The 72089-nt window shown below is 38.1% G+C and overlaps 2 protein-coding genes across 3 annotated transcripts; both read left to right on the top strand.

The window, feature by feature from the left end:
- The first annotated feature begins 18924 nt into the window (after positions 1-18924).
- Positions 18925-22704, top strand: RGS1 (regulator of G protein signaling 1). The gene is made up of 5 exons (XM_062638836.1): positions 18925-19226; positions 19595-19678; positions 20311-20372; positions 20965-21128; positions 21845-22704. Exons 1-5 carry the CDS (start codon positions 19123-19125, stop codon positions 22028-22030), a joined length of 600 nt encoding a protein of 199 aa, XP_062494820.1. The 5' UTR covers positions 18925-19122; the 3' UTR covers positions 22031-22704.
- A 9356-nt stretch (positions 22705-32060) lies between these two features.
- On the top strand, positions 32061-41945 carry RGS13 (regulator of G protein signaling 13). 2 transcript variants are annotated; one of them, XM_062639025.1, is made up of 5 exons: positions 32061-32741; positions 35299-35367; positions 37760-37821; positions 39735-39901; positions 41483-41945. In XM_062639025.1, the coding sequence occupies exons 2-5, from the start codon at positions 35303-35305 to the stop codon at positions 41678-41680; spliced, it is 492 nt and encodes a 163-aa protein (XP_062495009.1). In that variant the 5' UTR covers positions 32061-32741; positions 35299-35302; the 3' UTR covers positions 41681-41945. The 2 variants fall into 2 exon arrangements, with proteins under 2 accessions (XP_062495009.1, XP_062495008.1); XM_062639024.1 differs by lacking the exon at positions 32061-32741 and having other exon boundaries at positions 35173-35367.
- The last annotated feature ends 30144 nt before the right edge of the window (positions 41946-72089 follow it).

The following is a 72089-nucleotide window of genomic DNA, read 5'->3' as shown; positions in this document are numbered from 1 at the left end:
TTTTTAGAAAATGACATTTGGTGTAATTGAAAGAAATAAAAATAGTACCAGAAGATGTAATCATAATTAAATATGATGACAAATTCACATGAGGAGATAGTGCGTAAGACCAGGTTTGGGTCTGTCTGGCAAGAGCATGTGGTTATGTGGGATGTATGTCTCGAACGCAGTTTTTCAGACTGCTTGTCCCCAGTTTCCTTTTTATGTTTGGTCTCTTCTATAGCGTGGTTCTGGGTGGAAGTCTTCTGCTTCCGTTTTAAAAGACTGACTAATCAGTCGGGACTTATGTTACTCATTTCACACAATATTTGTAATCTCATGGTGAGATTTTTTTTTTTAAAAAAGAAAAAAAAGCTGTGTAGGCAGAAGATATTCAGGACTTTTCTGTTATTCTGTTTTAATGATGGGAATTGTAAGCATATGGAGAAAGCATACTCTCCCTACATTCACCTTTTAAGCAGAATGTAATTAAGGAAAATAGTAGATGAAGTCATGTTATACTTAAGCTGTAGATCAGGAAAAAAGCAAGAAAAAAAACCCACTTTTCTGTTTTGAATTATCTAAGAAGCAATAAAGCAAAAAGATAAAACATTTTACAAGGTGTCCTCCCAAAAAAAAGGTAAACTAACCCATTGTTAACTGAGATGCAGGGTCACTGAATCTGCCAAAAATCAATGCGCTTTGGCTATTTATACTCTGAGCAAGCCACTTAGAAAAATCCAGTCAAACGCAGTCCAAATACCTTTGACAGCTTCATAAAATTTATGAATTCACTTCAGATCCACCAAAGATTGGACTAATAACCTTTTGAGTTCAGCTTTCCTGCTCCAGACTGGACATACCTAACTGAACAAAACTCCCCTGTAAAAACTAAGCTCTTATCCTGGGGCTATGTGAAATGCAGAAATCCTAGCATTCTAATAATAAACGTCAAAATTAGTCTTGCTTACAGGAAACTGCCAAGGTTCATCTTCATTTTCTTCTTAAGTTCTTTTTTGGATCTAAGTTGTTCTACCACCTACAGTACATTTGCTAACTCCCATACAAATCCTTTCTTCTGACTTCAGTTCTTTGGCTTATCAGTGGCCAAAATATATGTAAATCCTTTCTACTTTTTCACTCATGTATATGATTACAGGTGCTGTCTTCTTTGCAATGATTTACAAGATCTAGGGCTGTGATTCCGTTCCTTTACTATGCCCTAGACTAAAGGTGGGAAGAAAGGTTTCTGAACAGTTTGCAGAAGAAGCATTCAGTGGTTCTAAAGGCAGAGCACAGCACTGAAAACTTTCAGTGTTTAAAGCAGATGGAAACAGGACAAAACCTCTCACTGTACTAACCAAGGATGGCAAATTAAGACTCTCTATAGTAAAAGACAAAAAAAAAAAAAAAAGGATTTAAAAAGATTCAAAAATATCTCCCTTTGAAGTAAATAAATTGACAGTCCATGTTCACACCCTGCTACTCTCATTTTTCTTCACTATAATGCTACTATTCTGTCTGTCAAACCTGTCTTAATAATAAGAAGGTTGAAAAGCTTGGTTTTTTCTCTCTGATATTATTTAAAAGACTGAATTATATTTATGAATGATCAGGAAAAGACTGCTGAAATATTAAGATCACACAGTCTCTTTATTCACACATAGCCTCTGGAAAGCTTATTTTACAATCTCAGTAGGGAGGACAGAGATTAAATGAAGTACAAAGCATCCTTCTTCAACTTTCTTCCTTCATCTTACAGGTGTTAAAAAAGATACGTGATTCAAGTCAGTTGCTATAATGCCATCTGACATCCCTTATGCATCACCTGATCTTCATACATCACCTCAAAAGACCACAGGGCTCCCACATGTCCTGTGTCATACTTGCCGGTGCTACCTAGACTTTCCAGATTCCCTACTCTATCTCATACGGGAGTAGACAGCTGTGCAGCTGATGTACTCAAAAAGGCTAAGTTTTGCTCTATCTCACACAGGAAATCCATGGCAGACCCAGAAATTAGACACAGTTCACTAAAATGTCATCCCATAACCACAAGACACCCCTGCTATTGCTGGCAATGAAACTTAAACAGATCACCACTTTTTGGTGGTGGGAAACTGCCTTCATTTTATACATCCTTCAACACAAAAAACCCTCATGTTCTATCTTCCAGTCACTCTGACATGACTTTCAGCTATGTTTGTCCCTATTTCCTTCTCATGTTCTGTCATGTACTTTTCTCAGTGCTGTAGCAGTAAATACTGCTGATGTGACCAACATGCAGATTAAGATCCATTGAAGCACTAAGCTGTACATCTGCCAATCTAATATTCTAGTATCATACAAGCTGTGCTCTTCAGATGTGAAATTGTGTCTAGCTGACATAATGAAGTTGTATCTATAGCACAATAGTTATGAACCAAATAAAAAGTAATGTAATTATATATAAAAATATATAAGTTTGAGTTCCTCTTATTGTTTTGAGGTAGCAAGCTGATCTGCTTTCTTCTTTCATTTCCCCACAAGGCCATATTTTCACCAATTCTAAAAGTTTTTAGTCTGTTTTCAAATTTAGCCAGGTGCATGGCTGCCTCAAGTGAACTGATAGAAGACTGAACTCAAGAAGATGTAGAATACTACTGATTGGTGTCTTCTGTAAGCCAATAAAGAAGCAACAGGAATGGCAGACAGCTCTGTGACAAAGCAAAATGAAAAGCAGAAGCATAAAGGAGGAATAAAATTCACATGTTAGAGAGCACATTACCAGATTTCAGAGGCTATTTTGTGCTAAAAAAAGCTAGTTAGGATCAAAACCTCATCTTACACAGAGCAAGTAACATCCTTAAATATTTCTGCTCAAAACAGGAACTAGAAAAAGTCAAATATCATGTGATGATGTTTTGAAAATGGTGGCAAGCCTCTGTCTGTAGTTTTTCATGAGTATGCTCTTGTAGTTTTTCTTTAATTTTATTACGGTTTAATATTAAAATAATTTCTAAAGATCCGATAAGGTTAAGGCTTTTACTTAACATTTACACCAGCATTTGACAAAATCTCTTTGAAAACAGGGTGGGATTTGAGAAGATATTGTAGCCCCCTGTGTGATAATGGGATCCACAAAGCCTGACCAATTTGATACTAATGCTATATGTATGATCTATGACCCTGTATGTGTGAGAATCTCTAGTTTTGGATACTTGTTTCTTCACAAAGTTTCAAACATACTAAGATTTAGGTAGAAACTGAATGTAAAAGCAAGTAAGTTCAACTTTTGCATGTTGAAAGAATATACCATAATTTTTTGGGGGGTGGGGTGAGGTGGTGGTGTTTTGGTTTGGTGTTTTTGTTTGTTTGGGGTTTTTAAACCTGTAGCAGTCACACTAGGAGTATCCCAATTGACAACTGTTCCAGGAATTCATAAACTACCTTTTTTGCATTGCAGACATAGACTGGTGTAAGTTGTCACTTAAGATCAATATGCCCCAGAACATGATGTCTAAACCTCTTTGCTATGATTCCCTTAATATTTCTCTTAAGTTCTACTCAATAATGATAAAAAAAGAGATGGTTTCCATCTCTTTTTATTATGTATCTATTTTATTATGTATCTATTTTTATTATGTAAAATATGCATCTGTATAAATAGTTGTCAACAGCTAATCAGAAATCTATGTTAAATAAATTATATGAATTGTTGATGGCTATCCAGCACTTATTGCCCTTCTTCCAGCTCACTAGTGATGAAACTAACTCCTGTTATTTCCAGACCCTTAGGACCCAGGACTAATTATGGCCCACACCTTTTAATGGAGAAAGAGATCACAAAAGCTTTGTACATCCATCATTACTTGTGTAAGTGTGCTAACAGCACAGCTGTCACTGTGCCTGATGATACTGGATCAAAGCCTGTGCCTCAGGTTTTACGACAATACAGGTAGCCAAACTGAGCAAATTTACCTCTTCTTTCAGAGACATTTGCAACAAACTCATACTTTGTGTCATTTGGGAGATTTGCAGCACAGTCATATTAAACCAATGTGACCATATCAGTGTAGCAAGGAGACTAACATAAAAGCAGGTAATCTCTGCACCCACAGCAGCTTATGGAATTCTTTACTGCCTGCAAGTACTTAGTGAACAAATCCTCTGTAATCAGGATACTGTAAAGCTTATTAATGTAGTGTGTCTCAGAGGGCACCATATTGCCTTTTCTCTGCAAAAGAGCTTCCAAATTCACGTTAAAAAGAAAAAAAAAAAACACCATAAGCTGGGCTCAACAGTGATTAGGGAATTACAAAGGACTTCTGAAACAAAGGAGGAGTCATCCTGGAAAAAAAGTGTGAAAATTTGTTACAGAAGGGAAAGTGACCTTCAAGTCTGAACAGCAGCAGTCAAAACCTAGTTGACACTGACATCACTCCACTGACACCATGACCCCTGCCAAGGCCAGGCAGAGCATCCTCCCTGTTGGCAGCACAAGCAGCCTGCTCGCAGCTATGGTAGTGACAGTGTAGGGTGCAGCAACAGGTATCCACACCTCGGTGTCTGTAATTGACCTGGGAGGTTTCCCCACCAGCACATGGAGGTATGGAAAGGAGCAGGCATATATGTAAAGCTGGGGCACCCACAGCTCCAAGAAGGGCTGTGTACAAGTAGCGAAACCCACAGCTGAGAAGGGGGATGTGCTTTTGTAATGCACATGTCTGCACTGTTAAAGGAATTAAAAAATAAATAAATAAATAAATTAAATAAATAAAGACATGAAGGAGATGAGGGACTTTTCCAAGAACAACTGACAGGAAACACAGCTTGAAGACTAAAGCATTCAGCAGAGCAGGGGCATGAAGATGAACCTTGCAGACAATCTGTGGTGAGCCTGAAGTGAGAGACCATTGACTGAGCTACACCTTTGATCATGAACCAGAAAGTCTAACTAAAAAATTATGTTGAAAGAGTTTTATCATTAATACAGGTGCAATTCTCTGAAGTATTGGTTTTGAATTAGAATTTTCTAATGAAAATATACACTGAAAAAATTGAAGTCTGCCTACTAAGAATGATGAATAAGCTTCCTAATGCTACTCTAGCCATGCTACAGTTTTCTTAGAGCTAATGGCAGAATGACTTCCTTTACCTGCTTTTGAAATAAGATCAGTGCTTCTCACTGTTGGGGTGAGCTAGTAACAGTCGCTAATTTGTATGTATAGACCATCCTACAGTTCTGTAAATGCTGCATAAAACATTCTCATCTTCCCCCTGCCAAATATAGTAATAATGAGCTGGCTACTCAGCAGAGACCCCAGCAAAAGCAGTTGGGCTCATTTATGTAAAGAAAGTAGAGAAGGGGAACGTGAATCAGCAAGATACTGGTATGCAGGTACTCTGTGTAAGTGACAGATTTACAAGTTCTTTCCAGAGAATCATGGCTTGGGGTTTGTCCTAGATTTCAGCTATGCCCTCCCCTACCACATCTTCTTGGTTATTTTAGCAGTGAAAAAGAATCTGTTACCTTTTGAAAAAAGCTGATAAACATTGCATAGAGAGAGGAAAACCACTCATTCTGAAGTGGTTTCCTTTTGCCAGCCCCTAGGGATAACAGCTGCAGATGCACTGCCGGCCACAACTGTTTCAGGTGCTTCTGAGAGTCAAGCACCATGCCTCAGATCACATGAAAAAGGAGACAGGATTACCTTACAGCTTTGGTATTCACTCTAGAACAAATAGGTTTGTGCAGACTGGGTTTTCTGTATCCCTCCTTGAGCCAAGGTATGGTAATATGTAGATGTCACTAACACCCTCAAGAGACAGAGAAGTTTAAAACAAAATAACGTGTTTCTACAACCTCACTTTACATATGCTTGGCAAGTTTTGCATCTGGGACAGTACTGGGGTTTCTTTGTTATTGTCCTGGAAAGCTTCTGTGAACATGAGGAAAACTAAAGCTAAACTCTGTTATCAAGAGTAGAGAGAAAATTAATTTAACTTCTTCCTTGCCTCACTGCAGTCTGTTGAGGTGGGAAAGTACAGGGTTTGGGCTCATTCCACAGAACAGCTGCAGGTTGTATGGGAAAAGTGCCCTCTCACCTTTCTATTCTTTTATTTTTTTTTTCTTTCTTAACAGCTCCTTTGTTTCAGTCACATTTTACCATTACCTCACCCACAGTCCTTCTACACACTTCTTGAAGTTCACATACATTAACAACATCATAGGAAGGGTGAGCTGAATGGTCTTTCTAGCACTGACAGAGATGCATCATAGAAGAGGACAAAAACCAAAAGCTGATGATCATGAGGGGAAAAAAAAACAAATAAGCTATAGGTCCAGGGTGATACATACATAAAAATATTGGTTTAAGCAATTATGTTATTTTGCCTCTTGTCTTAGCATTAGCACTCACTTCATTTCTTGAAAATGCAAGCATACAATACTGAGTTAAATCTTGTGGTTGTCTGTCTTTGGAGAAGAGATCCCTGAAGAGATTCTTTTAGATTTCAAGTGCTTTTCTTTCTGAATAAAAGGTATAACAAAAGTTAGGCAAAAAGGAAACAGGTGTGAGTATGAGCCAGTGAAAGCAAGCAAGTAAAATTCACGGAAATGACATTTGAAGAAATAGCAGAATAGTCTGAAAACATGTCTGGTCTTGAACTGAACCTTTCAACTGATAGATCAGGTAAACACCATCCTCATTCAATAATACAGCCATAAGTTTTGTAAAAAATATATTTCTTGTGTTGTAATGTTTTGAGGTCTGTGATTGTCTCTTGGGTTCAGAGACCATATTTTTCCAATTATTTTGCTCTGTGACTGGAAACCACACGGAAGCTCTGGCTCTGTTATAACAGCTCCCTAATATTTGGAATGTTCCATAGCAACACACAGTGAGACTAAACCAGATGACAAGTGAAGTGGTGATGGTTATTCAATCAACGTAAGAGGTTGGCTTGTAAATCAAATCTCGCTACAATAGGAGACAAAAAGCAAGTCAAAAAAAGGGAGCAAACAGTTTTCTGAACTTCGAATGACACAAGTAAATGATGTTAGGTCTCTCTTTTATTATGACCTGACTTTAGAGGTTGATTTGCATGAAACATGAGAATACTGTAAGGATGTATTAAATATTCATCAAGATTCATTGCAGCTTTCAGTTTAGCATATTGTGCTTATACCATCCCTGATGCACAAAGTTAGAGTGCCTATCTCAAGAAGGCTGTCATTTTGAACTCCCCTCATCCCCTCCCCAGCAATAAGATGTCCTTATTTTGTCATATTCAAAGCAACATTATTTGTTTATTCAAGAGACAATCTGCCATATTCAAGATCCTAAGCAAAATCATTACAGTGGGAAGAGCTTTTCCATAGAAAAGAGCCAATGAAAATATTTATTCATAAACAATAAGCATGTGGAAAACCAGTAGCATGACATGGCAATTCACTAGAGGAAGACAACTGTGAAGTATAGAAAATTATAGCATTTTCTAGTGATAGGAGATATTCTATCAATAATTTCACTATTTATCTGCTTCTTTCTGGTGTAGGTGAAGACTTATTTATTATTCAGCTCAGAACTTAGCTTTCCTATTTACTGAATTGTTGTCTTTATTTATTTTGCTCCTAGGCCCCAACCTTTATATTAAAAGCCCAGGTCACCGTTATTTGATACTCTTTTCCCTTTCAACAGAGAAAAAATCTCACTTTAAAACTGATATGTTATTCCTTCTGAATAACAGTAATGAGATGAAGGAAGTGACAACTAAGAAGACAAAAAAAAAAAATGCACCTGTGCTTCTATGCACAGAACAATCTATTATATTCCTATCTTATTTTCTATTTGTAACACCAGCATTAGGTTTGATGCTTCTGTCAGTCACTGAATACAGCATGCTCCAATACATAGGTTGTGTGTTAAGCATGACAGCCAAGTTTTAAATGAAAACCAAGAATAAACTCTGAGAGGACTTGGAAGCTGCAAAGCTGCTTTTAAGTAGCACTCATAGTAAAACACATAGAGAGATCTAGAAATATTTCCTAACAGCTACATTTTCATCAGATTTGCTGGAAATATTCTGATATTATGTATGGAAAGAAAAGAGCTGGTATACTATAACAAAGGGATATTAGAGATAATGTGAAGTCATATATTCACATACATATCCACACATGTTTTTACAAATATCTGACACTCTTAAGACAGATAAGATTTTTTTTAAGTCCTTTCTGCTTCCTCTTAGCACTTGCCTAGGCAGTGCCAACCAATAGAAAAGCTGTCTGTATAAGGGAGTTACCCTTGGTTTCCAGGCCCCATTTTTTAGGTCAAGGTTAGAAGAACGTATACCAAGCTGTGATGACTGCTTTCAGAGTAACTCAGAGGAGCACAAAAAAGCTCAACAGTTAACAGCAAAACTATTATTATCATGAAACTCAGAGGGTTCCGTTTCCTGCTGCTTAAACGAAACCTTCCCCCCAGATTTGGTTATCTTGGTTTGCACACTGAATTTGCTTGTCTTCATCTTCAAATTCATTTCAAAATTAAAAGGAAATGCTGGCACATATTAAAACTCATCTGGTTTACAGTACTGCAGAACTGATATGTGCAGCCCACAGTCAATGGGGACTTCCAGACCTGCCAGCATATAGTCCATACTGCAGAAACAGCAATTTTAATCGTCTATGGAAGTCACAAAACTTAGGCCAAAATAATTAGTTTTCACCACTGGTGGGGAACTGGTGGGACATAGTAGTTAGTGCTTTAATAATGACACATATTAGGAAACTTCATTCAAGGTTGTGACAACCTACCCTTTGAACAAAGATTACATTCGTTACTCATGTCAGCCAAGGTCTATAGACATCCAGACAGATAATTAACAAGGAACTGATTTTGAATGACAGGGGCCTATCTTTCCATATCCTGTAATTTAGGTGTGAAATAAAGCAGAGTCACTTCCCACACACTTTAGAGAGAAGACAGATGCTTAGGACCCCAAAGAGGCAGATATGCATTTTAGTTAAATCATGAGCACCTACATAAACTCTGTTACTAGCTCTGCAAGGAGAAGGTATGGGAAGGATTGGGCTGTTCTTATTAAACTCACACACCAAAGACTTTGCTAAGCATTCAGACTGGCACCCTGAATGATGCGTGCCTGAAAACAGGTGCCAAGCACAGGCACTGGTAATATGGCTGAGTGCATTCCAGGGTATTTGTCTTGTCAAACATAAAACCACTTGTTCATTACAAATAACTTGTTTTAACTAAGAAATGTTTGATCAAAGAGGAGTTCCATTTTCAAAGAAACAATAGACTTGCATTGTAATAATGCCTTTGCCCACATTCTTCCTGGGAATAACACACTAACCGTGAGTAGTTTGATTTCCCCAAAGCAAAGATGTGCCACCTGTTCACAAGTAGTAGCCATTCCCAACATTTCATAGAATCGTAAAAAAGTTTGGGTTGAAAGGGTCCTTTAATGTCATCTAGTTCAACCCCCCTGCAATAAAGCTAGGATGTCTTCAACTAGATCAGGGTGCTTAGAGCCCTGTCCAGCCTGACCTTAAACGTTTCCAAGGATGGAGCATCTATCCCCTACCTCTCTGGGCAATCTGTTCCAGTGTTTCACCACCCTCATTGTAAAAACTTTATTCCTTATACCTTGTTTGAACTTACCCTCTTTTAGTTTAAAACCATTAATCCTTATCCTATCACTACAGGCCCAATGAAAAAGTCTGTCCCCGTCTTTCGTATAAGCCCCCTTTAAGTACTGAGAGGCTACAAAATAAGGTCACCTCAGAGCCTTCTCTTCTCCATGCTGAACAATCTCAACTTTACTAGCCTGTCCTCATATGAGAGGTGTTCAACCTCTCAGCTCATTTTTATGGGCCTCTTGTGGACCCAGTACAACACGTTCATGTCTTTCCTATACCAGGGACAGTAGAGCAGCATGCAGCTCTTCAAGTAGGGTCTCACCAGAGTAGAGTAGAGGGAGAGAATCCCTTCCATAGACCTGCTTGCTGATCATGCGTCTTTCAATGCAGCCCAGCAAATAGTTGTCTCTCAGGGCTGTGAGCACACATTGCTGGCTCTATTGCAGCTTTTAATCCCCACCCCCCCATGCCCTTCTCTGCAGGGCTGCTCCCAATCTCTTCACCCCACAGCCCGTATTGACAGAAGGTTTGCCTCCTACCCACGTGCAGGACCTCGCACTTAGCCTTGTTGAACATGGGCACACTTTTTCAGCTTGTCCAGGTCCCTCTGAATGGCATCCTGTCCCTCAGGTGCATCAACCACACCACTCAGCTTGGTATGATCTGCAAAATTCCTGAGGATGCACTGGATCTCACTATCTATGTCCTTGATGAAGATATTAAATAGTACTGGTCCCACAACATCCCTGAGGGACACTACTGTCACTGATCTCTATCTGGACATTGAGCCATTGACCACTACTCTCAGGCTGTGATTTATTACAGGTTTCTTTCTCATAAAACTAAACTGACACTAATCAGTCTTCTAGGAAGTCAAAACACTTACTTAGAATAAATTAGAACTCCCTACATTTTCCTTGTCCAGGGTTAGCTTCATCTTCCTCAAACATCTGGATACTCTCCGAGACCTGAGATCCCTCTCTTCATTTCATCCTCCATTTCAGTGTTTCCTTTGCAGTGCCTATGCATGCAGCAGAAACTATTTAAATACTAGTAGCATATCAGCCCTTTCTCAAACAGCCCAAGCTCTGCAAGAATGAGTGTGCAAATTCATAAGGCACTGTAGCAGCTTTTGTTTCATTGTGTGATCAGCAGCAGGGCTGGCTTTGCCTTAGAGGTTGAATGGATTGAATGAGGCATGCATGGGTGGCAGGAAACAACCTTCTTGAACATCAGGGAAATTAAAGATTCAGCTATACTATCAGGATATATCAGGTGCAAGACATATGGAAGGGCAGGGTGGTAGACTAATAGGATGGATGGAGTCTGTCCATGTGGTACAGCTTTAAAATGTGAGTTTCCACATAAAACAGCAATTACAATAAAGTAGGAGGAAATTCAAGTCTTTCTGCTGTACACATTCAAATACCTGATAATTCAAAGCAGACAGCAGGTGAAATTCAAAGTAAATGACAGGAAATGGAGCTAAACTCTTTTACTTCCCTGGTTCATCACAAGCAGAGTGAGTTCTAAGAGAATATCACAGAAAACATTTAGCTTTAAAATCTTTATATATTTATATTGAGACTGAACAGCTACCTTCAATTTTCCCATTTCTTAAAGTAACTTTCTGTTATTTCACCTATATAATAGACAAATATTTTTAGAGGGAGATGGAGGAAATGGTATTTTGAATGATGCACTTTCGGTTGAAAGTTCTTATGAAAAAAATGATGCAGTTCTTATGAAAAAAAAAAAAAAAGTTCGAAGTCTGCATTAATTTCTACAGTTACTGTGCTTTCCTAAGCAGAACCCTTGTAAATGAATTTGACTCCTATAGTGTGGCTTTCATTCATATGTTATAGATAGGATCTCAGGATAAATCAAGTTGGAAAGGAAATGAGGAGGTTTCTAGTCCAAAGCCCTGCTCTAAGTGGGGTCAGCTATGAACTTTGATCAGGTTGCTCAGGGTAGTCTGAGCAAGAACCACCAACCAGTCTGGTCTGGAAAATCTTCAAGGATGGAGATGGTCCAGGCCCCCAGGCAGCCTGCTTAACTGCTTGACTGCCCTTAAGGGGAGAAAAGGTTTTCTGTATATCCATGAACTGCTGTTATGCCAAACTGCACACATCATGTCTCACCCTCCTACCAAACACTATTGTGAGAGCTTGGTTTCATTTTCTTGATAAACCCCGATAAAGATGTTTTCCAACAACATCCCTGCACAATTGAACATTTCTAAAGCTTTCCTTTGTAGCCTGTCTGTTCTTCTGCCCCTGCATGCTGCTTTTTTGAATCAGTTCTGTCATGAGTTCCCTGCTTAAGTAAGACAGCCTGATATATCTGCTTGTTTTTCTCAATGTCAGGACAGACCCTCCTTGTGTCTGGAGTAACTTCCAGTAACAAGGCAATTTTGGATGAACCCATCCCTGTTAGGGGATTTTTGGTGAAAGCTGTATCTGCACTAATGTGATAATTCAGCTACAAAATTTGTAACACAAAGTATAAAAGAGACACTTGAAAATGCTTGCAATTCTACAGAAAAGTCTTTATAAGCATGACTGCACTTAAAGCTTCAGTAATATTTTTCCTGTTCAAAAGTGCCTGAAAACATTTTTAAAATGGAAACCAAGAGTTCTAGCTTCCTGTCTGTGTTCAATCAAAGTAGTTGTTATCTTAAAAGTGAAGGATACAGAATTCTACCATCTATTAGAACAGCAAGAGAGGAAAAGCAACTAATTTTATACAGACTAATTAAGCAACTAATTTCAACTAACGAATTCTATGATTCTATAATGTTTTTCCCTTAAGATACAGGTGAAACTGAAGCCTGCTAATTTCAATAGTTAAACTTGTATTGTGCTCACATATCACATTTCCATTTGACAGTGAAAAAACTCAGCAAACTCTGCTTCACACACCACTACCTCAGGCCTTGCTCTCACATATTTTTTGCTTAATAATACTCAAGAAACAATGCACTGGTTCAGTGCGTCAGTGTGCAACTGCATAAAAACATGAGTAGGTAATCAGAAATATGTGCGTTTCCCAGATGGTGTGCGATGAACATTTCCTGCACTACCGAACATCAGACACAGGAAGCATCACCACCAGCACTCAAAAGTCACTGTACTGCATTTTTTCTCTCTCTTTTTTTACATTCAGTTGTCAGTCATTATGGCTAAGAACCAAAAGTCCCCGGATTTCACAGAAATAAAAGTTTATTTCACACTGAAAGTCTCAGAATGAAAAGGATCTATATTCTGATAAACTGTATAAGCTTAATTACACTCTAATTTTGAAATAGTCATAAGAAAATGAAGAGTTACTGGATATGTGCATCTTGGAATTAAATATGCTTCAGTATGATGAAGAAATATACACATAACTCCTTGCACCGACTCTATACTGTAAACGCAATTGTTAATGTTAACAACATTTATCATAAACTATTGTTAATATTTTTCTGTAAAGATAAGTCATAGATGTTTGAAAAGATGTCATAAAGAGACACTTCTAATAGCTACTGGTGACTTACAACAGCTACATGAAATAGCCACAGAAGTTAGTAACTTGATGGAAGCCACACAAGATAGGAACTCATGCCCATGGAAACATTTGGAGGTGGAGACAAAATAAAAACCTGTTTAGTGTCTTTACAGAGCTAGTAGGCACACCAGAATGGATGCAGGGTTTTAATCTCTACATGAGCCATAAGAACTGGGAACACTTTACTTTCACACTCTCCACAGTAGTTTCAAGAGCTCCTGCCAAGTCTCCCCTTCACTGTCATTGTAAAAAAGAACAAAACAAAGAAAAACCAACCAGCCTCCATAAAGTGCTCTACAAAAGCAAGGGGAACCCCTAAAAAAAATCCCCTAAAAGTATTCATCACATAATTCAGAAGAAACAGGTCAATTTTGGACACAACTGGCAGTTTGCAGGAATGTTTCTGTGAAGCCATGCTATACTGAGGAAGTGAAAGAGCTAAAACAGAATTCAGGAAAGTTCTGATCACTTGTCCTCCAGAGTCAAGTCTGCTGAGCTGAAACAGTGAGCTAAGCATGTCCTTTTACTCACTTTATACTGCCCACAGAAGAAATGCAACAAGACATTTTTCAAGAGGAAGATTGATACCCAAAGTTTAACTTGTAGTGTTCTAGGTAGGCTTTAGATTTCAGATATTTTTCAAATACAAAATTCCTCTTCTATTTGAGAGGTCTGTTGCTACTCATAACTCATTCTGGGTTATGCCTTACTGGTTGCAAAAACAAAGTTAACAACGAATTAATTAGGGATAAAAGCTTACATTGGGAACATCTGAAAGTTGAAATCAAAGAAATATCTCTCAACAAAACTCAGTTTTCAATCAGATCAGTCCAACACCAAGAAAGAGACCACTTAGTCCACTAGGAAGATTTTCATCTCAGTGGATTCAGGATTTCATTCCAGAAAACATTTGTGTGTAGCACAAGTTAGACCTAAAAGAAAATTCATGATGGATACCATCATTCCATTACGGACCAACTACATAATACTAGAGAAAATTTCAATCTTCCAAAATCTTATTCCTGCAGTTCAAAAGTGCCAACCCCCCCCCCCCATTTGTAAAACAAACACTGTTTCCTTTCACATAGAAACTAGTTTCTATTTCCTTTAAGTGCCTTTTTTGCTTGAGAGATTGATTATCAGTAGTTCACCTCTTTAGGTCACGTAAAAGATAGAAGCATTTCAAAGAAATCACTTGGTTTCATAGCTAAGTTAAAGCTCAGCTACATGACTGGGAAGTGAATATTCTGCAATGGGGCAGCATTAGTTGACTGGGCACACAAGCACAGCCCTCGAGCCCAGCAAAGATTTGACTAACTAAGTGTAGGATGAATAGCAAGAGTACAGTAAAGCTAAAAATTGGCCATACATGGAAGCTACCACCTTGCCTAAGCCAAACCGTAACATTCAGAAACAAAACTGCATGGAAATTGAAAATAAATGAGGGTAAGGCCAGTCAAGAGTGAATAAAAAGAAACCTAAAAGCAGAAGTCAGAAGCAGCAGCCTGAAATCATTTACACCAGCAAGTGGGACTTGGAGAGTCCATGGGATCTTTTACCCTCTTAGCTTTAACCAAACCTGACCAGTGTCGTAATTTTGGAAATTCTCTCACATTTTGTCTCTCTTGCAGTCTACCAAGAAGTTGCTGGAAAGAATGAAAAAAAAAATAAAAATGCATGAAAACAGGTTGACTGCTAGCAGGTATTTGCAAGTTTCTTCTGTGCACTTTAAGAAGTTAATTGAATTACTCATCACAAACCTACAAGAGATCTGGAAAACAGAAAAAAAAACAGCTGATCGCAGCCATCTGTGTTACTGTTGGTGCAAAAAACAGGCTCTTCTGTCCTTTATTGGACAAAGTCAAATGAGGCAATGCCAGCTTTAGAACAAAAGCAGATTCTGTATCAAATGATGGGATTATTCCAGTAAGCCCTAAACCTGTAAGTCTCAAAATACACATTTTGCAACTTCCTGTAATAATAATAATAAGGGAAAAGGAGACTAATGGCTAAAGTATTTCAAGCAGTTAGCCATCATGCTCTGCATGAAATAGAGCAAAGTATGACATAGGTAGTTTAAAAAGTAGTACAAGATGGTGGGAGATGAAAGAGACAGGTTTGCCACCATCGGCCTCATGACGAAACTGAAAAAAACAAACGCAGCAAATTAGGAGGACAGAAGTTATAGGAAAAGCTTTCCACTGGGTCAGGACATAACTATTCTTTCATGTTAAATGCCACCAGAGCCTGAACTACACTTCTGTCTACAGGAAGCAATGATAGTGGGCCTATAGATGAACACACAGGATTTTGAAGTATTTTTAAGTTAAGTTAAAAATAAGTAGCACTTTTGACACTACAAATGTCAAGTCAGGGCATGCAGAACAATAGAATCATGCAAGCTGGAGGGGACCAACATCTGTGGGGTCTAGTTCAACTCATGCTCTAAGTAGGATTCTCTACGATACCTATATTCATAGTTAGCAAACTATTTTTAATATAGGAAATTCCAGGTGTTTTCCTGTGGCCTACAGAAGCAGAACATAAGTAACAAAAAAAAAAAAAAATCAAGTCTATCCTATTAGTCTTATACTTTCTCCTCTCTAATTGTACAAATACCCAAGTATTTATCGCATTCTTGAAATCAGATAACTCATTTGAGCTCAACAAGTGAAATCTTACAGATGAGTAGGCTCGAGTAGAAAGAGTGAATCAGTCAGTGAAATATTCCATCAAGAGAAAAAGGATGCTTTGAAGATCAGTTACTCAGAGGAAGAAAGTAATTGTTCACAGTGGAAAAAAAAAAAAGTGAATAATAATCAAACTCCTGTGCTGAGATGCCTGCTATGGTTGCAGTAGGCTTTGGTTTTGCAGAGTTTGAACAAAGCTTACAGAATAACATGAGGATTAATGCTTTATATTGTCTTTACACCTGCTATGACCTAAAGCTAGAAGTTTATGTGCTGTGCTTCTTCCTAGAGACATAGTGTTCATCCCTCCTCCAAATCAGGTACTTGTAACTCTGACTATTATTTCTACTTTCGCCAATATTACATGAATCTTCACACAAGCTGACACACTTGCTTAGAGCGAACCCGAGAGACAGCACTGATTTTCTTTGCACAGGGATAAAGAGGTAGCTTTTTGCAGCATTAGTAGCCCAGAGACTTGGGCATATTGATTTGGAAGACTGGAGAGGGCCCTCAGATGACACCTTAGAGGATCAGAACATAATATTTGCAAAATAAGAACATTAAAAATTCAGAATATGAGAACAGTAGAACATAAGCACGTCAACTAATGCAGGTTGGTCTGCTTAGTATTCACAACTCTTTCCTTATTTATAGTACAGTACTTCACCTATTTCTCTTTCCCTTTTGGCTGCCTCCAAGTCCAGTAACACCAGCGTCCTTAAAGCAAAGACTACTACCTACTTCAGAGCCCGTTGGTGTAATATTTTCCAAGGGGTTAAGTACAATCTTCCCACAAGCAGAATTTTTTTTTCTTTAATGTGCTTTACTTCCCACCTATTCCAAACTTCCTTCAACCTGCAGCAAATGCAGCTTCAAATAAATAAATAAATAAATAAATAAATCTCCTGTATTTATTTCTGTTGGTGTGAAACATTATCAAGTAATACCATCTCCTATTGATCTCCCAACAATGTCAACAGTAGAATAGGCTGTACAGAAGCTGGGAAAAACTTCAGCCTTACAGAATTTTGTTGGCTATAAGACAAAGTAATTCATGCAATGTGCCAGAAACAAGCTTGTGGACTCTGCAGAAGCCTCATTTCAGAATCCTTTAAGATAGCAACGCAAAAGTCACAGTGAAATAAATCTATTCCACCCTACTAACTACACTGATACCCAATATTAACATGGCTGATATTTACCAAATAAAGTACCTGGAAAACAATTCAAATACTGTGTGACAGCAGCATTACCTTGATCTAAGTGACAAGAATACTATTATTTGTTTACTCAGGAGAATAGTTACTGCAAGAAATTGAAATACAAAGTCCATGCAGCAGCAGGGGATAATACCTTTCTAGAGGAAGGTCTGAAGCAACACCTGTAACATGCATTGAAACATTTAACAAATCCCAAAGGTAAAGATCATAACTTCATTTCAAATGGAGAATAGGCATTCCTTGTCTGGCAAATGAACTGTCAACAGTCCTGCATTGATAATAAGCAGAAACAAGCAAACCGTCCTATTCTTCAGGGGAGTAACTCTATCTAGTTCCTCTTAGACTCACAGAACCTAACTGGTGGCTTACTTATATCTACTTGTAATTATATGTTCAAGACATTGCCTCCCCTTTAACCTGAGCTGACAATGTACAGAGAGATATGGTAGGGAATAGGGATTTTCCCCTTATGTAACTTCTGTGTGTTGCCTTTTACCCTTTTACTAAACCCTTCTGAGAATCGTTTGGATGCATCATCTCTGTAAACCTCCCAGTAATTCACTGAGGACAGCTACTAATTCACTGAAGACAGCTACTAACCAAACACAGTAAGACACTGAGGGAGCTGAATATCAAAACCCAGCATGCTAGGTATGAAAACAAATACGGTACTGATAACATCTCTTCCTTCCTTTTTAGCCTTGTTCAGGGGGATAGAGAGCAGTTAGTAAATACTGCATTACAAAGGTCAGTGTTTACCTGATAAGTGTGGAGATACATGTTTCCTGCAGTACAAACTAGACAGACACATCTATGTCACTGCTAATATTCAGAGGACCAGAGGCCTCCTGTGGTTAAAACCACCCTGACGCAGACCGTCTGTCCTTGCATGCACATCTGTCTGCAGTCAGCTGTCAGTCTCCCCAAGTCTTTTGCATCACAGTCCACTATGAAACTGTAGACATGTGAGCAAGTTCTCAGTTATCATGATCATATGCAGCCCTGTACAAATCATTCATGAGCCATTTATAAGTCATCAAAAATGTATACATTCTTTAATAAAACAAAATCTTGGAAATTTCCCAAACAAAAAACTGAAACCAACAAAGAAGTAGAAATTGGGATGCACACAGACCAGATTAAGTACTTAAGCCTCTAAATCATCAACCCAGACAAATAAAAAGAGGGTAATATGTAATTCTTCATTTTGATTTCTATTCATACTTTCTTATTTGCAGTGGAACTCAAGTATGTAGAAAGGCTGCACACCTTCCTCAAACACATTGTAATGTTCACAATGGTTTTACAAATAACTTTATTTAACCTTTATACATGCCAAATCACTTAAGATTATGGAGGCATTCCTGAAATATGGCAGTGTGCTTCCCAATAATCTGACTTGGAAAAATTAAATAAGATCTTGCTACTTCAAACCCCTTTCTATGAAAATATTTTCACAAACACATATGTCTAAACAAGTAAGATGGCTCCATCTAACAGCGTTGTAGTTTGAAGAGCAACTAGTGGAACCTAAATACTGACATTTTGAAGTGCTTTCTTTCTAATATTCTATTGAGCCCATCTAATCAGTTGTAAAATACAAAATTTCCGAACACATGCATCTAGCAGGTGAATTTTGTCATGCTAAAACTGCAGTATTTGCAGCCCCTTTGATACAACCAAGAAGTGCTTCTGATTTGAAAGTACCAATCAGAAAGGAACAAGACTTCAAAGTTCTAAAGGTTTTTTTTTTTTTTTGTAACACAGACACAAAACAAACCCGAAGTAATTCGGCCTCATCCGGTTTAACCTCAACCACAAGACACCGCTGTCTGCTTTCTTTCTTAAAAGACTCACGTCACTGTGCACTGCAAAAAAGGGAGCTTCCACAGTTTGTGATGAGCATACATGATAAACAGATCTGTTCACACCAACTAGCAGGCTGCCTGCGTCAATAAAAGGCAGTGGCAGAGCCGGTGAACTGACATTTGGTGCTTGGAGGATTATCATAGCAAGTCGCTTCACATTAAGTAAAATGCCAGGATTTTTTTTCCCTCACAACAACATGACTGAATTAAATGGAAAAGAAGACTGCAAGCTTGGGGAAGGCAAAATCCATAAAAAGAAGCAAAAGGCTTTGTAAGTATATACATTTTAGCAGAAACTCAAATGTATTATAAGTGAAAATGATACTAGGATGTTGGACATTAAGAATTAGCGCTGTGGTTTGGGCTAAATGCCTACAAAACCTGCTCAAAGCCCAGGACTATATCATCATTAAAAATGGCTTGACCTGATGCATACCAATGAGTTGAGTCCCTTAAATAATGGGGACTAGATTTTGAGTACACTGGGAGCTCATAATCTGTTCAAAAAAATTGCTTCTCAGACTTCAGTCACAGGATGGAGCTCTCTGCCTCAGTTTCAAAGTTCAAAGAAATTTAATCAGAATTGAAATGCAACTGCAATTTTCATGAATTATAAAAATGTCTGTTCATTGGTTCCAGTGGTGCAGATCTCAAAAATTATTTGAAGTCCATGGTACCCCATATCGAATCTGGGATCAAGACTTCTAACTCCAGAAATGTCATGTAAGTACTGAGACACACTAAGTTATAACAATATATATCTGGATTACTATGTAACTATTCTATTTCTAAACTACTTCTAGAACAACAAATATTAAAATTATGCCTAGAATTTCCAAAGTATAAAAAAAGGTGAGCATTAGGAAGTAGAAACTATTAATGGAGTTAAAGATTTTTTCTTACTGATGTGCTATGTTTGCACCAAACAATGAGGGAGAAGACACTTCAGTTAAATAGCTTTTCTTCAGAGGGATATTGTGTTCATTCTCTAAAGATTTACAAAAAATGATACTCCACATTCAGCAAAAAACAGTGGTATTACCATCTTCATTTCAGGAATATGCAAACAGAAATATGAATATAAAATTATTTGCCCATGGTTACAATAAAAGCTTATCTTTCTGGGAACAGAACTCAGAATAACACATAGTTTCTTGTTTTTTCATCTCTAATTATTTCTCTCAATGTGGGTTTGTCTCCAGGGTCTCAGATTATGAGAAAGCCATAAATTTAATAAATACCTGGTATATGTTCCTAGAAGAGAATAATTAATTATAAAATATGTCTCCATTAAACATGCAAAAAACCCCACATGGTTTCTTGAGTAAAGCCTTTGGTTTTTCTTGTCATCTTAGGCTCTCTGCAGAGGAAGTAATACAGTGGTCCCAATCTTTGGAAAAGCTCTTGGCCAGCCAAAGTAAGTCTATTACCTAAGTATGACATCATTGATATTCTGAAGACAAAATTTTATCTAATCCCACCCAATAGGCAAAGCTGTGGTATTCTGCAAACTCCACCAGAAAATGGCCAGTCCCATTTCAGTTATTTACAGCACCAGTGTAACATGCTACTGTTACAGCTTTGCTTTCAAGCTGTGGTTTTGGGGGTTTTCTTGTGGGGTGTCCCCTTCCATTTCCTACTCCCAATACAGCAGATAAACCCCAAACAGTTCAGTTCAGTGCTTTTTGATCAGTCTTCTGTCCTTGCATAGCACATCAGTTTAATTTGAAATTCTCTCTACAATTACACCCTAAAATAACCTATTGAGGGAGGACTAGAATCCATTGATGTATTTTAGTACCCAGGATCCAGATCTAAAAGCATTTAGCATAATTAGGAAGACACCCATCACCCTTTAATATTAGATTATCTGTAACATGTGGAAGAAGGGAACAGTGTATATTGGCAAGATTTCGTAACAGATATCAATACAACTCCTGCTGTTTATTTTATCTTTCCTGGTCACAAATATGATACTATAAATGCTGATGTATTTGTGTTGGTTTTAGGTGGTCAAAGTGTCTTCTGGGAGTTTCTGAAGTCAGAGTTCAGTGAGGAAAATATTGAGTTCTGGTTAGCTTGTGAGGATTACAAGAAAACCAAATCCGATCACTTACATGGCAAAGCAGAAAGGATTTATGAGGAGTTTGTTCAGTCAGATGCCATTAAACAGGTATGTACAAAGTTAATCTGTGTAGTGTCACAGCACCAAGGATTCTGGAAAATCAGAAAGTAGAAGTGCAGCTTCACTGAAATGTTTGTTCATTCAGTTACATAGGACTAATATTTTTTATGAGTATATTTGCATCGTTACTGTCTTGACCTGTAAGATTATCACATCTCACAAGCAGAGCCACAGGACACAGGCTGGTACTTGGGAGCATCACTAGCAGGAGCACAAGTGGCTCAGCATAGGGTGCTGTTCTGAGTCAGCCCAGTTTGAATTACTGCTGGTCCTTGGAGTCAGACATTTAGAGAGCACTTTGCTAGTAGGAGAACCATGAACTTTTTCTTGTCTTTTAAAAAATGCATACACTCTGGACAATCAGAAGCTGTAGATGTTGATCATATTTCAAACTGGAGAATCTCATTCTACACAAGATTTCTCCCATTGTTGTAACTGGAAGTTTAATTGGATATTGCTCCTCTACTTACCACTTTGTTGAGTTGTATTACTTCCGACTCCATGAGAAACTGCATTTCTATAGCGAGTAGCAATTTTTTGTTCATAACTGGGTTATAAGCACTACAATTTCCTCATTTTGCAGTTCTGATATTGAATTATCACACTGAGTTGTAAGGCTGTGAATTTGTTTATTGACAAAAAGTGACAGATACAGAAAGAGTTCATTTTTTAAATGTCAATTTCGTTTGTTTTTCACTTTCCAGATCAATATTGACTATCAGATGAGAGAAGCAACTGCCAAAAGGGCTCAAGACCCAACTCATACAAGTTTTGACGAAGCCCAGAAAATGGTGTACATCCTCATGGAAAGGGATTCATATCCCAGATTTTTGAAATCCAAAGCATATCTGAACCTTTTGAACCAACTGCAAACCAGCACTTCAAGATGAAGTGTTTGAGGCAATGAAGAGTCGAAGAGGCTCTGCGTCAAATATCCTGTGAAAAATGCTTCAGGGTGGCTGGCCCTCAGCAAGGAGAACCTCTGCCAAGGGAGGAAGGGTACAAGTGAGATGCAAACAGCTCCATAGCCAAGAAAGCACAGGATAAAAGCTGGCAAGACAGTTACAAGAGCAAGAGAAACACAGGGAGAAAATCCTCTCCTCCTATACACCATGAAGTCAAGACAGGATATGGATACTATTTACTGTTTGAACTACACTGTGAACTTGGAACCAAATCCTAGATCCCAAAGAACTGGTGATTATTAGGAAGCATAAGACTAGCAAGCTGAGTGTTGGGAAAAAGAAAGGAACAAGGATGACTGAAAATATTGCGATAACAAGAAAATGCCCAGACAAGCCTGATTAGTGGCTTTTTCTTCTTTTAATCTGCAAAGTATTAATAAGTGAGTGCATCTCCATGATGCTATTGTTATGTAATTATAAATTGACCTGTATTAAAATTGATATATGTTAAATTATATAAGACTTATATAAGCTGTGCTTTTACTAAAGTTTTTATTCAACAGACAGGTATGTAGCATTTTTTCTGTTTAATTTATTGCGAAATAATAAACAACTCTTCAATCATATCTACTTAAAAATAAAGTTTTATAACCATCTTACATCTTATTGTAAGTGATCTTTCTATTGTTATTACTGAAATATTGAAACACACAGTTCCCTTCTGTCCCACTATGCCACTATTTCCCACCATCTTATTCAAGTATTAATTTTCCCTGCATCACCCTTTCTCATTTTTGTTTTACCCATTTAACACAATCGTAATGCTAGTTTTCTGGAATAGTTGATCATGACCTACATGTACCCACTGTCATGACCCCCAAAAGAAAACAACCAAACAAACAGAGAAGCAGAACTAAATTTCCTTCTGTTTTTTTCGTATTTCTCCAGCTATCAGCAGCTAAGTCAAATCTCAAATAAAGAAAACATTTCATCATTGATCCTACAGTTCAACCCTCTTCAATACTGATGCCGTGTTGATCTCAGCAGATCACCCATGCTTGCTTACATAAAGAGGCAGCAACTGGTGAGACTCACTAGCAGTCACATTCCATGTGATATTAGTACTACTCATAGAATCATAGAATAGTTAGGGTCAGAAATGACCCTAAGATCAAGTTCCAATCCCCCTGCCATGGGCAGGGACACCTCACACTAAACCATATCACCCAAGGCTTCGTATTCAACCTAATCTCAAGAAGATCCAGACTCTAATTTACAATACCAATATGATTATCAAATGTCATTTAATTTCATTGCAAATGTTATATTAAATTTACTCTAAAATATGCAATGTTCTATGAGTAGCCTATACCAGAGTGGGCAATGATAAAAACTAAAGAAGAAAAGTTGTGATTGTACTTGAGCTATGTAACGACAACACAAGCACTACCAAATGTGATGTATGTAAGACCTTGTGACTTGAAGAGTTCGTAATGAAAATAAATCGTTACATGCCCTGGTCTTAATGAGTTACCATCATGAGGCACAGCTATCACACGGGTGGCAATACAAGGTTTTATCTCACCCTTGCAGATTTTCCACTTTCCAAAATAACACAAGCTTTGTCAGGCAGACTCTATTATTCCATACCAAATGGAGAAGCTCTAAACCCACAGACGTCACCTCATGGGGAAAGCAGACCATGGTCATACTGCCACACTGTGGGGACCTTGGGACGTCCAAGAGAGGACAAATCTTCAGCATTACAGGCAAAACTCTTCTAGAAGGAACATAAAGTGGCACTTGCTGCCAACTTCCACCATCACCTACTGTTGTAGCTGGAAAAATCACATCTTCCTACTTTCAAGGCCAGTAAATGCAGAACAAAATATGGTCTTTTCAGTATTATTTTCCTTTTGATAAATATATATACCTGAATCCAGTTGCAAAACCTGATGGTCCTGAAACAGTGCAAACCACTGAGAACATTGTCTCCAGTTGACTTTCTCTTACATGAATTAACTTTTCAGGATGAGTAGAAATAAAACCAATTCCTGTGAAGTAGGAACAACTATGCCTCCCACACAAGGGGCATCCTCATGTTTGTTCTGACACAGCTAACATGGGCCAAAGGTTCACATAGCTTCAACCTCACCAAAGACAAGAGAGCTATGAAATATCTACCCCCTGAATAGACACAGCCTTCAAGTAACATTAATGCACTAAATTAGTATAGGCCCAGTCTTCATCCACTCCCCCAGAGTTTCAAAATTTGCCATATTTAGTCACACACCTTTATGAAATTTCTGACTAAAATCATATTTCATAGTATGGCAGTTAGGTTTTTTTTATTATTTATGGCTTGCTGGTGCCTGAGAACACTGTCCGCCAGAAGCAATTTCACCTACTGTTGGGAAGACTGTTGGGTAGGGCACTGAGTGGATACACGTTTCCGACATAACATAGGCCTTGGAGATGGGTAAAGTGAAAAGAAGGCAGACTCTGGAGTCTCTGGACTCTGGAGCTATGGGTTTGGGTACTGCAGCAATAACTGCTCATCATCACTGCGCCCAGTGACCTTGCATTGAGCAGACTGTATTTTTTCACTAAAGACTGAGTGCAACCACCAGAGCTGCTCAGGTATTCACAGGTGCTGCCTGGCACCATTTGCCATGACCTCCTACAAAGAGTCACTGGGTCCAACTGAACAAGAAAGAGTGAGGAAGTGACACATGATATAACATACTGTTTAGAGCCGTCTAAAAGAAACTAACGCAGCTCTCAGGGAGCACACCTTTGTATTACAGAGTTAAAATTGACCAGGAAAGAAGGGACTTTTCACTCTCTTCCACAAGCTCTCCCCTGGTTAATGATTTGGTACAGTGTGAGGACAGAAAGGTTATTTTTCCCTAAAAAGAAACTATTCTGCTTCTTACAACCCAACCTTAGTACATTTCTAAGTCGCCTTGTCTGCAATAGGAAATCTGAAAACTACCAGGAAGGTCATTCACCCAGGTTATTAATTCGAGAGATATTCCAGCCCACTCCCGTGTCCATGGCAACATGACCATGTTTCGCCAAGCAAAAACTATGTAGCACAAATTCAGAGCTGTCTCCGGGATGCCACTGTAAGCCTAGTATTATATATCTGTTGCTATAGCAGGGCTATACAATGCTGGTTGCTTAAACAAGGTCCAAGAGATCTGGAAGTATTTTGTAGCAATTTATAGTGTCATCCATACTAATCTACATTATAGAAGGAAGAAGCTATAAGTAATAAATCAATGGTAAAACCAAAAGAACTTTTACTGTACTTTAAGGCACTTAATATCTACATGCTTTAAAATAGTCCAGAGATAGGTATTTCTATCATTTCTTCAAAATCTTTTTCAAAATGCAGTGTACAATGTGGCCTAAATAGAGGTTCTTTGGACTCAGAAAAACAGCAGAGTATACAGATCAAAGAGATTAAGGACTCAGAATTTTCTGTGAGCCCTGGTTCATTTACAGTGCCCATGCACCATATCAAGTTATCTGTGATTTCCTACTCGTCTTCTCCCCCCACCCATGCACATAAATAGCCTCAGTATTGCAGCCTGGTTTCACAGCTGTGGGTTGTACCCTGCCCAGTATGGCAGACTCTTCCAAAACAGAGCATGTTACACATTGAATACGGAAAGCATGCCTCCTTGGAAACTTCTCACACTCAAAGAAGAGACTTGTGAATGCAAGCTCTATTTACTATCTTGTAAATAAATTGTTAGGCAACTGGGGGAAACTCTCCTTTTTCAACATATGGTAGACTGAGTTAATTATCAGTTAGCTGATAAAACTTTCCAGAACAACCTGACTCTGACTGTGATGCAGAACTTATTAAAATATTAAATATGTATGTCATACAACTGATTTTTTTTTAAAAAAACAAAATTTAGGTTTCCCTTTGTGGAAAAAAAAATATACCATCCAGGATGGAAATTTGCTCTTCTATCCACAGTCTCTAATAAAAACTGCTGCATCATATTGGCCATCAGCTACATACAGATCAGCATAGGAAAACAGGATGCAGTACATGGAGAAGCATTAATATTTGGCAGTACTGACTCAGGCTTCCTTTATGTGTTCTACCTCACCCCTGAAGGGCATACTTTAATTTTTTGTCAGTGTTTCAGTGTAAAAATCAATCATTCTACCATCTTAATGTGTATTTTTGAAGTGAATTACTTCTCCCTGCTGCAGAGAGAAGTTTTTCTTACAGGAAGGCTCTAGTATAGCAGACCCTGAATATGAATTTAGAAGACTAACCTTGCCAATTTAGAAAACTTTCTTAGATGCATTCCCTGAAACAAGTATTTTTAATATTATGCTAAATGTCACTAAAATTATGGTATAACGTATTGTCATTCTCTCCCATACCTTGACAAGGTGTGTTACTAGAGGCATCCCATCAATATGCACAGTGAAGGAAGAAGGAAATTAAAGCTCAGATGCTGATGAATAGTACAAATTCATCACCTTAGGCCCTTAAGTGCCACCCATCGCTGCCCACGTTCTGACCTAACAGTCTTTCCGGATGTCATTTCCTTTATGATTGTGAAACGAATCTGAAAAACAAAAATAGATGACAATAGGTGGAAAAATTAGGTATTCTCATCTTCTGTTCAGAGATATGGATGGATTGTATCTGGGGGTGTAATGCCTATAAATGAAGCTTTTTGAAAATAAGTTTAATCATTAAACATGGGCAGAAATTGCAATACAAGTTCTTGCTTAATATTAATTGGATGCTTTAAATTTGTCTTGGGTGATCAGAAGCAAAGTTGGAGAAAATTTAAGGTAATCCCCTGGCTTTATTTGAGTAAATACAGCCTTAAAGGCTTTAGTCACAAAAAGAAGATTTACATTAACCAAGAACTAATGTGCTTACTTTGGAAGTAAACTCATTTCACCTCATATCTCAAAACAGCCCTAGAAAAAATTCTCTTGAAAGACCCCAAATATGATCAACATTTAAAATCTACTGACTACGTGCCTTGAATTTCTTCAAACAGCCTAAGCATCAGACAGCCTTAAAGCACATATCACAACTAGTTCAATGACCAGCTTTCACATGGTCCTTTCCAAGACTAAAATTAGCTTGAGTAAAAAATGAAATACAGAAATATAAACCTTTCAGGATCATTCTAGACATATGTACAAACAGAAACAGAGCAGACTATTACTTTGGCTGTTTAACAAACTTTGAAAAGAAACTTGTTAAAGTAACAGTACAATTGCCTACAACCTTGACATCAGTTGAGCCAGAAGGGATTTTGGCTTTTTCTCAAGTTACTGTGGTTGGAGGGCTGCTGCTATTAGAGGACAACCTTTAAAAATAAATAAAAATAAATACTCTTTGCATAATTGTAATTTGTAACCCATGAATTTCATACTACATATGGACATCACTGTACTGTATTTACTGCAGCAAATGGTTTGTCAACAATGAAGCTCAAGAAGCCAGCTTTAGAGATAGAGAAGAGACTTGCTATTGAACAGAATTTGAAAAAGAAAGCATGCTTGCCCATGACAGCCTGAGGAAATAGAGAACACACTCAAGATGTTCAAACAAAGCCCAAAGTCCAACCAGAAACTGTTCATGTGCTGGAACAAACATTTGCAGGAGAGGAGGCCCAGAACTAACGTGTTCAAATATTGACCAATTTGGACCAAACTGTAATCAATAACTTTACACTAAACAACTGCAAGATGGATATGCTTGCAACAACTTCAAAATGAATATGCTTGCAGGGAGTGTAAGTAGCCTTTGTGAGTAGCTTTTCTGAGCTTTTATGCAAGTGTCTGACAGTCTTATGCAGAGTCTGACAGAGAGCTAAGGGCACACAATGCTTTGTATTCAAACCACAGTACTCACCTCTCTGAAATCTGTTTAAATGAGAGGGTTGAAAGTTCATGCAAAAAGTAGTCCAAGCTTCCAGTCACATGATTTCCTTTCTCTACTTCAGTTGCAGAATATCAGGGGCTCATATAATGATATCACAGCTTTTCGAAAAAGGAAAAGAAAGGTCATGCAACTGAGGAAAAGCTTTCAGAAGTGCTACCTAGACTTCAGTCTGTTGTCACTCAGCGGATGATAGAGTTTACTGACACTGGTCACGATTTAAGATTTTTCCAAACTTACAGATAAAAACTGAAGCCATGAATATAGAAACTATTCAAGTTCTTGAAGTCAGTGACTACTAACAGGCAATGCCTATTTGCGTTTCCACCAGAAACTACTTCATTATCTGTATAGCTGCAGTTTCTTGCTTGTTGTGGCCTAGAGTAAGGCACTGAATCTGTGAATGCTGCTACCTGTTGCCCTGTGAACAGATCTGTGCTGTATCCTGAACCTAACTTTTCTTGAAGCTATTTTCAATTATATAGCAAGAAAGTTCTCAGCAGAATCTGATCAAAACCACCAAGATGCAAGCATAGAAACAGGACTGTCTACTGGAAATGTCAATGGATGTACTAAGTGAAAAAGCAAGAACATTGATCCATTATTTCTATATTATTCCCACTTAAACAGCAATAAAAATGAGCAGCACCTAGATTAGAGTATGCACTTTGTGCTGTCCTCAGGGTTAACAAAGGCCTCTTAATATTTTACTGCTTTTTCTGTGCTTGGCCCTCGATCTCTAGGCATATCCTCAGTGCTATTTAAAATGCCCTTGTAAAACACTGCATCAGGAATGCACAGGACACCAGGCAAGCCCCAGCAAGCACTGTTCCTACATTCATGAATGCCAGTGCATAGGTGTGCTGCAGGAGAGAAAGGGTAGCAATGTGCAAGTGGGTATGTAGGCAGATGGAAAGAATGGGTCCAACACAGAAAGTGAGACAGACATTACTTCCACATTCACTAGTGCAAAACAGATGTAGGAGGGTGAGAAGAATTACTGAGTAGAAGAGCACTAAAATAGAAACACAAATAGGAAAGAACGATTATAACGGCAAGAGGAAAAATAAAGAGAAGGTATGAGAATGAACAAAGATGCTACTAGGCAAGTGAACACCAGAAAACAGAAAAGGAAATATAAGACTGAGCAAGAACCCATCAGTGAGGATAATACTCCCAGAAAAAAATTGTTGCAGTCAAGATGGTCAATTTATATCCCTGGCAGTGTTCAAGGCCAGGTTGGATGGAGTCTTGGGTAACATGTGAGGTTATGGCCATGGCATGGGGTTTGGAACTAGATGATCTTAAGGTCCTTTCCAACCCTAACTATTCTATGATTCTATTATATTGTCTGAACTAGCTGCAGCTAATAACTAATCCCCGGGGGGAGCGGGGGGAACCACACCACTGGTCAGAACAGCTAACAAGTTCAGCAGCTGTGATATGACAGAGCCATTTTCACAGTTTTGATACTTTGGTTTTCTGATTTGACTCAGGGCGGGCGAGGAAGGGGGTGTTCAGAAAAAACATGTCCAACTCAGCTACTGAATGAACCAAGCAATAATTGATTCCTACATAGCACATGCCCTCTTGACACTATATTTGGTCTGCACCCACCCATGTGGCAAACATACGGAATTCAAAGGAACAATGTCATATAAGACTTGTTAAACAGCCTGTTCAGCATATATCCCAGTTACCTGCTTGTCTCACTGTCCCATCTGAACAAGAAGTCTCTTTCAGGCTAAATGAAATCATTCATTACAATGAAGCTATAAAGAGTTTCCCCAGAGCCTGCACCCACATCCACCCTCATGAGAACACAGTTTGATGCACATGGAAGTTATAAATTCCCCTTCAGGGTAAGACCAGACGACATCTAGTGGAATATCTATGTAATAAGAGAAAGAGAATGATTCAGATTCAGTCGTGTAACTTTTCAATGGAGCGCCGCATCTGGTTAATGACTAAATCCTCCACTCCTATGTGCTTTAAATATTCTCAGAAGGGAAGTAGAAAGGTAACATTTTATGAAAAAATGGCAGTGGAAAGCAGCTGACTCAGAGAAACAAGTTGTAAAATCATACTGGCAACAAGTTGAATGGTAGCAGTCCTGTCAAGAGAAAGAAGATAGTCATCATAGTGGCTGGGAAGCACAGTGATGGCAGACAGGAACATATCGATAGCCCTTCAGGGTCTTTCAGTCTTTGAGAGCTTCCCAGCCAGCCAAAATCTCTGGTTTTACAATTCCTCTGCACTAATCCAAGGACAGATTTACCGGCAAGTCAACCACCTAAGACACTCGGGCAAAACTTAAGTGCCTGCAGATACCTACTAAGTATTTTTGGGTGAGATGGTTTAGAGTGAGGTGTCCCTGCCCATGGCAGGGGGGTTGGAACTGGATGACCTTAAGGTCCTTTCCAACCCTAACTATTCTATGATTCTAAATGATTCTTTAGATCGTGGTCAAGAATGCAACAAAACTGCAGAGTGAAATAAGCAACAAATCCTGTACTGAAATATCCTCCCACTGTTCAAGCTAAGGGGAGGTTTGGAGAAGTATTAGCTTCAGCTTAATAGTAAAAGCAAGCTCATGGAAAAGGAAAAAAGCAAAACAAGTTTATTTCAGTTTTAAGCAATATTACAGTATTTTTCAATATCTGTAATATGTAAATGAAAATATTTGACAATAAAGTCACTGGCTACTAATCCTCAGTCACTGAACAATTTAAATTTACAAAGAGATGATCTCATATAGGGTGTCCTGATGATGAACATCAGTTGATGATAGAAAAAAAGCCCTAAAGAGTTCATTATCATCCATTTTAATACCAAGATTTTAGTTGAGCTATCCTTTAATGCCCATAAATTTACTGCAGAAATAAAATATACTTAAGCTTTTGCAAAAGAACTTGCATATGTACATATGTATAGACAAAAGTTTTTTACATAATATATGTAAATCAAATAAATATCAAGTCACTAGTGTAGACTACCAAAGTAATTGGGATTTTCATTATGTAACTCTCCAGTGTCACATTTATTCATGTAGTGCCTTCTTTATAAAAAAAAAAAAAAGTATTGATTTAAGTAGTTTTAAAACTAAGATTCTTTATGGCCAATTTTAGCTTCTCATGTTTAAGCCAAAGTTATTCCCCTCAGATGTTTTTAGTATATAACTGCCTGTATGTGTAAGCATTAGAGATATTTTTGAGAAGACGGGGGAAAGTCAGATTGTATCATTATTGTGATTACTTGAATAATTAAGTCAAGCTACATTACATAGATATTTTCCTCTGCTCATTCCTAGTGTAGAAATGGAACAAAATACTCCAAAATCTGTGTGAAGGTATGAACAACACAAAATAAGATTTAATGAAATAACAATCTATAGAAAATAGATTGCATTGTGCTATTTGTCCCTCCCTTTCCATAAGCACAGGCCAGATCCAGTGGTGAGTTCCTTCCAGGCAGTCTCTTATGCACTGTCCTAGTCAGACACCAGGGTCTGCTGTAGGTGTGCATACCACATAGTTTCCTCCACAGCAGAATCTTTACTGTTGGAAAACAGATGTACATCTTTCTGCTCTAAACCTATATACCAGTAGGGTGAGCTGCAATAAAATAAATGAGCATACTATATTACTGTAGGCTCTAACTTCAATTGAAGTTCAAATACTACACAGTTTATGCTTGGCCTAGGAGGCATTGTAAGACAAAAAGAAAGTCGAGTTAAAACAGAGAGACAAGATTGAAAGAAACATTGCACACTGCACACAGCTGGCTGTCAGATGAAGTAGGGAGAAGACCAGCCTTTCCCTCCTGACACAGTCTGTGCTTTGTAGACACTGGCAAATCCCCAGAGATCACAACTGCCCCCAGAAAGGACAGAAAACCTTCAAGAAAGACTTTTTCCCCCACCCCCTTGTGTAGCTAATTTACAACTAGTTGATCTAGTGCTTACTCCCAAAGTCACAGTATCGCTACAGATGAGTCTACCACTGGCATAACACAACAACTTCATGCTATTGCACTGCATGGCTGCTTTGAAACACTAGTCTAGAGAAGACCAAGTGAAACAAGTAACTTGAGTCTCAACTTAAAATGAAGCCATACCCTGGGCAACAGTTATGAGAAAAATTACAGAGGACCTCATACAAGTGTAAAAAAAGTTCGGCTCTAGCATCCAGTTAGAAGCATATAAAAGCATCACACTAATGGGTCAGAGCAGAAAATAAAGGCTCCCCAATGCCAATGCAAACTTCTTCATAATGCTGCCTGTAAGAGGATGAAATTTAGTTTTAGTGCAAAGGTACTTTTGCTTTCCATCTTATTTCAACATGGACTTTAGTTTTCGTACAAAGAACTTCGATAAAGGAGTGGAAAATATTAGTCACAAAACTTGGACAATACACGCAAGATTTCGGTGAAGTCAAACACAGCTTTTTTTCATTACAGCTGATCGGCAGAGATGTCAAGATAATTTCAGAGCTAACAACCTCTATCAGTGGAGCATCAGAGTCCAACCAAACTTTTTTGACAGAAACCACAGACACTGTTTGCCCATAGTACGTATAAGAAAGGAGTCAGGCACTAACATGAGCAGTATAGACACAGCCAAAGGGTAGTAAGATCTTCTACATGAAAAGAAAATAATAAAGAAAAAGAACAGGTCAAGGAATTTGGAAAACTATTCCTACAAATGCAACTACTAAATGAAACATTTTAACCAGGGGAAACAATCCAGGAAGAGTTACTGTAAGTATATTGCTTTTTACTTTGAAATATTAACAGACATATATAGCATAGGCAGGGAAAGACCACTTTTTCTCTTGGCATGTTATCTCACCACAGCAAAGGCATTAATTTCAGAAATGTTTCTGATGTATAAACAACTTTATCCCTATTTATAAATGAATATTTTATGTAATACCCTTAGTACAAACTAAGCTAAGTGATATTGCAGAAGGCAATTAATTAGAATTTTCATACAGAGGTTTCTCTCTGAAGGCCCTGCTGAAACCTACACTGCCTTCTAAAAACTGTGACATTAAGGATTTTACACATTCATGGCATAGTATAAAGATGTTGAAAAAAATCTAAATGTGTGTTGTAGTTTGAAAAATAAAAGAGATCTAGTTCTTGGAACTATCAAAGCAGTTTTCCTGATATTTTTCTGATCTAAAATATAATCAGAGTTAAATAGTCATTTCCAGATCAGTATTGCTTATATCATTTACAGACAGGATTTATTTATTATCAGATAGGCTTATATGTCTTCTGTGAAAGATCAGTAACCATGTGACTTAGTTTTGGATTACAATACCTGCAGGAAGCACAGTTCATACACATAAAAGTACTCACAGCCTTGTGGCAAGAAAGACTTATAATGAGCAAACAAAAAAGATACTACATGTTATTTATATCTATCAGATGAAAAGAGCTTCAAAACATGATCCAAATCTAGTTAGCTGAACATTACAAAGCTGTATTAAGTAAAGATGTAAATGGGCAGCCATCTACTATAGAAGATGAGACAATAATACTGGTAATGTCACAGGCTGCACTTGTGAAGATCAGCCAGTTCAAAACGGACATAAGTTGCTCAAGGGCATGTAGTAGCTTTGTGTACTATTCCTGCCTTATTTTAAGACTAAGACTATTGCCAGCAGAAGCAAGCAACATTAGACTAATGGAGCACAGACTATACTTCAGAGGAAAGAAGACATTCCAAAGCAGCACTGAAAAAGATAAAATCAGCATGCTTTGTTTCTCAGTCTATTAGGAAATGTTTCTAATATAAAAAGAAGAAAACCACAAAGCCCTGCATATATGTTTGGCAAACATGTATACTCAACAAGCCCTGGAGAACAGTATTTGTTTAAAGCTTCCAACTCAAAATGGTTCTTAAACACAATAACATTTCCTTGTACAAATGTGACTTCATGCAGCAATCACTTGGAGAAAAAAATTACTGATTGACACTGAATTTTGTTTGAAGTAGCTGAACTAGATGACTTAATATTGCTTAATCTTATATTCATGGAGCATTTCTGTATAGTAGACAACCTACATAAGCTTCTTCATCTCTCAGAAATGCCACAAGGCTGCTCTTCATGTTTTTTATCCAGTGAAGACTGCTGATTTCAACAAGAAAACACCCAAAATGAAAAGCATTGGGTAAAACAGTCTAAAATAAGGGGATAAGCAATAACCATATGCCAGACTTCTAGTATGTTATTGTAAATATGCAATATTATGTAGTTTTAAAAGATTGCTCTCAGGTGGAGGGTGGGATGAGTAAATGTTAATGGAATGAAAAGGTAAGTGTAGAAGAAGTCATACAGAAAGCAAGCAGACAGCATAGTTAAGAGATCTTCACAAAAGTAGGAAACAGGCAACAGCCACTGGCAGTCCTACAGGGCTTCAGGAATCATGAGCAACAGACTTGAAGTTATCAATACCCTGTGGGAAATCTGTGGGGCAAAATGTAAAATTGGATATAGATGTCAGGGAAATAAGGAAAATAAGACTAAAGGTAAATGCTGTGATTTCACAGGTTCAGAATTCTGGGAGATACAGCCTTGTTCTGCATTTCAGTTTGAAGGAAAAATTGGTTTTAGGAGCAGTACACACAGACCTGAAAGAAACAGAGTTTAAATAAATTAAAACTATTGTTGTAATTTCAGGCAGGTCTATACAAACTTACTGTTCTATGTAACCTTGGCAAATAACTTGGCATCACTTGAAAGCCAAAGGAGAAAAAATAAACATACTCAAGGTTGCAAGATGGTTTTTTTTTATTTTGTTTTTCAGACAAACATATTCTTGACTGCCTCATTGCCAATAAGATACTACAGCAATTGTTATAGTCTTTTTTTAATTGACTTTGAGATATTTGCTGGACAAATATCAGTGTTAATCTCAGACACTTAATTTACCCAGTATTGTTCAGTTCACATCGAATTCTGATCTCCAATTCAGGTCACCCTGAACTTTCAGGGTAAAGATGCCTGGTATCTCTGCTTCAGGTCAGGTTCATACTTGTAATCTCTTTTCAAAACTGGAGAAGCAAAGAGGCAGATACACCCATTGGACTACTTGGTATTTTTTTTTATAACTATTTTTAAGGTTTTGCAAATTACAAAAAGGTATTTTAGTCTAATGCTTCAGCCATGACTCATAGATAAAGGTTAGACATATTACACTGCTAGAACTGGTTGCACTGCTATATGGAGACTAAATTACAAGTGGAATATAAGACAGCCAGAACTGAGCACAGCAGCTTTAAAACTCACATATTTTTCATGTTTAGGAGGATGAGTCCAAGTACTTGTTGGCTTTGCAAGGTATTCAGAGCAGAAGAAAATGGGATCAGTTCTAAGTAAGTACCAATGAGCTATTTATGTTCTGCAGTATGTGTAGCTGAATAGGACAGACAAAAATATCAAAATTCAGAGTGGAAGTTTACTTTGCAAGCTTGAAAACATGCAAGAAAGTGCAACATCTTCACAACTACCCCTGGTGATCACCTTCATATATCCAATTCCTTTATAGGACAGGAAGTGCCAAGTGTCATTTCCCTAGTGGTAGAAAGGTACATTTCAGTGGAAACCTCTTTTATATTAAATAGTATAAGCCTAAACTAATCCTTGGATTAAGTCCAGATTTGGGCCTGTGAAGAATTTGTAAGACAAGTATTTTGGGTCAATAGTTTAGAAGAATTCAGACTGTTGGCAAAGTCTGAAGACATGTGGTGGATAAGACACATGCCCAGGTTCCTCCTGCAAGTCCTTAGCTGCTACCAACCTCAGTGAAGGCCAATCATAGCTGGAACTTTTGGTCAGCGTGTCACATCAGGGTGATGAAATGCTTCCATCCAACATGTGGTGTCCTCCACAGCAATACCGAGGTGTGTTTGATGACTCCCAAAACTGCTGTTTGCATGAGGTTAAGTGGCAGAAATCCAGACAGCATGGCATTTCCAAAAGTGCCTCCTGAACTAGGACTTCTCTCCCACGCAGCAGCAGCCAGGAGAGCCCCTCGCACTGGAGAGGGTATAATAAATGAATGATAGCTCCCACAAGACCCTACAACAGCCTTTGTTATATACATTTGTTTTACATTTTCCCAATTTTAAAAATTAAGGAAAAAAGTAAAAAGGTTTTTCTGTGTCAGTTGCCTCACCAGGCAGCACTCTTTCTGCTTCACAGATTAATGGTAAAGACAAATCATAATCAGAAATAGAAATACAATAGCCCCACTGATTATGCTTAGTAAGACAGAAAAGATTGTCATTTATTCTGCATACAAGTGTTATTGCTGACAGAAATGAAAAAACATTTGCATCAGTAATAGTGAATATGACTCAGAAGCAGCTCTTAAGGCAAAAATCATTCAAAGAAATAAAGATCCTCACTCCTCATAACAACATGCTTCAGGATTTTATATACAGAAGAGGCTGATAGCCCATGGGAAGGAAAAAACAGTATCTTTTACTGGCAAGAGCTACTAGAGATTTATGGATACCAGAAGCTGATAGTGGCAAAATTTCTCTTACAATATATTTCTCTGACCAGGTCAGACTGATCAGGAAAGCCTGACAAAACAATCAGTGAGTCCCAGCATGTACTCTTTCACAGAAACAGAGAATTTTATCAAATTAAAAATAAATGGGTGCTCACCAATTAAAAAAGCTACAAAGCTTCTAATGGCTGATGTGCAGCAGAAATCTATGAAGCATCATGCAGCACTCACACCAAAGCCAGTTTTGCTTTTAACTAAAATTTTACAAAATGTTCTGTGATACTGAGCTGCTGTTGTCAAAACTGTAGCTCATATGAAAACAAAATACTTAATGTAAGAGGGATATCCTCCTAGGTTTGTCTGACGCATAATGGAAAGCACCCACTGGAATATATCCCTTGTGTTTTCTTCTACTAATATAAGCATAAGCATTTTTTCCAAGTTACCAGCATCAATGTCCTATAACTGCAACACTTAAAAATCTGTTGGTGTAAATGGAGTTACGTGCACTTAAATGGAGCTATTGGCAGTCAGACATTTGTTTTTCCTTAAATTGTTTAGTCTCTCACCTCACTACTTCCATACTCTTTCCCAGAATCAGGCAGGAGACTCCTACAAGTTTATGAAATTATTGTTTAAGAATAGCAAACATGAAAGAAAGAAATCTGATTTTAATCACCACCAAGAACTGTCTAGATTAGTAACAATGTGTCATACTATACTGTAAACAACTGGAGAGAAATAGAAGTCCCTTACAACTAAGATTGCACTAACTTTTCATTATTTACCTTATGTTCAGAGCTTATATTCAGCTCTCAGCTGACCAGTCAATTTAGATGTCAAAGGCCTGTAAATATTACTATAAGATCTTGAGCCCTTTAAGACTTTGCTACTAAATACAAACACCAACATTTCATAAAGTATATATAATGATTCCTGTCCCAAAGAGGCTCCCACCTAGAAATCTAGTATTTTCCTTGTGCTTCTCCTAAGCACAATTTAAATAAGCAAATGCCATATCTGGAAGAACTGCACGAGAGTACCTTGAGATGGAACTACATTTGTTACAGCAAAGAGAATATTTGATTCAGCGTAATAAGATCTAGGGTGTTCAGAAAAAAACCTTTTTAAATATAAGTTTTATACAGATCTTATTTAAACTAGAGACAGATTTTCAATAATGTAATTTCAGTTAATTTTTTATGCATTGAACCATAGCTAATCCTACAATAATCTCCTTTTTTCTAAAGGGTGTCTTTGGAGGAAGTGCTGCAATGGTCCCAGTCTTTTGAAAAGCTGGTAACAAGTAAATGTAAGTAATTGTATGTTTGTTTCCCAGACAGATTACTGAAAAAGTTCTCATGAAGTAATATCAGTAACTCATGCAGTATAATGTATGTTGGTTTATATGCAACTAATGAAAACCAACTTTGTGTGACATGCTTAGTATGCATCAAACTGAAAATAAATGTAGCTTGCTGTAAATGCTTTCCCAAACTTGCCATTTCTGCAAGGACATGTAGTTCTTTTAAAGACACATAATAGGGGCAGGTTTACCTGCCATATTCCTGCTTAGAACACTGTATAGCAATATATATTAGAAGAAAATGAAAGAAAAGTTGACGTGGAAAATCTTGGAAAATCACGATACCTAATGGCACATCTATATAACATTATGCCCTGGAAGATAACTCAGACCCTCATCTCAGGTATGGGAAGAACTGTAGCTGCAGTAGCAAATCTGAAGTTTCTCACTCCAGCATCCCCCTGCCTTATTCAGGGCTCAGAGCACTCCCACATTTCTCATAAATTTCTTGCCGCAAAACATCGCTACTGAACTACTTTTTTAAAAAACTCTGATGAGAAACTCATGTACAGAGTTACAGCACAAGCCCCTAAAGATTATTCCTAAGGACTGGCATCATTTTCAAACTGCAAACAAAGAGCAAGATTTTCAGAATTTGCACATTCTGTGTGTAAAGAAAAAAAGAAAAAGATCTTCCCATTACAATCTTTACCAGTAAACAATCTAATATGTTTATATATAATATATATAACATACATATAATATATAAATATAAATATAACAGTTTTCAGATAAAGCACAGTGAGAAACTGCACAACAGAAAACACTTAAAAGACAAAATTATAGCACAAGCAGGCAGGGATACAAGCAATCACCCTTTCTGCCAGATGACAGGCAGTGTCTGGAAACATGAAAGCCCGGAGTGCTGCACTAGTAAGAAAGCTTTCTTTAAACAAAATGCTGATAGCTTCCAGCAGTACGTGGATGCTGTCCTTCATTCACTACACTTAGATGGCGCTATTACTTGATTTTGAATTCATCCAAATGCTTAACAAGAGTCAGAAAGTGCGAAAGTGTACCCAAGTGAAAAGCCAGAAACTCTAAAGCCAATGGATTTTCAGCTCACTATGAAAAGTAAGTGAAGTGTTTGCCTATCTTAGGCTTCAGTCTCAAAGCACATCTTTGTACTGCAAGTACCATTCTTGCTCAACTGCTAGCACTGAATGAAGCTTCATAAATGTTCTTCTGGCTAGAAGCATTTTAATGACTCCATTACCTAATTCTGTACAAAGCAAGTCTAGTGACACTTCAGAAATTTAATCTTCACCAAGATCTCACTGATTTCTGCAGGCAAACTCCATTGTCAGGTGTTTCAAAGACAACCTCAGGTTCAGAACCACTTATTTGCTAAAGACAGTATTATTTTAACTGCTTTACTTCACTCTGTTACAGCAGCAAGAAAAGTTATTTCTTTTTTTTTTTGCTAATTGTTTTTTCTCCAAGTTCTTACACCAAGAAAAGCATGTCTTATCAGTCAAATCATGATTATTTGATAATACTTAGGTATCTTCTGTAGAAAACTGGAACTGGAATTTAAAAACACTAGTCAGTCTGAATATGTTTGATAATGTTCACAGAGACCATGAAGAATAAAGTTTTCTGTGCTCTGTCTCTGCATAGTGAAATGCCATTGAAGCTAAAGGGAGCTCTGCATGCACAGGAAAATGCAGTGCTGAGGTATAGGGCTTCAGGGTGAGTTAGAGTGTTTAATTCCCCACTTTAACATAATCTATTAAGAATATTTATAGATGTACAATCAAGAAATATACTGCATTGTAAACATCCCTGTTGCCTTCAAAGGACTCTAAAGGTAATGCATATGTAACGGTACATAAATTTGGCTTCTGAAATATTTACAGATGGGCCTGTGATTTACAAGACCTACTTGAAGACAGAGCACAGTGATGAAAATATGGAATTCTGGCTTGCTTGCGAAGCTTTTAAGAAGATCACATCACAGAGGAAAAGGATTTCCATGGCCAGGAAACTTTTTACAAGTTACATTCAGCCCCAGGCTCCCAAAGAGGTGACGTAATAACACATGCACTTTATCTCCTCAAATAAAAATACCTGATGTGTAATGTTGCTTACAAATGCCTAGCATTTGCACTCTGGTATCCAGGGAGTGAAAACACTTCATGTATTACTGAGAGTGAAAACTGTAGCAATGCATCCTCCCAAAACATTTGAACCCAGAATTTTAATACTTGCATTCACGTCTTGACAATAGGTAAATCTTTCAACTCTATCCACCAAAGATACAAGGAAAAGGCACAACTAGATTAATAACCAAGTTCTTGGATCTGTTCTAATCTTTTCAGCATCTGATCCAGCAGCCACTGATATCACTCCAATAGCTTTTGCATCATGCCATTGTTACAGGTATATATAACTCTGATCTTTGTAAATCTAAATGGACAAAGTAAAAACTCCACCCAATGCTGTCCCCTTTGTAAAATGGGCTAAAATAAAGGTTCCAAGACAGAATTGTTTTCTGCTTCCAACAATACAAGATTTAGGGAAAACAGAGAAGATCTATATACAAAATGTTTGAGGGTGATTTTATTTTCCTGACAAGTGGTTATACAGACAAGGGTCTCTCCTGCACAATCAGTCATGCTTTATGACCTTTAACTATTCCAGCTTATTACTTTCCTTGCAAAAAATAAACTCAATCTGGCTTTACTGTTGCTGCCTCTGGCAGACTGAACATAACTGAAAAATCAGGCTGGTTTATGCATGACAATAAAATTATTATAGAATCTCAAAATGCAACTTCCCTGTTGACACTGAAGGGAAGCCAAAACCAACTCAGCTGCATCCTCAGATGCTGGCTGAGAGCAATTGCTGTTTGAAATGACTAAACCATTCCCACTAATACAAAACTTAAAGAAATCTGAAAGTCCCTCTGCTGGTTTTAAGTGCCAAAGGGCAAGAAAATGCATTTTTAGTGATTTTCTGCTGTATTTTATTTTTAGTGTGTGCAGCTATAGGAAACTCAGCGAGACATTTGCATTTTCAAAAAAAAAAAAAGTCAGTATTGTCAACTACAAAATTCATCAATCAAATATACAGGCTTAAATTAGGACATTTAAAAAAAAGATGTGCAATTTTTCCTCCCCCCTAAAATAGTATGTATTTGCATCTTGCTTAACTTCCTTAAGGCTTGAAGTCTAGGGCCCATTTTCTGCACAGGAGCAAAGCAATGACTTTACCACTACTCTCAACCTCCACTGATCACAATAGTCAGGTTCAATATGGCTTTTCCATTAAGGATGTGGGACAACCTGGGAAATTCAGACAGCTCCCATGCTTCTTGTCCCCAAGGGAGCAAGCTACCCATATAGCTACTACCATACCTCTTACTACATCAAACAACAAAAGAAGAGCAAATTGGGCAACTAATATGATGGGGTTTTCTGGCAGTATAAGGAGAAATCCACTCTGCTAGAATCAATGTTTTTCGTTAGGTGCTGATTTAAAATTAAAGGGTATATGAAAAGATATAAATAAAAGGCATTTAATAAAAGTCCTCTGAATTCAATCTTCCTTACCTTTCCTTTGCATATATTCAGTGATACTTGAGTAATGTTGTTTTCTGTTTCAGATTAACATTGACAGTCCTGCGAGGAAAGCAATTATAAGGAATATTCAAGAGCCAACACAGTCCTGTTTTGAAGAAGCACAGAGAATAATTTACATGCACATGGAAAGAGATTCTTATCCACGATTTCTTGAATCAAAGTTCTACCAAAACCTCAAACACAGCCTTCAAAATAATGGCAGCAATTCAGTGGTAAATTAAACAGAAAGGTTGAAAATTTAGAAAGGTTTCCTGTGGCATATAAATATTAAAATTTTAAAGCAGACAGAAGAAATTGGACAGTGGACAAATATTACTACTAATCTGCTCAACTGTTTTGTTTATGTTAGAATTGATGAGGCACTGTCTTTCCTCTTCCCTTTATTTCCCCATGGAACAGTTCTGATTTTGTTTTCTTCTCCCATCAATGAAACCCTAAAAGCTAGTGAAAACTAAGTATAAAGAAGTTTCAGCTGAAAAGGATTGCCTAAGGGTTTAGTCTTTTACTGATATTAGAGCTCTAATAACATCTTCAGCATTCCTTTTTGGAGAGGCCTGAAATAAAAGAATGATTTTGCTGCTAGAAAATGCATGTTTGTCCTCACATAGCACAGAAGAAAAAACACCCGCATTGCTGCATTGACTTTTTTGTTGTTTTATTCTTGTGTTCTTCCAAAGTAATAGGTGATACATTATGAAGTACAGCTATTTGCTTAATCTTAAACTATGAAGTGTAGTATTCATACAGAGTAGAGTTGATTTTATGCTGAATTATGATGTGCAACATAATCTAGAGAGATACTTGGTCTATGGTATACTACAATACTACCAGTGTATCCTGAATTTATCTCCAGTGATAAGACTCATTAGTAATTTGTCTTTTTTTTCTGGGCATACCAAAATGTATTTCTTTCCCTTCAGTCACCCTAGTAATTAGATACAAGCAAGCCTGATGTTTGAACATCATACTGTAACACAAACAGGGCTCTTTCTCTCATGCATAAACTGTAAAAGACAACTTACTGATTCATTGAACAAGTATTGAAGTAGCCTGGTTTACATTCAAAAACCAATCTGACTCCTCAAGTCTCATTAAAACTGGAATCATTTAATTATTTTAATGTACATCAGCATAGACACTAAAAGCCATATCTATAAGAGACCTTTCTAGCATACTCTCAAACTGCATTATTCCGACGAGCACAAAGAGCAAGTAATTCTGACATCAGCCACAAACTCTGATAGCATCACACCGATCCTCTAGAGTGATTTCACAGGAGAAATGAGGTATTCATTCACTTGGATACATTTATTTAACTGAGATTACTTCAATCATGTTGCTAGCTTATGCTTCTAAATTACTTAAAGTTGTAACTTGTCTGCCTAGTTTTAAAAGGCAATTTTTGTGACAATGTTATTGTCTCACCTCTGTTAGGAAAGCCTAGTCTTTCTATGGAAAACTCACACCTGTTCATTGTGCCATTCACTTAACCACAGTAAGTTTTTGGTCTTCCTGAGAACTTCCCATGATTTTTCAAAGTGAATGTCTAAGCCTTTTCCTTAAAGGCAACCATGAAGACACTCGTCAGTGCAGACAGTGAACAAACAATCTGGTTTCACTTCTGTGGCATCTATCTTGTAATGAAGAAAAACTACAGTTGTTCTTTTAAAACATTCCTCTTGACCACGTATTAAGATATTATTTGTGAATATATTTTAAGGAAAAGTCTCAATCCCTCCTGAAAGAATGATCATTGTTTAGGGTCTCTGAGCAGTGGTATTATTGTGGTGTACAATATAGGTTACATTTGGGAACAGGGACAATGATTTACTGATGACAGATAAATATCTTGGTCAACAGCTTCAAAATGCATAATATGATTCCTGGGTTTGTATGACATTATGTTGGTAAACTGTGATTGTCTATGAGTGCTCTGATGCCAACACATGAACCACAGTGTAAGTGATCATAATTATCATCAATTTCTAGGGTTACAAATACTTTTTGCCCATAATTTTAATAAAATTTTTAAGCCAGAATTTATGTTCATGTCTAAAGCTGAATACAAAGCAAGTCTGAGCACAATCTACACTACTATAGGAAACATTAAAGTAACTTCAGTGTTGTAAGAAAAATGATTGTTAGTATAGAAGATAACTCTTTCCTTTTACACTGACCTTATATAAATGGATTATCATATAATTGTGTGAATTGTCAGCTCATAAAACCACTTTCAGCAAGCAAGGACTCCATTGACAATGCAGCTCTTGCTGCTCTTTAACTGCTGATGCATGTACAGTGCATTGGTCTTTGGCTTGATTGACCCTGCAGATGCCACAACCTCACAGCAAAGAAAAACTGGAGAAACTACTAAAAAAGCAATCCCTGCAGGGAAGCAGATACATGACAAAAGCCAACCTGAGCAGAAGAAAAAAGTAAACAAAGGACTATACTATGAAAAGCATTCCCATTTCTGTATGAATTAGAAATTCAGAAGGCCTAGGTGCTAGTCTGTGAGTGAAAAAGGCCTCTATTGACCAAGGATATATTTCCACATCCAAACAGGCTTCACATGCAGTCTTCTGAAGGGCTTAAACAAAGAGGCTGGTCAGGTAGTGTGTCGATAGACAGAAGCCTTCTCCCTTCAAAAAGGAGATTATTCGGCAGGGCTGTGGAGGGGGAGGGAAAAAGGAAAAATTCATCCATACAGAATGCTCAGAGAACTCATAGAGGGACCCAGGAACTCATTTTTATGTCATCAAATATTTAGCATTTATTTTGCTAACAGGTCATTAATCTAGCAACCCTTATTGCTGGCAGGTGTGTTAACTTTACATTTCCTTCTAGAAGCAACCAAAAGATTGGGTTTGTGTGTGTTGTGTGTGTGTGTGCATCCCAATGTTGGAAGACAAGAGGGTCTTTTCCCCAAATAGATTTATTGTTAACTGGTAGAGATCTTGCTCCTGCTTGATTTTTCTTTGGTGTGACCAGATGTACAATGACAGTGTATTTCACCAGATCACATGATTCATAAACCAGTTACTAATGGCAGCAGCAATAACAAACCACTGCTTTTAACGTTTTCATTAACAGGACTTGAACAAGCCCAGGTACGCTTTCCACTGGCAGGCAACACTAAAGGGTATTTGCTCACATTAATCATTCAAAGCTACTCTTCAGATAGATTAAAAAAACACTATAAAATGGCTAAATTGGCAGAATTCTCTCTCATTCTTCCCTTGTTTATTTAACGTGAATAAAAAAATTATAACATCAAACAATAGCAATTTTTCAAACACATTATATTTGGCAAGATAAAAACTCAGATTAATAAAAACACTATGGCAATTAATTGCATACAACCATGGAAACTGTTGACCTATTCAGGCTCCCTAAAAAATACTGGACAGATGGTCTGATGGTTTTTTGTTTGTTTGCTGTCATTTGGTTGGCTTTTTTTTGGGGGGGTGGGGAGGTTTGGTTGTTTAGTTGGGTTTATTTTTGGTTGCTGTTTTTGAAAAAGCTGATAATTGGATCATTTTACTTTGTACGTACGAGCTGTGTTGGCCTGCTTTCTTGATAAAAGTGACAAAATTCTTCCTCCATTTCCTACTCTATTTTTATACTGCTGCTTTCATGACTTCCACATCCAGTCTATGTGTATAGATGATGACAGATGTAGAATAACAAATGCAAATTGTATATCAGGTCTAAAAGATAAAGTAAGGATCTGCTTATAATTAGAGCCAGTCAAAATAAAACTGTAAAAATAGATTAGCCTGATCTTTTCTGTATAGATGGATGGTAAATGAGAATATATAATGTCTCGCTGCTGTCTGATGAAAAGCCTTCAGTGACTGAGTTGTTTGGAGGCTTTTCTCTCAATTTCTCTCTATTTCATACTTCCGTATTAACTCTAGATATTTCTGCTTTTAAACCTCAAGAAATAAAAGCAGGCAGTCTCACTCTAAGCATAGTAATGAAGTAATATGCAGAACTTCATACTGTAGACAGCTGATTTAAGCAAATATGAACAGAGATGTTTACCACCAATTACAGTGCAGATAAGGATGTTTAGGAACCTACAGCCTCAGAGAAAAGGGAAATGACTGTAGCATTTCCAAGTATTGCCAAATATATAGTACTGTTACAATCACAGGTCCCTTCAGAAACTGATGTTTGGTCTAATGTTCACTAAACACAGAGGAAAGTGCAATGGAAAAAGTCTTTGGGAAAGAACATTTTTCTGTACATGCCAGTTACCTGGATAACACTGCTGCAGACTGTTGCCTTTTCTGGGCAAAAATAATTCAGTATCCTAATAAAGGCTTCTCTACAGTGCCCTACAACAAATCTTCACAGAAGTGGTAACCTCTCTTGGAGGATTTACCCATTTAATAACTTGTCAGTAGCACTGAGTAACTGTACAGCTCTGAATGCTTTGATTTCAAAATCTTATATTTCAAACTAAATAAAATAAAATAAAATTTTAAATTAAAATTCAAAATAGCAGTCCCAATTCAGGGGCTGATTAGAATGCACAAAGGATTACAACTTTTTCTTTTTTTTTTAAATGAAAAAAGAAACAGGTACAACAAAGTAGAGAGAAAGAGGAAAAAAAAAAAAAACACAAAAGAAGCAAATTGTATATTGGAGAAACAAATCATGTAGCCAAGCACTCTTTACATATTACACATCATAGGTGCACAGATTCTAAGAACTATGACTTTTTATTACACCTGCAACAAGACATCAGCCACTGCAGCCAAAGTGTGCAATTGTGTTTTTAGACAGAAATGTAAATATAAATTTATAAGAGCATGATAACATCAAATCATGGATTCTAGGCAGTGCCTTCCTATTGATTTTTTATGTCTGCATATCCTTTTAGAAACAGTGTCACGGAAGGAGACATCTTAAAGCATGCTGCTAATGGTCAGCATTAAGTACATATACATTCTGTCTTGACTCAAATGCATAAAGACTTTACAGTATCTAGTGCCCTTGGGCTATCTAAAACTTCCCCTGGGGCTGGTAGGTCTGACCAGGTAGATGAGCATATTGCACATCCCCTACTGCAGTGGCAAATGGACAGAGTATCCTATAGCATCTTAGTAGGACTAGATGGCTCTGCGTACACAACTGAACAAGCCTGCTTTCTTAACTATATTAGCTAAGGGTTTAATAATTGCTAGCTTTTTTTACCCACCCCTGGCATCTTAAAATATTCACTGAAAAGCTGGTTTTTCTATAATTTGAATTTCCCTCCAAAATTGCTATAAGTTATCCCAAGATGACCACGCTTATACAGAATTTTTTTCTGTCCTGCACCTCAGATTTTGCTCAACAAAAAGTACAATGCAACTGTCCAGGGAAGAAGAGCAGCACCTTACTGCAAGGACATGCACCTCACAAAACAGGAAACATTATGCAAGCATGTGTGTATGTGTCTGTGTGTGTGTTTAACCACGGCAAACCCCCGCTTATGGGCTGCAGACCACCTTCACAACCCTCTCTCTGGATTCCTGCATCAAATGGACAGATCTGAGGATAAAGGAAAAAGCCTGAGGCTTTACAGCATGAAGGCAGGAGACAGGGGTGCAGTTCCTCTTCTGCAACTCCATCCTAAGTAATTTTTACAGGACCCCATAGACCCAAAGCCTGTACTTCTCAGAGGGAAACAAGTCAGTGACCTAAAAACCACAAAGGCTTTACATGAGCATTGCCTTCCTGACCAGCTGCAGAAACAACAGCTTTGTAATGGTGGTAAGAGTGCACTTTGCTGTGCTGGTAACAACATGAAACCACAGCTGAAAGACTGCATTTTGTAAACACCAGAGGTACCAATAATCAGAAAGGATAAACTGCCACTCTATTTGCCAAGTTCTGAAGGAATATGGCATTCGTCTAATGACAAATTTAAATTGTTACCTCTGTTTTGTGTCCTGGCTTGCCTTTCTCGCTAGTCTCAGATTGATAAGCCAAAAAGCTTCCCAGAACTTCCATCTCTAAGGCACCAGCCAAGGCAAATAGTTTCTTCTCCCACACTCCTGTCTGCAAACAGCGATTCCAGTAATCATCTCAGTAACAACAGGTGAGTAAATAATTCCCATTCCCCCCCCCCAAATGGTTACATACTGAAATATTTCATGGAGTTATTTCCCTTCCACCATGCCATGATCTGCTTTGCCTTTGCTTAGAGGAAAAGAGTAAAGGACTAATTTAACTCGCATAAATATGCAGGGAAAGAACTTTCCAGTCAAAAAAGCAGCTACTAGACATTTGCAATTATACAGATTTATCATTCACAACATGTGATCCAGTCAGTTATTAATGAGTCATTCTGTAACATGGCAGATTACATCACTTCTTAACAGTGGAAACCATCAATACTCTCTATTAATTACTCTCTACCAATGAAGATATGCTTAGTTTTTAGTCTCATAACTAGAGAAGTCCACAATTACAAAAATTCAAAAGGAAAAATATCTAGAAACTTCTAGCCTGCAAATCATTGTCCATGTTGCTCCTTCACATACAAATTTTTCTGCTGTTGAAATAATCTTATAATGAAAGGGATTTTATAACTAATATTTTCTGTCTCATTTCAGATACAATAATTACTAGTTTGTTCCTCATTATCTTCTTCAGTCTTTCACTACTTTTCAGTTGGCTGTATTTTTACAATGGTCTCTCTTGGTGGTTATACAGCTCTTGTAGCCTAGAACATATTTTTCTTTATACATTTATCTCAGTAGATCTCCAAATCCCTTCCCATCTGTCTCCCTTTTCTTTTGATTTATTTTTTTTAAGTATATTTAACCCTGACATATTTTAGGATACTTTAAAGGGTTTGATTTAAATAACTCGGGGTTTACATCCTGTAAATTGTATTCATTCCAGATTAATATCTATTACTTACACACACTTTGGACAGGATCATACTCTCTCAGGAGTAACATTGACGCTACTTTTAAAGACCTTTCTGCACTCTATACATTGTGATCCTTCCAGCATGGTCTCCAGCTCAGTCTCCAGCTCCACCACAGTCTGTCTTTGTGATCAGGCCAGACAACACATCCCAAATCATAGCTAATGTCTTCATGCAACAATCCCTTGCCAAAAATCCTGTTCACAGGCAGGATTTTTCGTAGACAGGTTTCCTACATTCCTCTAAAACCATGGCAAAGTAAAACTCTGTTTTGCTTCAGAGCAGAGCATCTCTGCTGCTCTGAAGGAATGCCACCCATATAGCCCTAGTTGAGTTGCTTGTTGATTGACTCAGAGGTTTACTCAACATGGATTAATTAGAAGACCAAAATGATGAATACCATGTTATCAAATGCAGTTCCAAAATACAAACACTGCAGCAGTTACACAGAAAAAATTACAGTGGAACAAATCTAGTTAAACTTTTACTGCTGCTATATCAGCATGGCAATTACTTCCTAGCAACATGATTAACACTAAAATAGGATAAAATAGTTCAGAGGATGATAAGCCTGTATTGTCCTTGTAATTGTAGTACACTGAGTGAACAGTTCACTGATGTTTAAAACTAGCCTTAAAAGCATTGTTAAGTATCGCAGAGTGGGCGAAATCCACCTCTAAGTGTCAGTAATTATGAGTTGCAGCAAAAATCCAAACAGCTGCTGAAATAGCTAACGTTCTGCCCAGCTCTGCTTTACAAAACTTTTTGTATCACAGAAACTTCAGGGAGCTTTTTTCCAGCACAACCAGAAATGAGATCAAACAGTAAAGATGAAATCTATCAAACAATTATCTGTTCTAAGAGATGAAAGTTTAATAGAACATGATGATCATTTTGCCTTTAGAAACTTTGTCTGGACTTACTGATTATTATGCGGTGGTACATGAAGCTAACAGTCTAAATAATCAGACAGTTATTTTTCTACAGCTTTTGAAAGAATTCTTCTAATTTCTACACTGGGTCTGCCAACCATTTCAGCTATAAAAATAGCTTTTCTACACAGCATCTAATGGCTTACAAGGCAAGTAAACTAGCTGGAATAAATCTATAGCATTTGTAGAAAGGTGTTAATCTACTCTGCCTACACTTCACATCAGCAAAGAAAAATCACTTCCAGTGCCAAGAACTACCTGACCCCTCTAGCACAAGCTTATAACCATTGCTGAGAAACTTGTTTGATAAAAGTACATCTCATGACTCTGAGGCAGTTAGGCTTTAGCAATGATGTAACTTGGAAGGATTTCTGGGCAGAGGACAAAGACTGTCATATATTTACATTATGTTAATGCTGGTAGTCTTCATGGAAAGCACCAAGGCATTAGCAAATGCTGCTTTAGAAAACTTATGAAGGAATAACAGGACTGAAAAGGCAGCATGTAAGAAAGTTAATGAGACATAAGGGCATACCGGTTTCCAAGGGAAATATTGACCTAAACAAAACAAACAGATAAGTCTGGAAGAAGGCCTGCTCACCCTGAACCTAACTTCTTCCCCACCTTTTTCTTTGGCCAAGGCTTACACCGTTAGTCAATCCACTCCAGGCCACAACAAGAGCTTGAGAAGAGTCCCTAGAAATACCCAAAGAGTGAATTGCAGGATAATTTCATCCATCTCCAAGGCAGTTGGGAATGGAAAATGACAACAGATTGGGGCACCTTCGTTACCTAGTACAACTGCCCCCCACAAAAAAGGGCAACCTAATCAGTGCTTTACTTAGGGTAATCTACCACTTATAGTAGTGTTTTAGTTGCTGTTACCATGCTGTTAATGGTAATTGTTAAGTATTCAAACAGGGTTAAAAATCAAAACACAATAGGAATAAAACTCAGCTATTTATTAAGAAAAATTCTTTTAAAATTTCCAACTATAAGCAGAATATCCACATTACCACATCAAGACATCTTAAATTACAGCTATTTCAGTAAGAGTACATAATTCCATATTTGCATATTATAAAAGTATTTTTTATTTGTACAGCTTAAAAAAAACCACACACACAGAAAAAAAGTCAATCATTTAAATCATTTAGATATAGAGGCATTTAGAGAAGCAAGCTGCACCAAGCATGAAAATATAAAACAGAAAGTTTCCAACAGACTTCTCATTACATTTTAATTAGGATTTTTTTCATTTTAAAAACACAATTCATATGTGACCAACAGGCTTCAGAAGGCAGAATGTTTTAATTAGGACACCACTCCTGCAAAACCAGAAATAACAAGAGCAAAGAAAGAAGAGAAACAAAGCTATAAAAAGACTCTGGTTTCCCATCTAGTCTAACACAAAACTTTCTAAAACCCTCACAAACAATTTAAAGTCTACCACATGTGCAGGAGATCAGAAGCTTTCTTCTTCCTCCTAACTTGTGCACAGGCAATTCATGTAAATGCACCAGCATACACTCGAACAGCAAGATCTAAGAATGATCATATTTAGACCAGATGTGTAATTAATATTCCTGAGGCAGTGAAAAAGAATTTACAAACAGTGCTGTAAAGGGGCCAGTTTGGATCCCATGGGAAATTCCAGTATAGAAACTCAACCGTCCTTTGGTCCTCAATGAATTAAAATGGCTCTTGGTCAGTTTTCCACTGTTGCCATTTTATTTTTGTTTGGAGCTCCAATCGTCTCTTTTCTCGTTGGCCAAACAGCTTTGCTGATAGACGCACAAAGCAGACCTGCCTGAACAGGCATAGCAGAGTCTTATGTGATGAAGAAAATACAGTCCTCCAATGCATTCAGGAAACTAAAATTGTTACTGCTTCTTGTCTGAAAAGCTCTATTAGGAAACAATTGCATCATTTGGTTCGTCATTTAAATTTAGCTGTTACCATTAGCCTTCTTTTTAAAGTAAAGTGAAGGAAAAGTTTTTATAAGAACATATATCAACAAATGATTAAAGTCTGTGCCAATTAATGAGTGATAAAACTCACTGAAGCTAAAAGCACGAAGTGTACCTTGTTTTACCACAGCATGACAAATGAAACGGCAGATGTGACCACACTATCCAATACAGAATTAATCCCAGAACAGATTCTCAGATAAGTGAAGAAACAAGAAGTACAGTGTCACAAAAGAGGATGTGCCTATACTTACAACATCAATCAAAAGGAACAAAGGAAAGGAAACCACACCCCACAAAATGTTGCTTTAAAAGAAAAGGCACAAGATGAACAATTTGCATTTAAAATATTTTAAGTAGAGCAATTTAAAGTATGTTGTATTTTATTTCTTTATCAGTCCTGCACTGGTCCTGAAGCACACTGATCAGGAAAGGGGATGCACAAGTTACACCTGGACATGTGCAAGGACAGCAAAGAAAAAGAAGTCTGTGGTACAGAAGTGGGATTTCAAAAGGTATTTCACAAACAGAACAGCATTTACAGAAAAAAGTCAGGACACATGCAAGCTATATCCTTTTACACATCTCCTTTCCAGCCTCTCCAAAGCCACATTGATTTCAACATGGAAAAAGACCACTCAGTCACTTTGATATTGACGTTCATTTGAAACCATCCTTTCCACTGCTGTTCGGCCAAAACTGCCCAGAGAGAAGGGAAAGCCAGCAACTGGATACAGCCTATAATTTCTATCACATAGCCATAGATCTTATGTTCCCCTCTGTTTCTAGTTCATGCTTTTAAAAATAACACTGCCATCAGGCATCAGTTTAAAAGCCCCAATGACATCTGACAAAGACACTGTTTCAATCAATACTACATTTGCCACAACAGTTCCCAGGGAACATGTGGCTCATCTCACACACAAAAAACCTAACTGGACTCCAGGAATGAGTAAACTCAGCAACAGCATTAACAAAAATGTATAAAAAGATGGGTTTGCTTAGATGAGCAGTTATTTGGTTTTGTACTTGTTTCTACTCAGTTTTCGTGTTCTCCTCTCATTCTTTATTAAAGAACACACTTGAAAATATGTGGGTGTTACTTCTTTGTTTAATTACAACTCCCTAATTTAGTTCTTAGATATATAACCAGCATCTTCCATGGGAGAACTGTTACTTCAAGTAAAAAGGTACGTTTATAACCATGCCACATTTGCACAACCTACAAGTGTAACCAGGTTGTCCTATTCCTGCTTGTAATATAACATATTAAAGAAACAAACCAATCCTATCTACTGACAAGTGGTGTCAAAGCACTCCTAGAACCACAGATTACAGCATCCAGAATGGGAATATATAACTGTCTGTGGAGAAGAAAAGAGAAAAAAAGGGGAAAAAAAAATCCAAAACAAAACACAAAAGACAAAAAAAAAAAAACAACACAAGAACAAAATACTAAATTGAAAAAAAAATAAATAATTAAACAAAACCAAACACAAACCAGCAAGCCCACACACATCCTTTACCTTTCAAGTTCTTATTGCATCAGCTTCCCTCTCCACCAGTACATTCTTGAGGACCCAAGGGAACGTGTTTTTTTCTGTTTAGGTTTTTCTTCTCCCCACCATTAGGGGCATCTGGCTTCACAAAAAAGTCCTGAATAGCCCAGTTATTTCAAGTATATTTTATATGGGTTAGTTGTTGTGCAGGCTTCTCAAAACAACTAGTCACATGTTTTGCCTTAATTTTCTTAAGATGCTTTTCAGGATTGTGCAGGGCTCACTTAATGAACCTAGTCAAAAAGAGATGTTCTTCAAAGAAGCACCTGAGTCTAGTTCTTAGACTTGCCTGTCTTCCTGTCATAGGCTCACACTGAAGCCCTAAAATTTGTTAAACTTCAACAACTTCCTTACAAGAGTTCTTTCTCATCAATTATATGCTACCCCTAAAAAAAACCACTTTAAAGCTACCTGGGTTTTTTTTTGCCTCATACCAAATTAGACTGCCAAATGCTACACATGTCCTTGGTCTTGTCACAGTTTATTCCACTTAAAGCAGTCTGAACAACCTGTTTACAGTGAAATTCATATTTACCTCCACTTTGTGAAGACTGCAGTTTGTTTAATGAGAGGAAGGTGACGTAGCTAATGACTGACATTACCGAAACTGTAACGGGTACATGCATGTTGCAGAATGCACAGCAGCCAATCAAGCAGCTCACACTGTTCTAGTATATTAGTAAATACTCCTTAACATGCATCACTTCTGTTCCCTTTTAGTAACCCCTTAAAAACCTGCTGCTATCTGAGGTGCAGCTTATTTCTGCCTTCCCAATACTGTAAAAAACCTTACCTTTTATAAGGTTTCTTCAGACTCTTTTATATAAAAATCCGGACACTTGCCAGCTATTATTCATAACTAAATAAATGAGTACCAAGACACAAGTATAAAAGAATGGAAAAATATTTTTAAGTTTAAACATGAGCTAAAATAAGCTAAATAAGAGTCTGAGTAGTGTTGTTTATAAATAACACGCTGATGGAATTTTATAAAAATACAAATTGGAAATTTGTCCCTCCAAGTATCAATACATTTCTTTGACTTTCTAAAGGAATTTAAAAATCATACAGAAAATATCAGTGTCCAAAAGAAATAGCATCCCAAAGTGATGAGCATACCAAGTCAATTTAGGGCCCAGTATGTGAAATTTGCAAATGAACATTTTGAAATTCACATGCAAGTTCTCTTGATTTTTATGGCTGCATTTATATGAGCATTCCCATTCTCATTAAGATCACTTGCCATCTGAAAATGAGGATGATCTTCCTTCTAGTTATTATCTGCATGGCAGTTGTGCCTATTTCCTCCACCATGAAGATACAGCCTGTTTCTGACAGAGGTATTCCAGCCCCTCTTATCTGGTCAGTCTTAATGCAAACAGTGGCACAGTTAGAACAAAGGTGAATATTCCCAACGCCTTTGAGCACTTGAACTACTAACTGGGTGCTTTCCTAAGTGTTCTGACTGCCAACTACAAAACACAGCCTGCTCCCTTACCAGATGGGAAAGCATATTTAGTTCCTGCAATGAAACCCAAAATTCTGGCCTTTTCTCCATCCCACCCTGTCTATAGTTGATAGTATAAAGCAAGGGGAAAAGCCCTGCATTTCAATGGCTTGCAAATTAGACTTCAAAGTTTGCAATCAACTGATTATGCACTGTATACAGAATTGAGCAACTTTTACAAACTTGTTTATTGTTCAAAACTTCTGCACAAATGTATGGTGCCTATGTATTTTGGAGTATTACCTACCAACTGAGCCCTACATTCAATAGCAATAGATATTAGAAATTCATAGGTTGTTGCCTTCATGAGGTGAAGGGACAGTTCTACAAATCACAGGGCTGACAGGTCTCCACAGTTACAGATTAAGTTCAGTAGGAAATGAGCAAATAAAAAGGGGGAAGGAAAATCTAATTAGTTATCCTTCAAAAGGTTACATCTCTTACTCCAGTTAAAAGAGACAACACATACAACAGTACGCAGTCTCCTTAGCGTTAACAAAGCATGCTCTAAAAAGGACAGATGCAACCTTGAGGCTTGGTGAGGAGCCAGAAAACACATTTCTTTACTGATAGCAGTGTTGGAAGGATATTCAGAAGTGATCCTTTCCTTCACAAAGGTTACTTATCTTCTGAGAACAATACCTTTCACCATTGCAATTTTCTGGTTATGATTTAAAGACAGGCATTTAAACATCTCTTTAAAGGGTATATAAAACACAGGGGTTTGTTTTGGCAACAGCTGTTACCAACAAGCAACTCTCATCCAAGAAATTTCTACTCCATAACTTTTTGTATAATCGATCACCCTCATGTTGTTCATAGGAAGCAGGGACAGAATACAAAACTAGCCAATATCAGCTTGTAGAACAAAAGGCATTAATTACAAATCTCTCCACCCATTGCTGGTATTTGTGACAGTAAATATGATGGACTTTTAAATCTTTACACTGTATAGTTTTTCTTCTAATGTACTATGCATCCACAATCACATAAATATCATCTTCTATTTACACAGTATCACAGTATGCTAGAGATTGGAAGGGACCTCAAAAGATCATCTAGTCCAATCCCCCTGCCGGAGCAGGAACACCTAGATAATGTTACACAGGAATGTGTCCAGGCGGGTTTTGAATGTCTCCAGGGAAGGAGACTCCACAACCTCCCTGGGCAGCCTGTTCCAGTGTTCCGTCACCCTCACTGAGAAGAAGTTTCTTCTCAAGTTTAAGTGGAACCTCTTGTGTTCCAGTTTGTACCCATTACCCCTTGTCCTATCATTGTTTGCCACTGAGTAGAGCCTGGCTCCATCCTCGTGACACTCCCCCTTTATATATTTATAGACACTAATAAGGTCACCCCTCAGTCTCCTCTTCTCTAAACTATAGAGACCCAGCTCCCTCAGTCTTTCCTCATAAGAGAGATGCTCCACTCCCTTAATCATCTTAGTTGCCCTGCGCTGGACTCTCTCCAGCAGGTCCCTGTCCTTCTTGAACTGAGAGGCCCAGAACTGGACACAATATTCCAGATGGGGTCTCACCAGGGCAGAGTAGAGGGGAAGGAGGACCTCTCTCGACCTACTAACCACCCCCCTTCTAATACACCCCAGGATGCCATTGGCCTTCTTGGCCACAAGGGCACAGTGTTGGCTCATGGTCATCCTGTCGTCCACTAGGACCCCCAGGTCCCTCTCCCCTACACTGCTCTCTGACAGGTCGTTCCCCAACCTATACTGGAACCTGGGGTTGTTCCTGCCCAGATGCAGGACTCTACACTTTCCCTTGTTATATTTCATCCCGTTATTCCCTGCCCAACTCTCCAGCCTGTCCAGGTCTCGCTGGATGGCAGCACAGCCTTCTGGCGTGTCAGCCACTCCTCCCAGCTTAGTGTCATCAGCAAACTTGCTGATAGTACACTCAATTCCCTCATCTAAATCGTTGATGAATATATTAAATAATACCGGTCCCAGTACTGACCCTTGAGGCACTCCACTAGTTACAGGTCTCCAACTAGACTCAGCCCCATGGACTACAACTCTCTGGCTTCTCTCCTTCAGCCAGTTCCCAGTCCACCTCACCACCTGATCATCCAGACCACACTTTCTCAATTTAGCTGTGAGGATGCTGTGGGAGACTGTGTCAAATGCTTTGCTGAAGTCAAGGTAGACAACATCCACCGCTCTGCCATCATTCATCCACCGTGTTATTTCCTCATAAAAGGCTAAGAGATTGGTCAAGCATGATTTCCCCTTGGTGAAGCCATGTTGACTGCCCCTCATAACCCTCTTATCCTTGATATGCCTTAAGATGGCACCAAGGATAAGGTGTTCCATCACTTTCCCAGGGCTGGAGGTGAGGCTGACCGGTCTATAGTTACCCGGGTCCTCCTTCTTGCCCTTTTTGAAGACTGGAGTGACATTCGCGTTCCTCCAGTCCTCAGGCACCTCTCCTGTTTCCCAAGACTTGGTAAAGATGATGGAGAGTGGTCTAGCAATGGCTTCCGCCAGTTCCCTCGGCACCCTAGGGTGCATCCCATCTGGACCCATGGATTTATGGATGTCCAGATTGCTCAACTGGTCTCTAACCCATTCCTCATCGACTAAGGCAAACCGCTCCATTGACCTGACTTCATCTAAGGTCTCAGGGGTACAGGGCTCTTCAGAACTGCCTGCAGCAGAGTAGACAAAGAAGGCATTCAGTAACACTGCCATCTCTTTATCTTCTGTCACCAGGGCACCCATCCCGTTCATCAGTGGGCCTACATTGCCTCTGGTGTTAGTTTTGTCTGCCATGTATTTGAAAAAGCTCTTTTTGCTATCCTTGACCCTTCTCGCCAGGTTTAATTCTAAGGAGACCTTAGTCATCCTAGCTGCCTTCCTACATCCTCTAGCAGCAGCCTTATATTCCTCCTCTTTCCTCCTATTTCTACCATCCTTGCCTCTTTATGTGTGCATGAACACTGCAGTTCTAAGGGAAGAAGATTAAACTTTGCTGCACTGTTAAAGCTGCCTTTCCCCATGCGGATACCCGAAGAGAGCACTTTTCCTATATATTGCTGTCCAGGGTTGCTTGATAGCATCTCCTGGGAGATGTGCTTCTATGACAGGTCTGGGAAATAACACAGTGGACTAAAAATTTGCCAGGAACACAAATCAGCAGAAAGTGTGCTGCTTCTGATGTCAGCTGGAATAATTTTTAATAAGTAAGAGGAATAGGTCTGCTGAGTAAGAATATGTCAGTGTTAGTTTGTAACTTCTCAGAATAAACTATTTTATACAGTGTTCCAGGAATATTTCCAAGTAACTTTAGTGTATTGGGTGACTCAGTGTGCTGATGACATGGAATAATAGTTACAAGGAACAAACCCTAGCAGGTCAGGCTTCTCCGTGGTAATACTGCTGCAAAACTTGACCACTTAACACTTGGCAAATTAACAAATTACTAAACAGTAATATATCCTCACAGTAAATTAAAATTGCACAGTGCTGGCTCAGCAATCTAAGAAAGAAAATGTTACTATTAAAAAGTAGATGTTTCAGTTAACTTGTTAGAATACACTAGGTCCAAAGCTGTGGTCTATCAGGAAATAACCCAAAACCCAAGCCTAGCCTGACACAGATCCAGTAGTATCAGCCACAGGCAACTAAGCTAGTGTTTACAAAGCAGGGTTTGCCTGTAGTCTCAAAAATACAAAACATACGTTGCTTAGCACACTGGCAGTGGCCGAGGCTCTTACTGTGCTTAGTTTTAGCTGCAGTATTTCCAGGGCTCCCCCACTGTGAAACATCCCACATTCCATCCATGATTGCTGACAGAGGTGGGCTCTGCAGTCATGATGTCAGTATCACAAAGATTTCTCCTGTAGAGCACAAATTCTCCATGCGATCTCACAAAGTTTAATTACAAATGGCCAAAAGTTTCATTAAAAAAGTCTTAGTGAAGACTTAACCAGTGTCGATTAGTGCAGGCTGAGAATGACACCCATCGGTTATAGGTGCCCATTTGTATTTTCAAGAGCCATACCAAGTGAGATAACTAGCCACCAGCCCCTGATGTCGCAGGGGCTACAGCATTCAAAGCCAGAGATAGATGTCCTAAGTCGCTAGACAGACAGGTTTAGGATACACCACAGTCAGTCTCCACATCCAACCAAAACCTGATTGAAATGACAATTTGATCAGCACCCGCAGCTGCTGTGTGGAAGAAAAAGCTCCTGTTAAATTCAGTTACACAAAGCTGAGAGAATAGTTACATAGCCAGCAATCTGCTGCTTTAGCCAGACCTCTGGAAGGAAATGGAGGACATCGGGATTTCAAGCCAGGTATCCCATATCCCATCTAAGTCCAGGCAATATGTTTTAAAGATGTTTTTCTGTCAATTTTGGAAAAGAATTTCACCACAGAGCTGAGAAACCTTTGCCAGCAGCAATTCAGATAACATTGATTTTTATCAAAACTGCAAAGACTGGTGGAATTGCAATTTTCTTTTTCCATAGAAAGCTACTGACAAGTTTTTATAAGGAGAAAACATTAATACACCAATTGCTTGTAGCTATGGCAAATTAAGTGTTCAGCTGAGCAAAAACTTTCATTTCTGAAAGGAATGCAAGTAAGCAATTAAGAAATCCATATGAATTTTGCCTTTAGTTTGTGGATATGTTTATGCAAGAGAACTGGAATAAGACAGAAAACCAAGCTTACTATGCTTGTTTGTATAAGCTAATTAGTGGGGCTGGAGACCAAGAAGGAAAGCAAGGACAAGTTCTTCAGCTGAAGTTCATCAGGTACATCTCTCACTGCCACATATCACCAAGTGGTATGTGCTGCAAGTAAAATGTTCCATTACTTATCATACGTATCTGCTGAATGGTTGTACGTTAAGCTTCAACTCCTTTATGTAAGTCTTTCCATAAAAACAAAAGGAACGTGATGCCATAAGTGGGGAAAAAAGGAACACCATTACTACACAAATTTATCATACTCATTTAGAAAATCATCCAAAAGCACAGATCAGAGGTGTAATTGTAAAGAAAGGCAGTCCTCACGCTTCAGTGTGCAAGTTTAAAGAAACAGACAGGCACGCTGAAGTACAAGAGTCCTCTGCCAGACGCTTAGATGAGATGTAAAGATTGCCCTTGTTATTTCCTCATCATGCATAACGCACCACTGTGCTGTTCTTTCTCTTCCATCAGATATAGGCCAAAACCTACCCAAAAGCAACTGACAGCAATGAATTTATATCAAGAACAAACCACATTTCCAGGCAATCCTGTATGGACTACAATACTTGGAACATGAAACCCAACAACTAAAATGAAATAGGCAACATGTACTTGCCACTATAATTGGAATCAGAGAGATTAAAATGACTACCTACTGTGCAAATAAAGGATCAAAGCAAACAGCACTGCTTCTGTTACCCAGGAGGTGATGTTTTTATTTTTAATTTTTGTTTGTTTAAATAAAGTGCTCTGTTTATTCATTCTTCCATCTTTCAATAGAACCATGAATGTCCCCAGTCAATGAGGCATACTTCCTCCTGGTATACTTGGAAAGATCACACTACATTAGAGAGCTACCTCTTACAAACATTTATTCAGTGGTGTCTTCAGAGGATCATCCATGTGATCTCTCTCAGGTTTTCTGTTTGGCATTTTTTTTGCTCCCTTGAAGCCTGGACTACACATGAAAGAGCACTTTCTACTTTGTGAGATACAAAACCCTTGCTAATACAGATTATGTTTTATCAAAGAAAGGAACCAAAAGGTGGCAGCAGACAAACACAAGAGAAGCTTCCACAACAAAATATAGACTCATAGAGCAGTTAGGGTTGGAAAGGACCTTAAGATCATCCAGTTCCAACCCCCCACCATGGGCAGGGACACCTCACATTAAACCATGCCACCCAAGGCTCTGTCCAGCCTGGCCTTGAACATGGCCAGGGATGGAGCATTCACAACTTCCCTGGGTAACCCATTCCAGTGCCTCACCACCTTTACAACAAAGAACTTACTCCTTATATTCAGTCTAAACTTCCCCTGTTTAAATTTGAACCTGTTACTCCTTGTCTTGTCACTACAGTCCCTACTCAGCATTCCTTCAAATACTGGAAGGCTGCTATGAGGTCTCCACGCAGCCTTCTCTTCTCTAGGCTGAACAGCCCCAACTTCCTCAGCCTGTCTTCATACAGGAGGTGCTCCAGTCCCCTGATCATCCTTATGGCCCTCCTCTGGACTTGTTCCAACAGTTCCATGGCCTTTTTATGTTGAGTGCACCAGAACTGTACACAATACACAAATATAAAGAGACACAGGAGTAATGATGTAAAATTACACCCTGCTCCTTACCAACACTGCTACCTCAGGAAAACTCTGCTGTGGAAACTTCTATCAACTTTTTCCAGTGCAACTGGCCCGACCAGCAGAGGTACCAGCACTCAGCTCATGGGCCTGAGCAGCAAAAAAGCCATCCTGCTGGCAGAGAGCCCACTTTACCTTCCCCTGCCTTGTAATGTCCTCAGGAGAAATAAGTGACTGGAAAGGTGGGTCCTTTCCTGCTATGCCCAAGCTACAGCATATGTCCTATTAGTACACCAAATCCAGTAAAACTGAAATAAGGCAGTGGTTGGTTTGCTGGGGTTTTTCTTCTGACCAATTGATTCTGGGTTACATCTTAAACCACATGTTTCTGGCTTCTGGAAAGAGAGTCTGAAAAAAAAAAAATATATTTCTGAAGATATTTTAGAAAAGGAAAATTTGTTTGAAAAGGTGAATGATCCCATCTCTCAAAACAGAGAGAAACTCAGAAAAACACAATTTAGACGTGGATCAGTTTTAGCCACCTTGAACCCAGGACATGGTTCTAACAGTCACTAATGATCTAAATCCTTTCAGACTCCTTGTAGGTTAAGTGTATTTTGTTTTTATGGTGTAAACAAATTAAAAGTAAGCGATGGGACAAATTTTGCAGAAATTCACATATACAAGACAGGATGAGAATTTCAAGACTGATCTCCAACATAAGATTAAAGCCAACAATTAGCTCCACTTTAGCTACGATCAGCAAAGGTGTACTGACTTCAGACCACATAGAGATCTGGCCAGATTTAAAACAAAAAATCCCCCACACCATATACACAAGCACATAACTTCCTCCAGCTTACCAACATAGCTCTTCTGTCTTTCTGTGCCAGAAGTACAAAATATTTTGGAACAGACTGTTCAAATTTGCTTGCAGATTTATAACCAGAACATTAATTCTCTGTGACACTTTTTTGCCCTGTTTATTTTTTCAGATACCATCTCCTGTGACATAGTAGCAATATATCAAAAACTGTAATTATGCAAAACCTTAACTAGAAAAGCAAGTGCCAAATTACTTCAAGGAAGGTTAGTAAGAAGGGATAATTCATTAAGCCTGGGTAGGTTTCTGTGACGTAAAATGAATACATAACATTCTTTTGTATACATTTGCAGTATCAAAAGAATTTGTTCTATGCCCACTTTAACTGTCCTCAAGAGAATAATTCAGATCAAAATCGTGTGCTCTGACATTCATTTTCTTCAAGAGAAAACAGTGATAATCTCAGCATTTTCACTGGTGATTTACCATTACTAAAAGCCTTCATACTTCTAAACAGTATAACCCAGTGACTCCTTCTTCAACCTTTAGTTTGTAAATTATTTTTAAAGCATTCACAGCCTAATTTTTGCAAAAAACCCCGTGATGTAGCCTTGTCTTCTCCAACCCCATCTCCATCCCCCATCTTCCCACCCTCAAATACAAAATGCAAACATTAAAGAAGGAGGAGAGAAAGAAACTACTTGTTTGTAAAGAGCATAAAACATCGCTGGTACAAACTTGGAGGTATTGTACTTTTCATACAAACATGACTTACTTCAGCAGAAGGACAACTTACTTTTTAGGATGCACAATTCTGAAGATAGTCAAGCCTGGAAAGCAAAGGTGCAAATATGAGGAGCAGGTATGTTAATGACATTCTTTACAAAGGCGTATGCTGCACAGCTATATTATACATTGTAGTTGCAGAAATAACAGATTACACAACAAAAAAACATTCCCATTTCTTTTTGATACATTTATTGTTGTCAGTAGCAAAAACATCCCTAATTCATTCTAAAATACATGTTGGACATCACTTCATGTAGACTATGATATGATAAAAATGCTACAGCTTTTAAATGAGACACTTTCAGGCTCTGCATTTGATTTCAAAAGTAACTTTTCAAATGAAAACCTCTTTCCCCAGAAAAAGCACAATGAGCTTAAAACAGAGAAGAACAGAAGAGTACATACACACATCACTGTGTAGTGCTGGGAAATGTGCTAGTCATACTCTGAGCATCAGCTCAAACAACCCTGCTGAATCCTGTGAACCCTGCTGAGCTACTAAGTTATGAGCAGCGAGTTCACTCTGTGTCCCTTGTAGCAGTTTACCTCTGCTCCCCAAGTTTATTTCCCAGAAGTTATGGGAAGCATTACAATCAAATCTTCGTGAAAAGATAATAGAAGATACAAGCAGGAAACAACTAAGAAGAGACATAATAATTTTGCATACTCTGGCTTAGCTTTGCATTGAACCTACAAGTTGTTCTTACAGCAATGCTCAACTGCTTAGAACACCATTGAACTCAAGGCAGCTATAGTAACCTCCTTCCGCAGCAGCTCAGCATATAGGCAGACCAAGATGATTTCTGCCTGCAAATAACACTACAAACTTCTGAGAAACAGTGTTTCTAGGCACTGTAATAGCTGGAAAGACATCATCATGGTGTTCATTTAGACTTTGCTGGTCTGAACTATGTCCCTTTAATGAGCTGAACAGAACTCATAATCTTTGTTTTAAAATACAGCTACCACCAGTGGAAAGAGGTGACATTTATGAAAGATGAAGGAGACTCAGATTTTGGTCTTTGTTATTCCTGAAGGAGCTCAAGCTTACATTGCAGGGAACATCTGATAAAATATAAGCAATTATTCAATTGATTATGGACTCAATATATTTACTTAAAACATATTACACAACATTTCCTTAAAATGCATTTTATTACTCAACATATTCACTTAAAACTGTGCTTTGAGAATCTCACTGAACTTACTTTTAGGCAGCATATCCAGCCATGCGCACTGGAGGAGTACACTATAGGCATGTTCTAGCTTCAGGTGCTCAGATGAATTGGTGCAAATATCCTATTAGTGAATTAGGAGGGCAATTCATAGCTTTCACCTCTAAAAACTACATATTTCACTTGAGCACTTAAAAAAAAAAAAAAATAAACACTTCACATTAAACACCACACCTCCTGAAACTTAAGCATCTCTATATAGTAGCAGTCAATTGCTCAATTAGCATCACCTGGTTACAATTTAAGACAATGCCAAACCAATAGGGAGTCGAGATTTTAATCATCAGCAGCTGCTAAATGAGCTGTTAAACCCTATCTTCAGTGGGGCAGGAACTGCTACTTGTTTCAAGTTAGGCTACACTTACTCAAATGACCTATAAAGCTAATTTTAGATGTGAATATCCCCCTCCAAAAGTAAGGCATATTTTTCCTGGTACTTTTTCTCAGTAGTATTCTCTAAAACACCATTTTGTATAACCTGAAGCACTGCATTTCATTTGCAAGTATATAACATTGACATTGCAAAGAAAACATGGTGTTAAACGTGAATTTGCAAGCCCCCTTGTCATAACACCATACTTCTAGAACAAGAGAAACCTGAAATAGCTGTTCCATTAAGGATCATTAACAACAGGAGAACTTCCTGCTTGCTGTCTGTATCCCCAGGAGAGAAACTATCTGTCATTCTTCTTAAGCAACAAAACAGTTCTCATCTCTAGATTGTTACTGCACTAATTTATAGCTACTATGGCACCGATTTGTAATCACCATCAGCAACAGTAGAAAATCATTACAGAGTCTGCCAATTAATTCAGCACATATTTCAGTAAAATCAACCAGTGGAAAGTCCTGGTCAAATTCCTGCTTACTTCAGAGGAAATACATAGGAGGAGATTAAAATGTGATGATCAGAGCCTGTCCCTGTTTTCTTAATAGAAGGTGCATCACAAGGCAGTTATCACAGTGGAGAAGATGTCAAGTAGCAATGGTTTATACGCTGCACTTCAGGGAATCTGTGCCAAACCTCTGCAAAAACCAGGTGCCAAAAGCTGGATGTCTGTGTTTACGCACATAGTTCTATGACCTGCATCTGATTAGCTCCCATGAACTCTGGTTAAAAAGCCTGAATCACAATTGTGCAAGATTTTAATTAGAAATTAGGTCACTTTGCCCTTTCTAAAATTCAAGCCATTTATTTGCATACTTATATTCAAAACTGGAAACTTAAGTCTGGGAAGAAATGTAAAAAATATTAACAGCTAGTTACAGAAAATTAACCACATAAGGTAGCATAAGAAATAATTTCACCAGGAGAAGCCTGTTGCTGAAAGACTGGAATTTAGGAGTTAACTAACCATCATTCATTATGTCATGTAAGTACTGACTGGTAAGAAAATTATTTTAAAGATCTACTGTGATTTTCTCATTATACTTGACTGCTGTAATATGTCTTACCAAAGCGTAGTTTAGTTTTGACCAAAAATGGTTTATTAATCTTCAGTAAGTGGCACATCCTCAATATCAGTTTAAGAAAAAGGGTGGAACGAAAAGCACATCTGATGCCTATGCAAACGTTTTCTTTCCAAATCACATTAGCCCTTAAAAAACACCTTGTTGACTAAATTCTGGCATCAAGCTAGGAAACAGTCTGAACCTGGAATAGAACATGAGATAAGACAGCTTTTCATAAATTTTGTGGTTCAGTACATTCAGTTTGTACTGCAGCTTTTTCAGAGTTACTGCATTTTCAGTTCAGTTCAAGGTACAGTACACAGAGGAACAATTTCACGCACAGGAAGTTGGAGTTGTCCTAGCCATGCGAGATGGGCAAGAAGAATTTCGTATTCCTTTTCCTGCTTATCTTTTACATAAGTCAATATTAATACAATCTTTGGTAGTATTTAGTGCAATTTGCAAATACTACGCCAATCCCTTAAGTTTCCCTTTCATTGCCAAAAGGAAGGAAAAATGTTTCTTTCAAGAGAAAAAAAGAAAGCGCTTTGTAAAAGCACACTAATCGCTACAGCTTCCTTTTACAATGTACAGTTAAGTATCACATAGCAAATCCAGCTGCAAGCATAGATATCACAAAACTAACCAATTCATCCTTGAAGGAACTGCTTGCCAAATTGAACAGTCCAAAACTTGTTTCCTGTTCCCTATTCCTCTCTAAAACATATTTGAAAACAAGAAGTCATGGCACCCTGCAAGCAATGCAATATCCAGCAACTTTCCTGAACTTCTCAATGTCTTATTTCTTTTTTCTCCCTCCCACATTTCTCTATTACTATTCTTGTGTCTTGCAGTTATGTTCTTTAATTGAAATATCTTCAATTTTTATCTTTCCCCAGTAGAGGAAGGGACAGTTTGTACCCTGCTATCTATGCTATTCTTTGAGATTTCCTATCCTTTTATTGCAGGAATGATTCAGCTGATAATGAAACAACTGCTGAAACTCCACAGCATAAACTGGCAATTTTAGTTTATCTTGCTATGATACACTGTAAATCTTGATGGGGGCTCAGGTGCTGGTAGTTCCCTGGAGCAGGCAAAAGGCTGAAGGCAGGAACTGCTGCAGCCATCCAGAGAATGGATGTTCTTCAGCTGATTTCATGGACTTTTTCAATGAACTTCTGCAGAACTGGAGTAGTTCCATAGTTTTGTCATGAGTTTGCTAGTAAAGCTAAATCATAAGTTAACATTCATACTAGAGGAAGTCACTCAAACCCTGACTGTGTCGTTCTATGAAAGACTTTCAGCTTAATTCCTATGAATTGAGGATTAAATATGTATTTTGGTCAATAATGTAAAATACTATTGTATGGATATTTAGCCTTATCAGGTAAGTTTGCCTGGAAATATGTCAAATATTTACACTGATTAGTAAGCTAAAGCCAGAAAACCATAAACAGAAAAAAAAAAACATTGTTATATTATATGGGTTAAACAAATCCTCTGATTTGTTCTCTGAAAGTTAAAAGAGCAAGCACATTTCTTTTCTGGCTACATGAATAACATCACTGCAATACACAAATTTTAATAAGATGGTCTCTCCAGAATAAGTTTATTATGGCCATCAAAAATATCTGTGAACCAGTTCCACTTAGTGGCTCAATACCTCTACAGCAATGATTGCTCCTTAGAGCAATATGTTCTAACCACAAGCATTAACGTAACATTAAGATATATTGGCAAATAAGAGCAACCCCCCTGAAGATATTTTGGTAGAAGAGTTGCCCCACCAGCATGGGCCTAGCACTCCTCTGCAAGTATGGGAGTCCTGCATCATCCCAAACACTCAGATAGTGACTTCACAGGCTGGAATAGATTGCACTTCTTCCTGCCCAAAACACACATTCTTATTCTTCCCTGTGTTGTTTGTCTGTAGAAGGTTTTAAACAGCCAAAGTTGACATATTTTTACTGGTATGAATTTTTCCTATTCCGGTGCTCTCCTCTGGGTGCAGACCTTCCCCCACAGACCCTGCAGCTGGAGCCATGGTAGCAGCAGAGCTGGTGGTCTGCATGGTGAGGGACAAGCTGGGGGGACAAGCTTGGAGGTACAAGCAGTGGGGCCATGCCCTCTTCAGAAATTCCTGTCCCGCAAGGGAAGCAAGCCAGGAGGGCTGGAATGGCCAGGGAGTCAGTGAGGGGCCAGACCTCAGAGGCCTTTTGGCTTACCTTCGTGGCCTCGGACAGGTGGGCAGACCTGTGCAAGGGAGATAATTCTCACAGTAATGGCAAAGCCCACCTAGTTCCTCAAAGTGTTTTTATTTGTCATTAAGCTTGCAAGCAATTCTCACCCTAGACAATACTAAACTTTGAATATTTGCTCTGAGGAAAGTAAATACAGCCTCCTCCAGTAGAGAAGAGAATCTTCTGTCCGCAAACAGTGTCCTTTTCTTGTTTGGTTGGTTGGGGTTTTTTTTTGTTTTTTTGTGTTGGGGTTTTTTTGGTTGGTTGGTTGGGTTTTTTTAAATCCAGCTCCTTGTGGCCAGTTCCTTGGCTTACTGCTGTTTTTCTGAATGCAACCCTAGAATGTCTCCTTCTTCCCTTGCCTGCCTGATGCTTCTGAATTTCTGAGCTCCAAGTCAAAGTTGGGTAGCTTTTTCCTCTCAAAACAGCCACCATCATGCACTTCATGTCCAAAAAGACTTTCCTGGGTTTTGGTTAGGAAGACGTCCCTGGCACAGAGCCTAGAGTTGCATGACAAAAATAAGCCAATGCCTCCTAATAATTCTTCATTTGCTTCCCCTGTTTACAGATAACCTATACAGATATTAAGTAGGATCATCTGATTTTTCTAGTGAACATGATGATTTTGCACAGAAGCACATTAACTTAACATCTTAAATAGCTATCCAAAAAATAAACTTAGCTAAACAATGCATCTAGTCTTCAAAATCATTCCAGTATTAGAGAGCTGTTACTCAAACCATAACTGAAAGAGACTTTTATAAAGCCTCTTCAGTCTAGTTATGAGAAGAGATGAGATTCAGGACATAGAATGCCTCCTAGAAGTACTACACTATGATGAGGGAAAAGGAAGACAAATGTTTTGGAAACAAGATAAGATATCCTTTCTGTGAGAACTGGAAGCCTGGTTCTTGAGACTGGTTCCTGTTAGGAGCAGGTCCTTCTATGCTCCTTAAGCAAATTTAGCACTAATATGTAATAACTTCAAATAGCAAAGCTACATAATTAAATAGGCTTGGTTGTTAGCTATACTACATAATAAAAAGAAAATAACACGCAACGGAAATAATGCATTTTTGAATTTCCAGCATCCCCGTGACATCTATTTATGAGAAACCAACCACAACTTAAACGTTTATACTACCAAAGCCAAGCCAAAATTTTTAGTCAGTCAAAACCAAATTATACAGTGCTGTTTACATTCTCATAGGCACTGAAATCTTTCCTTATGGGAACGTCTGTAAATAGTTGTTGAGATTATTTACCTTCTGAGGTGCCTCATTCCTTTTTAAAATTAACAAGCAAAAATTCTAGAGTATTGAGCATATTCTGATGACTTTCGCATACACACATCCCACCAAGCTGTCATTTCTACAAAATATTGGGCAGCAAATGTGGTCTCAGGTCGTTCTTTTAACAATCTATAAAAAAAAAAAAAAAAAGTTCATCTTATTCCTGTTGCAGCAATTTCTTTTTTAGAGAAGGAATATTTTTCAGGTCATTCTTAGAATGTATTTGGAGAAAGGGGCTCTGGCAGCTATACTTTTTCTGCTTTTTTAAATCTACCTTTGGTTCTGAGAAGCTTGATTCTTCTGATGCCGAACTGCAGGAGACAGGATCATTTACTACAAGCAGCCTTCAGAGCCTTAAAATAGCATACTGGGAATTTTAATTTCCACTTTTTCAGTATGAGATTGGATTATTTTAACATCTTCCCATAGAGAAACTGCTTCTCTCTCTCTCAATTTTGGAATGCAGGAAACCAAAATAATGCTAGTGTCTTCTCCAATGTACCTTCTAAAAATGTAAGATGGGCTCTCCTCCTGGAGCTTGTCCTTCTATCTCTTCCCAGGGACTAAAGGAATACGAGAACTTAGAACTGGAATTTTCACTGCAGAAGTGAGTTGCTTATATTTTTAATAAACTAACCCAAAACAAACTTGCTGTGCCTTGTGTATAATAATACACACCAGTACTAAAACTAAGACACTGTCACTGAATCTTGACCACAGCAGGACTCACTGCAACCACAAACCCTGCACCAAAGACAAGATGTGAAGTTAAAGCAGCTGTTTTTTTAAATATATCCACAATCTTGACTGTAGTACTCAGCCCATCAAGACAGCCAATATAATTATGACTATAAAAACATTTATATCTTACTGGACCCTGTTATCCAAGCTTTTGGCTCATGCTAAGTCCAGCAATAATATTTACAGACCCTAACTAGCACTATCCCCAACTCTATCTATCAACCAAAATGCAGCATAAATCATCACCAACACGTGCCATTATTGCAGCTTTGCTGTCCAGTGGTGATCTATTTAAAAAGTACAGTCACCCTTCATTTACCAAGCCCCCTCCTTCACTCTGCTTAAGGCTGAACATCTGTATAGGCTGCGCTGCACCGGGATTCCTGCCACAGCATTTCTCATGTGTTACTTTGTTCTTGAAAGTTAGCGTGTTATCTTAAAAGAAGGTCAATAGATACGACGAATGAATTGGAAAGCACACACATATTTTTATTTGAAGAACAAAACCTGGCCATCGCACAAGTACCCTGAACTGTGCCAAGTACACTTTACTAGTGCATGTAATGTAAAAAAAGAAAAGGAGAGTATTTTATGTAATAGGTATCCTTTATGAAATAGGGGAAAACTGCATGTTCTCCCTGTAAAGGAAAGGAATAATAACTTGCTTCCCCAGTGTCTGTCAGTCTTGGGTTAAAAGGAAAGGTTTCACAGGAGGGGGAAGGGTTGTTTTTTAATGTCTTGCTCCATCTAGCTGCTGTGCTGGAGTTTTTGTTTTCTTTTGTTTGGTTGTTTTTTTTTGTTGTTGCTGGGGTTTGGGCTTATTTTGTTTTGTTTTTCAAATAATTAGAGAGCCCCACAGAGAACAAAGGGAAAAGGTATGATTGCAGATGCAGATTAAACATAGCGCCATGGGACCATCTCTTATCTTTCAACCCAACCTTGTCTTTTTTTGTTATGTCTAAAAACTAGCTTCATTCTTATTTAACTAAGTATCACTAAAATGAAGACATTTGATCCAAAAAAAAAAAAAAAATCTGGTTTCCTCCTAAACTTCTGTCCCTCTGAGAATTCTTTTGTTGGTGTCCCAGACTCCAGGCATGGGATTCCCAAAGAGCAACCTACACGTTCCTTTGGCTATAATGCCATGCAGCCATGTCAGCATAACACACAAAGCAACACTGACAGGACCTTTACCCTGCATTCTGTTCCCCTTATTTCTCTCATGTCAGGTACAGTGACTGAGCAGTAGAAAAGTCCTGCACTGGAATGGCCAACTGAATTGCACCCAGAGGTTATATGAAGGCTAGACCCAGAGCACCGAGAAACAACAAGACCACTCCTTAAAGAAACAAATCACCATTTGATCTGCTTAGCTCAAAGGTGAAACCGCATCACTCCACATCCCTTTTAAGGATGCACAAGTAGTAGGGCTGAGGGACAGCCGCTGCCAGCAGGAACATCTGGGAGTTATGGAGACTGAAATGGCTCATGTTTAAAGTCACTAATGATTGTTCCATCCCATATCATAAACATTGGTCTGTAAACATACTTTTTCTCTTTTGCAAGAATTAATTGCCCAGCAATTGCCCCATTTTTCTTCTTCCTTCCTTCCTTATTAGTACAGTAGTTTTCGTATAGGAAAGGCAAAGATGAATACAAACTTCTCACCACTAGGGTAAGTAAGTTAGTCCTTATGTTGTGATAAACAAACACAAGTAATTTCTGTTTCTCCTTTAGGTAATATCTTGCCTCAGCTTCCAGGAAGAACAATTCCAAGGCCGACATTTCTTCCTGGAATATGACTTGCCAAGCTGGGCATTTTTATTGCCTTGTATGCTGCAAAATCTTGTAATCCATGACACAAAGATATAAATCGCCAAGCACAAAGTAAATCTCTGCGCTGGATAATCTGTACACTTTGGAGCCAAAAAAAGGATACAAATATTATAACTGAAATAGAGAACAGCTTTCTGATCAAGACTGATATTTTTGACCAAGGAACTACCAAACTGTAGTTTGTATTCAAAACTTATGACATGCTTCTAGGCAGGCACAATCCTATGAGTTTTTAAAGATCTGCTTGTCAACAAATGGGATACTGAAAGAGATGAAGAGACCTTCAGCTACTTGGCAAAGAGAAAATGCAGCAGTCTGTTGCAAGGTGCCCTACCATTTGTTACGCTAAAAGCCTACACTTGCAATGCTGTAGCCTACTTCCCACTTGCAGCTCTGGAGACTTCTAACTGAGGTGCTGCGGCAGTGCTTTTCTCCTCTTCTCAGATGGCTACTGAGACTTTTCCCTTACCCTTTTCTGCCTCTGTCTCCCCAAAAGCAACATGCACCATTAGATTTTATGTATGCCATAAGCTATGAAAAACCACTAATAATTTTTTTTGCATATGAACCTCTCACATCCTTCATGCCACAAATCCAATTTGATAACAAATTACAGGTGAAGCTTAGCATATGCCATTAGATATTATTTCACTACTAAGGGGAGGAATAGCCTAGTATCAGCTGGAAAGAATTCAGGAAAACATTGAAGATGCCTCTGATTTAAAAATCAATAATCAGGAATCTCTTGAAGTTTTTTCTTGCAGAAGGAAAAAATGCATCTGTTGTATTTTCTCTAAGGGCTCCTCTCGCCACTAGGGTCTTTGTATATTAATGGAGCTGCTAGGAAGACTTTACATCCAACCTGTAAAATATTTCAAACCTACGAAAAAAAATTCATCTGGAATGGTAGACTTGGACAGCCAACAGCTGACAGGGCTGTGAGAACAGGCATGGCCCCTGGCTGCATGTCCCTAGGGTGGCAGAGCAAAATGAGCTGGGTGCCAAGCCCAGCCAGGAGGCACTGCAAGT

This window comes from Pezoporus occidentalis, unplaced genomic scaffold (genome assembly GCF_034315485.1).
Source record: "Pezoporus occidentalis ecotype Australia unplaced genomic scaffold, CSIRO_AGI_Poc_V1 ctg59, whole genome shotgun sequence".
NCBI classification, from domain to species: domain Eukaryota; kingdom Metazoa; phylum Chordata; class Aves; order Psittaciformes; family Psittacidae; genus Pezoporus; species Pezoporus occidentalis.
Note: the sequence above shows the minus strand (reverse complement) of the source record. Positions and strands in the feature narration are given on the sequence as shown.

What these genes read in the sequence shown, in the direction of transcription:
- RGS1 (XM_062638836.1), top strand. Translation starts at nt 19,123, where the DNA reads ATGCCAGGATTTTTTTTCCCTCACAACAACATGACTGAATTAAATGGA. An exon ending in AAAAAGAAGCAAAAGGCTTT is followed by an intron (nt 19,227 to 19,594) that starts GTAAGTATATAC and finishes CATTGGTTCCAG; the next exon opens with TGGTGCAGATCTCAAAAATT. An exon ending in AAAGCTCTTGGCCAGCCAAA is followed by an intron (nt 20,373 to 20,964) that starts GTAAGTCTATTA and finishes TGTTGGTTTTAG; the next exon opens with GTGGTCAAAGTGTCTTCTGG.
- RGS13 (XM_062639024.1), top strand. Translation starts at nt 35,216, where the DNA reads ATGGAGACTAAATTACAAGTGGAATATAAGACAGCCAGAACTGAGCAC. An exon ending in AAAGCTGGTAACAAGTAAAT is followed by an intron (nt 37,822 to 39,734) that starts GTAAGTAATTGT and finishes AAATATTTACAG; the next exon opens with ATGGGCCTGTGATTTACAAG. An exon ending in AGCCCCAGGCTCCCAAAGAG is followed by an intron (nt 39,902 to 41,482) that starts GTGACGTAATAA and finishes TTTCTGTTTCAG; the next exon opens with ATTAACATTGACAGTCCTGC.